General features: G+C 32.6%; 2 protein-coding genes across 2 annotated transcripts; both read right to left on the bottom strand.

The window, feature by feature from the left end:
• Window positions 1-5819: 5819 nt before the first annotated feature.
• On the bottom strand, window positions 5820-6983 carry LOC124355525 (probable serine/threonine-protein kinase clkA). Its single transcript, XM_046806689.1, has one exon. The coding sequence runs from the start codon at window positions 6981-6983 to the stop codon at window positions 5820-5822; it is 1164 nt and encodes a 387-aa protein (XP_046662645.1).
• A 70-nt stretch (window positions 6984-7053) lies between these two features.
• Window positions 7054-14026, bottom strand: LOC124355527 (FK506-binding protein 3-like). The gene is made up of 3 exons (XM_046806690.1): window positions 13964-14026; window positions 10393-10464; window positions 7054-8123 (listed from the first exon to the last, which is right to left on the bottom strand). The coding sequence occupies exon 3, from the start codon at window positions 7780-7782 to the stop codon at window positions 7054-7056; it is 729 nt and encodes a 242-aa protein (XP_046662646.1). The 5' UTR covers window positions 7783-8123; window positions 10393-10464; window positions 13964-14026.
• Between the last annotated feature and the right edge of the window lie 58063 nt (window positions 14027-72089).

The raw sequence follows: 72089 nt of genomic DNA on the forward strand, positions 1-72089 counted from the left end.
CAAGTGAGAGATCCGGGTTCGACTCCCGGCGGAGCAAGTACTTTTTGCGATTCAATGTTTATTGAAATTAAATAAGGCTATTGCCATTTATACAATTTAACGTAAATAAAAGTCGTTTGACAGGTGTTTGGTCTTTCCGATCATATGTTAGTTTGCTTATTTAAACGCATATGTGACAGATACGGCCAAATAGAAAATAATTGAATCGGAAAAAGTAAGCGCTCTGTGGTGTAATGGTAGCACATTCACCCGGCAAGTAAGAGATTCGACTCCCGGCGGAGCAAGTACTTTTTGCGTTTCAATGTTTATTGAAATTAAATTATATATATATATATATATATATATATATATATATATATATATATATATATTGTTATTAATGTATGCGAAAGAGACTTAAACATTATCCTTAAACGTAAACAATTAGATCTGATTTTAGGTCCAGGGATAAAATTATGACAAATTAATGCCAATTTCAAAAAATCTCAGATGTAAAACGCGTTTAAAAAGTTCCAAAACACACATACAAGTATATATAACCTCTGAAACATTTTCTGTAGGTTATTGGTAGGGAAGTATTACATGTATATCGTTCCTTCTGGGATTTCGTATTGCTGCAAGAAAGAATTATCCCCATGTTCCTGTTATATTTATGGCAACCTGCCAATTCAATTTATTATTGGTCAGTTACATGCTGTAGCCACACAATTACAGTTAAATTAACAGGATATCTTGTATTATAACTCTGCATACTGACACATACATTGTATTATTGCTAATTTGTTAACTAGTATTTTACCACATATAATGCCTTTGTTATGTTCTATTCATGTTTACGGTATTTATAGAGATCGTTTAAAACAGTTCTGCCCAAGGGAGGTAACGGATTGTCTTATTTTTAATATATGTACTTTTGACATAAAATGGATTTTCATACAAAGGAAACCCTGTCCAAAATACTATTCAAGCGTTCAATGCGTAACTAATACGCAAGTTGCTTAAATTAAGCATTCACACATTCTGTACAAATCATCTCATTAATAACTAATTAGATTAGTATAACAATGTTCCCATTTATATGAGGTTGAGGGGAATTATATGCATTCATTATAATGACCACCTAAGCTGGAAGTGCTACAAAATGATGCTAAAATTTTTAGTGGAAATGACCATGTTAGATTACATCATCCCTGTTTTAATCCTTAAATCCTCTTTTACTGAACAAGTAAAAAAATCATGTTTGGCGTTCTTTTCTAATAACTCTTTTAATGTCATAAGAAAAGTCCCATATATATGATGCATCGTTTATACAAATAATACTAAGCCGCTTATTCAACAGAGTTTAAATTTGTTATTCATTTTAGAATGTTTAAACACACCGACTGTGTTATAGAGCGACAAAGTTTAGTTTGCCTCTGCGGTAAAAGATTAAGCGGCCGCAAATCTACTTAAACAAAGCTGCAACTGGATCTGCGAAACAATCCCGGACGGAAAGTTAATCTTTCTGTGTAAACTCTTCATATTGTTTGACATTAAAAAATATCTGCGACTCTGTCTTTTTAATTTCTATTTATCTCGTTGAATTGAGTATTGTACGTATTACATGGCAACATTACATTATGGTATACGTAATTGTCGACAATATACATTTAATTATACTGGATAGAGTAATGAGTTACTTTATAGATACAGTTATGAATACAATTAGTTATAAAGTATTACTTTTAAATTCAATAAACTTATTAGATTAAGATTTCTAAGTTCTATTTATTTCATGTTTGCATTGTCAATGTTATACGTTTTTAATTATTAGTATAATAAAAATGGAATATTAATTGGAATGTAATTGCTTAACATTAAGTTGAATAAATAAAGTAATCATCTTGTAATTAACTGTAAAAGTGTCTTAAACATATTTATAAATCTAAAATTATTGATTTTGAATTTGAAAAAGTGTCCCAAGTATACTAAAAAATGGGACAATGTGAAAGACTTCGCCCTTTAAGATCCAAGTTGTTGAATATGTTTCTAGAGAACTATACTGTATAAACTATGAGGAATACCATATTGTCCAAAAGTGGTAGTTTCATCGAGTAAAATTTAAGTAGGTTGCCGCCAATCAGGGCTGGCAGGATTGGGTTTATTGTAAGTATCACGGTATAAGTATCACGGAATGCTGAAAAAACCGGCTTACTGTTTTGATATTTGAATATTTGTAGGCGGTTTGGCCCACAAATCCTTTATAACAATGATGCTGAGAAAGTGTCTGGTCCTTCAGCAAGGATTCAAGTCTTGCCTAAACATTTGCATATCTTTACTTCGTAGTTAGTGGGGGTTGCGAACCACGATGTACCTGGCCTTATGAATTCTTCATGGTGTCGAAGGCACAGTGACGCGCGATCTACATCGTCAAAATCCAAATTCGGATGTGATGAAGAAAAATATCCGTCCTACAATAGGATCATAGGGAGCATAGACATAGAGAAACCCATTTATAAAGGTTAGCAAAAACGCAATCAACATTTGCTAACATTTAAAAATATCGTTTATGAAGTTTTACGTTATAGAAGAGCATTATTGGAAAGAATAGGTCATTGAGGGGAACTATGTTCATCCATATCTTTTCAGCAACTGTAGAAATGCCATATTACATGTTCAGAAAATCAAGTTCCTTATGGAAAACATTCACAGCTTTGCTCATGAAGGTGAGTTTTATAAAAGTGTTTAAATAGTATTTTCAGTGCTTTAGCAGTTTTAAATTCGTCACGGACGCAATGAGGAGTAAAAGTCAGACATTACATTTGTCTTTGCCGCCTTCATTACGATACTTATCAAAACCACTGTTGTAAAGGTTAAATGTAAAAATGTAAACAAATGTTTGAGCCTCTTTGACCATCGTCAGCTGAAATTGTCAACGCCAGTCAGTTTAATTTACATTATGTCCTTTTTTTCCAAATTCTGATATATTCCGGCATACTTTTACGATCTTACTTTTCACATAAAACTTCCTCGGGTTTCAAAGAATATAAAAAAATAGCCAAATTCGTTGTCGAGATTAGCACTTAGCAGCACATGTAGTAATTAATTGTTTTATAAGACTAGCAGTTACCCGCGGCTTCATATGTATTTTAAAAGTGTAAATCATAGTCTTCTAAGTAACACTGTCTATATCCAGAATATTTTGAAAACTGTACAAATTAAAAACTGTTTTGAACCCTAACTACTACAGAACTATACATAGGTAGCCTATATAAATATTCTTTCTCTGGAGAAAATGCAAAAAACCAATTTGGTGACAGAAATACGGTTAGTTTCTTTAATGCTTTTTAAAACACAAAACCTGAAATAAAAATCATACTCCACTTCGCTTAACCTTTGACCTCTGACCTTGAATACTGAAAATGGTTTTTTTGATGGATATATGATACATGAAATTACTAATTCTATTTAAAAAATATCATAGGACCCTGTCTTATTACATTATAAGCTTACAATGATTTACTAAGAAAGCTATGATCTTCAACTTTCAATTCCTACAAATTGGTCTAAAATAGTAAAGTGTTAATGAAATCTTGGAAGCTATTCAATCAAATATACGTAATTTTGCACAGAAATTTCGGGCGAAGCGATGTATATGTGCTACTTTCCAAACAATCGGTTGAAATATGTTTTGCTTCATAGAAATGTTTTTTTCCTTTGAACTGTGAAAGAATGGCTGGTTGAGGTATATTAGTGTTTATTCCTCTGTAATTCCTTTAGAGACTGTAAAAATGCTTATTGACAACACCAAGCAGGCCAACCCGTTTTGAGTATTTCATTTTCCAACATTTACAGCTATGTTTGAGAAGGTGTGTTTTGTAACAGTATTTAAATAGTATTTCCAATGCTTAAGATATATTAAATTCATTATTGGCTAAATGTTGAGGATCATTTATATATTGCGTTTATCTTTTCTACTGGCCTTAAACTACAGATAAAGCACTGTACACTTAATATGTTCTACATTTTAAATGTAAATATTTTATCTGCCTCTTTTACAAGCAGCTAAAAGTGTCAACAGCTGTTTAGTGTCTGTTAAATTAACATAAATTAATATTCTTATTATTTTTTTCCGAATTACAAATTATTCCTGGAAACATTTCCATTGATTGCCGTCACATAAAGCATAATAGGACTTTGTCGAATATTGGAAAAAATAATTAGTATTGCAGCAACCTCGTTTCTTTTGCAGTTCTTTATATCGACATAGCTGTGAGGTTTCATGTACTTTGCTCTTAAGGCAAGCAAAACTCGCAAGCGGTGAGATCCGTAGATCGAGCAGGCCATGCTACATTGCCCAAAAGTTAAATGCTGGTACCGTAATGAGTTCATTTCTGTTCCCAACTATTGCAATCGTGGAACTAAGAGGTTCTAATCATTTTAATGTACCTTTTTTTATTTACAGTAACTCATTCACCGTATGATTTTCAAAAACACAAGGCCCAATAACACCGAAATGTGCAACACCACACCATATTCATTTTTTCAATATGCAGAAGTCATTGATGGATTTTCCTAGGATTATCTCTTGACCAATAATTACAATTTTGCATTTAGATTACCACTTAGCTCAAAATGAGTTTCATCTCACATTACTAAATGCTGCAACATGTATCCATGATTAATGCTGTGCAATAGGCTTTTAGGAAAAATAACACATAAGGCAGGGTTTTTGTGTGTAAACTGCTAACTGTTAGGGATGAAAATTCAAATCACGATGTAAAATAAGATGTAAATTTGCTTTTAAACTTGATCGAATTGGGATTTGCAGAACAGATACGCGCGCATTTTCGACATTGTCTGGAATACGTACAGATATAGGTCTACCTGGTGGTTTCACTTAATGAAGAAGCACAATTTCTGAACATTTTCACCACCTTTTAATAGTATTCATACAAGGAATAGCTCCGTGATAAAGAACATGGAACTTGTTACGAAATAACCGTTGTGTAACAGTTACTGATTCAATATCGTTTTAAGAAAAGCTGCAATTCGTACAAAAAAAGCACGATGTAGAACTGACCACTGCTCCGTGATTACCGAAATGGTAACAACTGTGTTTTTAACTGTTGCTACGATCAAGGCTCTAAATGTAATAAAAGCTGAAAAACAGCTGTAGCAAAGTGTCATTTTTTATTGAACCCCCATTATTTGTAATATTTCAAAAATTGTTTTCTGAAGAAGAGTAATGGAATATTAATGAGTTTAAACATGTCTGATTTATTTAGCTTTTATAAGAGAATTATAGATTTATTGATGATAACTAGAATATTTTTTAACAAAAAAAAATGTTACGTCCTACTAAATCTATACGAAAGTGTATGCATGTGGTACTTCTGTAGATAGCTAAATTGTCACATTATTGTTGTGTAACGTGTTCTCTGTAATAATTTTTTACTTTTTTATTAAAACTAGTATAAAATAAAACGTCCTATTATTTACTACTTTACATTTAGGAAATTTTATTTCAGTATGAATTCTCTAAGTACTACTCATGATCAATAGTCAAATTCGGATAGAATACATATATTCATAATTCATTTACTGCTGAACATAAAACGGATTTACTCTAATGTATTGCGATAAAGAGATGACTCACAGTCACGGCTATAAAAGTATTATTAGTATCGCTGTATGCTAAATAACGTGACACATTTATGCCCCTTTGCTTATATGAGTACGTATGTCCATGTCATTAGGCATTATAATAATTTTTATTCGTTACATTTTCAGGAAATTAAACAAATATACTTACATGCACATTTTATTTTCGTATTTGATTATACAGATAAATCACACAACTCCTCCTCAACTTCTGATGCATTATTTAAACTATTATTATTGTTCTTATCCCAATTTGGTTGTACAGTACTTCCGTTTTTTACATTATCATCGCTGTATTCCCTGCCGATTTCCTTAGGGTTATTTTCATAATCACGATAATCATAGTCATCGAAGTTGATGTTTTGTTTGCTACTTTCACCATCATTTTCATTTCTTTCTTCATCATAAAACGTATCATAATAACTATCATAATAGTAATTCTGTCCTTCACCGTTTTCCGCAATCGAGTTGTACGCATCATATGTATTATTCTTATTGTATTCTTCATAATTCTCGTCGTCATGTAAATTATTATTTTTAAGATTTTCCCTATTAACTTTGTCTCTAGGATCATCGTATTGATAATCATAGTTATTTTCATATTTCTTATTCAAGCCCTCATTGTATTCATCGTATGATTCATATACTGTGTCCCCAGTTATAATACCTGTTTCATCATCTTTCTCACTAATTTCTTTTCCAGATCCCTTCTCATGATAATCGTAGCTGTCGTCATGGTTATTCCAGTATTCTTCATATGAATCATGTGCGGTGTCATATATATCATCACGTGAGCCATCAGTTTTAGTATCTTTCTCATTGTACTCTTTATCATAGTCATCTTTTTCACTCACTTCTTTTCCAGATCCCTTCTCATGATAATCGTAACTGTCATCATAATTATTCCAGTATTCTTCATACGAATCATTTGCGGTGTCATATATATCATCAGGTGAGCCATCAATTTCAGTATCTTTCTCATTGTACTCTTTGTCATACTCATCTTTCTCACTCATGTTTTTTCCAGATCCCTTCTCATGATAATCGTAACTGTCGTCATAATTATTCCAGTATTCTTCATACGAATCATTTGCGGTGTCATATATATCATCAGGTGAGCCATCAATTTCAGTATCTTTCTCATTGTACTCTTTGTCATAGTCATCTTTCTCACTCATGTTTTTTCCAGATCCCTTCTCATGATAATCGTAACTGTCGTCATAATTATTCCAGTATTCTTCATACGAATCATTTGCGGTGTCATATATATCATCAGGTGAGCCATCAATTTCAGTATCTTTCTCATTGTACTCTTTGTCATAGTCATCTTTCTCACTCATGTTTTTTCCAGATCCCTTCTCATGATAATCGTAACTGTCGTCATAATTATTCCAGTATTCTTCATACGAATCATTTGCGGTGTTCATATATATCATCAGGTGAGCCATCAATTTCAGTATCTTTCTCATTGTACTCTTTGTCATAGTCATCTTTCTCACTCATGTTTTTTCCAGATCCCTTCTCATGAATATCGTAACTGTCGTCATAATTATTCCAGTATTCTTCATACGAATCATGTGCGGTGTCATATATATCATCAGGTGAGCCATCAATTTCAGTATCTTTCTCATTGTACTCTTTGTCATAGTCATCTTTCTCACTCATGTTTTTTCCAGATCCCTTCTCATGATAATCGTAACTGTCGTCATAATTATTCCAGTATTCTTCATACGAATCATTTGCGTGTTCATATATATCATCAGGTGAGCCATCAATTTCAGTATCTTTCTCATTGTACTCTTTGTCATAGTCATCTTTCTCACTCATGTTTTTTCCAGATCCCTTCTCATGAATATCGTAACTGTCGTCATAATTATTCCAGTATTCTTCATACGAATCATGTGCGGTGTCATATATATCATCAGGTGAGCCATCAATTTCAGTATCTTTCTCATTGTACTCTTTGTCATACTCATCTTTCTCACTCATGTTTTTTCCAGATCCCTTCTCATGATAATCGTAACTGTCGTCATAATTATTCCAGTATTCTTCATACGAATCATTTGCGGTGTTCATATATATCATCAGGTGAGCCATCAATTTCAGTATCTTTCTCATTGTACTCTTTGTCATACTCATCTTTCTCACTCATGTTTTTTCCAGATCCCTTCTCATGATAATCGTAACTGTCGTCATAATTATTCCAGTATTCTTCATACGAATCATGTGCGGTGTCATATATGTCATCATATGAGCCATCAATTTCAGTATCCTTCTCATTGTACTCTTTTTCATAGTTGTTTGTACCATATATACTTTTATTTTCAAAATCTTTCTTACCCACATCATCGTATTCTCCCATCGTTATATTACTTACTTTACTGTCAAAGTTGGAGTAAATTTTTATTATGAACGCCAAATTCATGTTCTCCATCACGTGAGTACTCGACAATGCTCGATTTGTTCCCAGATCCTACGTCCTGAAAAGTTCCACAAAGTTTTAGAAATCAGTAATAATTAATTATAAATTATGCAATCATTTATAATGAGATGATTTTTCCATATATCCGTTTAAGATAAAGAGAATTATTATTGAAATATAGAAAATAACAAAGATTTCATATGCTGTATTAATACGTATATATATTATATATTGCATAAACCATTTTCGATTCGTAGCAAACTGCTTAAATTTTCTTCATGAATTGCACATCGATAATATTTAAACGGAGGATAGGTCAGTTAATGAGTAGCCAAAATTACTTTTGAGTAAAATTACTAATAGTATAGGTAACTATTATGGATGAATATTTCACGCTCTAAAGCTAAGGTATATTAGAATGTGTGAAAACACTTTTTACTGTAACAAATTCATAATACGTATTATTAAAACAGAAGGTCCAAAACCACTATATAAATCTGGAAAGAATCAGATCCAATGAAAAATTCAAATTCAAAGAGAAATTACTGTTTCGTTACCAACATATCTGGTCTGTTTGTGACGTATGAGTGTCTTTTAGACACAGGGGTACATTTTAGAATAAACACGCATGCTTAGACTTTCTACAATTTAAAACTTTAAGGTATATAAAAAGAAAGTATGTTTTACTCTGTGCGCAAGCTTGTTTTTTTATGAACAGTAGATTTTACACTGTATAGAATTTATAATATTTTCTTAATGCAGAAATTATTATGTAAAAATAAGATTTTTCAGCAAAATAAAATGAACCGGATACCTCTTAACATGTTAGTGCACTCTCAAAATTATAAAGGCCAACGGATGCACTAAAAATATATGCTTTATGCAGAACGGTAAATAATATTGTATATTGTTTTTAATTTTAGTCATCCTTCTAAACGCGACAAAATTCCTCTTACAAAACTGAGAACAAAATAGTTTCAAATGCTTACGTTTTCACAGCATATTGTTTGTGGTTGCTTAGCTACCTAAGAGATAAATCATACACATGAACGAGGTGTACTGAAGTGTGGGGATTAGATAAGTTAGTTCTGATGTCTGCCGCTAGAGCTGCACTACAACTACTGCCAAGTGCGCTTTCAAGAAAAACAACCGCCCTCCAATGTACAGTCATGCCGAGTGACAGCGCTAGCGTCGCGATCCCCCTCCATTCCTCTTATCGACAGCAGCGCTCCGCTTGGACAGTGGATGACTGCTGCGACTCTAGAGAGCCGATACAACCTTGAGGTAGTCGTCACTTGCTAACCATCATCTGGGCGAGTAAGATACATGATTGTCACTTCACGGCTTTTTTCTATAAAGTGCTTATATTTGAAGGCAATTCACAATTGTGCGTAATTTTTCTTTTTCTATAATAGACAAAACTCTGTTGTTAGTTGCAGTAACTTAAATTTGTTCCATGCTTTACAAATAAAATTGTATGGTATTAATACACATATGTAACGTTTTTTGTTTAGTTTTATACAGATTGATTCATGAAGATATGCAGAAACTGTGAGAGCTCTACATGTAAAAATAATGAATAAAGTCTCTATAAAAAATTGGTCCAAAATTTGACACTTTTCTCAAACACTACTAAACTTACAGTTCTGGGAACGGTTTTATTCAATATATCAAGTGAAAACCCCTTAAAAAGATTTATTTCGCCTCTTAATGTACCTTACAAGAATATCAGGAAGACCTCTTTTTAAATGGTGATCGGGAATCAGAGTCCGGGCAAAAGGTTTCACTAGCCGTAACTCGCTACCGAAGCATTTCCGGACCAAAGTTTCTATAAACATTATCATTACTTTTACATTTAGAATGAGCTTCCACAGTTGCTTCATATCTTCCTAAATCAACCTGTATAGTGGTAAAGGTATAAAGCTTCAAGTTTTAATTTATCTATTATATATCTATTTATATATTAGTATGTATACAAATATAATTCTACATTTTTAAAAGGCAAGTAATTATTAGTGTAATAAGTTTGTAATACTTCTTTGCTTCAATTGTATAATAAGTTTTAAATCCTGTTTTTAATTATTCAGTTATATCCATGTGTCCTATACATAGTACGATTAAATAATCATTTTTAACAATTATACAATAAAGCTGTCCCATCGGCAAATGATAGCAGTTCTTTGTTTAAGTCACGTTAGTAATATTGTGAACGTATATTAAAAACAAAGTAGGGCGTAGACACTGTCCTTGAGAAACTCCATAGTTGTTTAACTTGACATTATGTTTAAAATTAATTGTTTAGAATTTTTTGCACACTTAAAGCTTACCTTCGAAATACCTATTGAAGCAGCCAAAGCGTGGGAGATAAAAAGTAACAGAATTAACAACGGCTTTTTCATCTGAAATAAATGAACAAATATATAGTAATTTTAAATAAACGTCTTTTTATATTTAAATTTCCATTGCATTTTAGATTGGTTGGAATAACAACTTATGCTGAAATATTTGGAGAATCGTCACTAAACTATTTACATATCTGTCACTATAAATGAAGAGTGATGAACGTGAACTCATTGGAGCAAATAGACGGGCTTACAATTATTATGTTAAAAATAGCTGTTTACACATTTATATACAAAATATTTTAGATTTTTGATCAGACTTTTAAATTTCTGTTTTATATATACACTGCTCAATACTCGAAGTGGAACACTAGTAAACTCGACAAAATATTTTATTTATTTGGTATCTATTAAACCTTTTATTAGCTTGGTAGTTAAATTCTTGTAGCAAAACACCTTGTCAATGGAAGCACAAGAACAGTTAGGAAAATGTTTACCTTTGGACCCTTTCTTATCACTGGATGCAGGTAATTGCACTCTAAACCAGTTGGTGCTGCTTCTTATCTAAGATAATGACAACATTAGACGTTGGCATGATTAGTTTCCTTCTGTACAGCCCAACATTTTGTTTGCTCAGGAACATCTATCAGCCAGTATTGACCCGTGTTTTGTTTAAAATGATACGTTTGGACTACGAATCTCTGAATCAAGCCATGGGGATGCTAAACATTGATGAATCTATGCGTTCAGTTGCAGATCGGTTCAATGTAAGTGTTCGTGTGATACATCGGGCCAGGCAAAGGTTTCTGGAAACTGGTAGTGTTTCATACAGGCTTGGTGGAGGGGGTGGCCGTCGAACTACAGCAGCCCAAGATTGATTTTTAGGAATCCAGGCTCGAAGAAGGCGAACAATTACAGCCAGAATCCTTCAAGCTGAACTTAGACAAGCAACGCACACATTGGTTTCAACACAAACCATACGTAGGGGACTTCATGAGCAAAATTTGAGGTCCAGGGTTCCCAAGAAATTTCCAAAGCTAACATGAAATCATAAGCAAAGGCGGCTGGAATGGGCTTATGACCATGTCAACTGGACTCGTGAAGAGTGGAACAAATGTCTGTTCGCCAATGAAACCCGGATACGTTTGCACAGTTTCAGATGGATGTGATAGAGTGTGGAGACGGCCAATTGAGCGTTATGACGAGGCTAATGTAGCCGGTATAGTAGCTTATGGAGGTGGGTCAATTTCTGTGTGGGGCGGAATTTCTTCTATTCGACCTATTCCGCTCGTGGTTTTTGGTAACAATGCCATGACAGGCCAGATGTACCAGAATATGGTTCTTGAGCCTGTAGTGTTGCCTTTAGCTCAAGAAGTTGGCGATACTTTTACCTACGTTGATGACAATGCTCGTCTTCATCGCTCCAGAGCAGTCAACAATTGATTTAATGATCATACAATAACGCGGATGATATGGCCTGCACAATCACCATACTTGAATCCAGTAGAAAACATTTGGGATCGTCTTAAGAGAATAATGGAGCTCCTGATAACTTTGAAGAGCTTCAGCAGGTCGTCATCGAGGAATGGGAAAGCATTCCTCAGGAAGCAGTGCAAGACCTTATAAACAGCATGCCAAGAAGGTGCCAAGAAGTAATAAGGAAAAGAGGAGGTCCTACTCACTACTGAAGATGACAAAGACGTAAAAACAGAGGTTTCTTTGAATTTTTATTAGATTTTTAAGAACGCTTAACCTTTTTTATAATAGTGAAATTTATTTTGTTTTACATTTTCTATCAATAAACTTGTTTCATTTTGTTTAAATTTGTAAAGATATTATTTTTTCCATTTGATCTACAATATGATATATTCTAGAAGCAAAATAACCATCATTACGTGAGCAGAAAATGAAAGGGAATCATGGAATCGCAAGAATTGCTTGTGTTCCACTTCGATATATATACTCAAAGAAACGTTCACGAAGTTTTCTTTGGGTAGATAAGTTCTATAAATACTTATTTATTTTTAAAATGTGCCATCAAATTTAGAATACATTCATGAAATGCATTTAAAACAAAGTTTTTCTACTTGAGTTATGGCGCTTAGGTTAATGATCAAACAATATACTATATGTGTTCTACATGAAATAGAAGTGAGTCATGTCTGCGTAGTTGTGTCTCTAATAATACTTAACGCAGTTATAGTATAAGTAGTATTAACAGAAGTATTAGACTTATGAATGTGATACATATGCGTAGTATGTTGAAATAAACAGTTTTACATACTTCAACTATGTAAATAATGTATTTGTATTAGTTGACTGAAAATTAGTTATTCAGAAATAACATCTTGTAGGAAAAATGTATGGAGAATACATTATGTGTATATATATATTATATATATATATATATATATATATATATATAAAGTGGGTATTAGAGAGCGTTAGGAGACATATGTACGTAACAAATCAAGCGAGTAATTAGCTTTATGATTATAATTTGTTAGTCATATAAAAATAAGAATAGCACTTAGTGTTAACATTGTATGAACACTTAGGGTATATTAATTCTCGTATATATTTACATTAAATGAACTTAGTGTTAAGAATAACACCTTAATGGCTGTACATGTACAAGAACATCTATCTGCTTCGTCTAAGGTTTTCCCCTTGAATTTCAACGAATAATTTGAAATTTTTATTCTATACAAACACCACACCTATTAAGAAGGTCATAAAAAGTGATATGATAGACCGGATGGCATCTAACAAATTTTGATGTTTCTTCACTTAAAATTAATAACTCAGTCAGTACAAATCACATAACAGTCAGTTAGTCTTAATAAACTTTTTTAATATATTGACTAAAAATAAAGAAAAGCACAAGAAAAACTAACAAAATTAAAGAGAGATGGTTGAGTATGATGTAGAACAACATTGGAAAAGTGCAATATCTTATAGAGAATAATTAAAATACAATAGTTCATGAGTTTAATTAATATTTTATAATTTCATAAAATTCTATTACGTGATATCAACTTGGACAATACACAGCAATAAAAATATAAATAAAGTAATAAAATATCAGTTAAACGTGAAAAAATAAGCAATAAAATAATTTAACGCATATTTTCAAGCCAGTGTTTGTAACTGCTAATACAATTTGTAGGTTACTAAACACTTTTCAAAAGTAACACAGTAAATTATGCGTGAATTCGTAAAAAAACTGTTAATTTGTAGCACATTAAGCAGTGCTTATTGATGCATTTGGTGCTAATAAACTACTAGAAACCAAAATTCAACATAAAACAATAAGGTATTTTAATATCATGAGTAGATACACAGTACTTAAAAGATAAACCCGGCAATAGTATAGTATCTATAATATAGCTTATAGATACTATAAGCTAAATTAACCTTAAATGCCGTTTAAAATTTAAGGTAATTCTGGGAAGAATCCAAATTTACTCGTAAGCTTCTAGATAGATGTACAAAAAATTTCGAATATGAATATTAAGATATAACGCTATTCTAAAAGACGTTGTTCTATTCTTACCTTAAAAATCTCAATGTTTGAGATCCGTTGACAAAGTACGATCGTGGACCGTTTCTCTCTGCGCACTGATCGAGTATTGCGAACGTCACTTATAATCACACTATTGTATTATTGCACTGGGCGTAAAGTGTTATCTTATGATATTTTATGACCGTAGAGAAAAGTCACAAGACCTATTGTTTTTGCAGTCGTTGATCTGATAATAATAATTAACAATAAATCACATTTGAAGTCCAATAATTAATAACGTGTGTATAAAATTATTAATTTTTACTTTAAAGTTTTGTAAGTTTTAAGTGAATTTCAATATAACTGTTGCACTATGAGGCTAATGAGGTGTAACAGTAATCTTGTAATCAATTTTGGTAATAGTAACGGCCATGGATATTAAATTGATTGATCGAAGGAGCAGAACCCCAGCGTCAGTGAATATTCTATGGTCGTTATAAGGTTCCAAGAATGTTTATAAATATATGTATGATAAGTTTATGGAACAAGTAAAAAGTCTGATTTTGTAGTCCGGGCTCAAACCATTTCTTCACAACACCGGGTGGTCTAGGAAAATAGGTTTAACCATGTTCGGAATTCATATTGGATGAAAAGTTTTATTCCCTTGGATAGCTTTTCAGTGCCAGGTTCTACATCTGAAGTCCCGTAATTAATTTTTGTAGTACCAAATACAAGGTGTTGAAGTGGAATTTTCATAGGCGTTATGTATGTAATATGTTTTATTCAAAGTTAGTTATAGGGGTTTTGGAGACTAAACGTCACCTTCCCACGACCACACCGGTTTTCATGCAAATATACTGAACGTCTATGGAACGTCCCATAGAATTTGAATTCAAATAGTGCACATTTTTTATGAATAAAAGTTCACCCAAAACTTTTGATCGGGTCGTAATGGAGCAGTAGAATGAAGATCCAGAACTAAAAGATTTTAGCGTAATACACAACAATACACCTTCAGTGGAATATACTTTTATCCAGGAAAGGTAATGCATACCTTTGGGTGAAAGAGGAAGAGGTATCTATGTATATAAGATTTGTATTACCGTTTGAATGTATGTGTTACGAAACCTTGAATTAAACGTAATGAATCAGGAACAAATGGTACCAGTGGAAGAAAGATTCCATTCCAGCAACTTCTAGTAGCTATAAGCTTGTAGAGGCAACAGTTTGTAGAGGATTCACTAAATGCTTGTAGAGGATTCACTAAATGCTTGTAGAGGATTCAATAAATGCTTGTAGAGGATTCACTAAATGCTTGTAGAGGATTCAAGCATCTAGATCCCATGAGCCTCCGTAGACGCTTTCAAAAGCTAGATAACGAGAGCTAGAGATGAATAGACTTACTGGAGTCGAACATATTTTCGTTACAAGAAATTTGAAAACTCAAAGCACCTCATGAGGGGTTGTTCTCTCTCCGAGAGCTTCCGTACGGTAAAACGTCTGAATATTTGAAAACGCTGGAGACGGGTAACTGCTAAAATATAAAAGATTTCAGAAAAGGAAGTTCCAAGAGTTCTTAGATACTGGAAGCTGAGAGCTAAAAGACCTCTAGAGGGGCAACTAACCTTATAGAGTTTTGATTCTATATTCTTGAAACCCATAAAAAGGTCTGTATCATCCTAGGCTGTATACCTGTCGAAGACCGAGTGCTTCTTAGGTTTAGTTTCATGATCATCTCAGAATACATGTGCAGGCTAGATTGTATCCGGAGCAGAATTTAATTGAAAACGAATGACATTCTGAACTTCAAAACGTCATGTCTAAGTAACTGCGACGAAAATCAACATTAATCATAAGGCCTTTTAGCCTAAATATAAACATCTTATTTAAAAAAAAAGTGTAACTGTTGAGTAGTGATTGCTTTACATTCTAAAAGTGTAAAATATTCATAAATAGGCTAAAACCATTGGCAATTGATCTTACACCCTTAAAACGAGTCATAAGCACAATAACGTACAATCCAATGACGCCATTAGTAGTACCGATCGTAAGCTATGAAGTGTTAAAGTAAATCAAGAGAACGATTTACATACACCTAAAAATATTGTAATCTTCCTTTTAAAGTAGGAAGGCTACAAGACTGGGTAAAGCCTGTTACACGTCTGTAATACAATCACGTTGATAAACACCATTTTACTGACGTAATATATTTTTTCCCTACATGTTTTTAAGATTTATTATCACGCAAAACTGAATTAAGATATTTGAGATAATCACTAATTATGAGTCACTGATGTTTTATTTTTGCGCTTTCTTAAGTATTACTTTGATGTTGTCCGTTAAACTTACAATTTATACTTCTGTAGAACTAGTTTATCTCCTGTATAAGTGACCACTGCGATGTATGACGATTGTTTATAGTACATACATATCGTTGTATAACATCATAGATATTAGTAACTGCCGCGTAGTGTGCGTATTAGGTCAGAGTACGCCACACCACGTATCGCGTAACAAGCTTTGGTAAGGTTGTACGCAAAATTCTAAATCTATACAGCCCAGTTCATTCTTTAGATTCTCAGAACATATAAACAGACATACAACCATCAAGAGAGAAGGTAAATACAACTTGCTCCTGGAAGGTAAATGAGACATACCTTTACTCTACAGAGTGATCGGCATTAATGAGACTCAGCCTAATTTCACGGTTAGACATGCACCATCATAAAACTCATTGTTGTCTATGTAGAAATTAAATTGCATAAATTTCATAAACAGATATATCTTTCTCGATATATCTTGCCACGTGATGCAATCACAGGTTTTACTTAAGTAAGTTAGAATCTATACCTGTGTTCAATAAAAAATTCCTGTAAGCTATCGAGGGTACTACAACGTAAGAGGACACCGAAGTCAAATATTGCCACCGACTTTTAACATTGACTCCAGTCTATTTTATTTTCTTTTTACTCTACGAATGAAAGAGTCACTTTTTAAAATCTCATATGATTGTGCACAGTATACAAATCTATTTATTCAGCTATTTTCTTGTTTCTATCATGGGAACCCATAAGACTAATAATGAAAAAACTATTGCAAACGCTCAGCCAAATCCTATTGATTGACATGCATTATCACGAAACTAAGAGTTCCTCGTATAAAAATTAAGTTTCATGCACAGTTTCAAGTCTATAGGTCAGTTCTTTTTCGAGATATTACGCGGACTGTCAGACAGACAGACAGACAGACAGACAGACAGAAATCACATTTTTCCAGCCCCACGAGTGATAGGCTTCTCTAAAACTCAGCCAATTTTAATGAGGAAAGCTCATAGCCTATTGTAACATCGTATTGGAAAGAAGATTTAACCAGTTAATACTCGCTGATGCGATTATAACAATCCCTGTGAATAGCTCTCAAAGGCTTTGACTCATAATTTCTGTTGAAATACTAAACATTTATAAACGCAGTTTATAATTGTGTCCTTAAATATGACGACAGCAAAACGCTAGCCTGTAATGTCAATAGCGCAGAGTATAGTCAAGGTAAGAAAATTTTACATGAGGATAAATTAAATTACAAATAATTAACATTTGTCTTCGTGAAAAATGCCTTATATTTAATCAAAATTTTCAAGTTATTATATTTATACAAAATATGCATATAGGTGCAAAGGATCTCTATTATATTACTCATATAACATATACAGAAAACTGTGTTCGATTGAACAAAAGCAACACCGGAACAGGCTTTGATTAACTTAGACAATAGAGTATTGTTTACCGGCGTTAATATGCCTAAACGGAGGCTGTATTTGCTTAACGAGCTCTGAAGGGAACGAATGTTTCTATGCAAGTTGATAATGACAGCTGTCTAGTCAGAGAATTGAAAACATATGCTTCGTTCTCTATAATGATTAAATATGAACAATGATTTCAATGACTCTTATAGTATTGAATGTAGAAAGGCTTGTTGCTACAAACAACAGTAACGTAGCTATTGTGGGGAGGATTTTTTCAGTGTGAATGTTAAGTTCAGCTCCATTTCACCTTCCTCTTAGTGCAGAGTGTGGAATCTTAGGCTGTCACAGACTTGACTCTTGGAATCTAGAGCCCTGTTTGTCTGAAGAGTTCCAAATAAAGGCGATGACGAAAAAATTCACAATTAACTCTTTACTCCGTTCGATATCAGAGACTAAGGGAAAGGTGAACTGGAGCTAAATTCAACATTCACAAACTGGCAATGTATACGAGTTGGGTAACGAGTGTTGTCGGAATGTACAAGAACATCTGATCTTGCAAAGTTTTCATAAATGTAATGTATAAGGGGTTAGACTAAAATGTTTCTTGTGTAATGCATTAAATAGAATTTGCAGTCTCGTTACATAAATAACCAATCAAAATGATTTATTTTGTAATTTAATTACATACAGAACAGAACTTAGTACATTATATAGCACTGACTTAATATTATTTTATTAAATTGTGTGTAGCATGTAGTGGCACTGGTGTGGCATGGAGTGTTCAAACTATACTTAGTGAATACATTGAGACATTAGCCTGGTGTTGGACAGTGGACAGATGGGACCTTATTCAGACATTCACACTCATTGTGACATTACACTTCATACGTGTAGACATCCACAGTGTGACTTTCGGATATCCCAGAGGCTCTTTGTGAAGGGATCAGTACAGTCCAATACATAAGACAACTCATAGTTTTTTTTATAAATTAGCGTGTTTTCTCATAAGGCAATCAATAAGTTATTAATATCCATAAGTGATATTCAATTATAATCCATTTTTAAAACAGTTCTATCATGCAGTCTTTCATGTAAACAATTTAAGAAACAAACTCAGTAAACCCATATGAAAATTGAAACATGTGACATATTAACTCATGTAGCCTAATTATCCCAAAACATACATCATTTTATAAGATGGTACGATGGTGACTTGGTATGTGCACGTTTATTACTTAAACACTGATATGATGCTCAATTAATTGCATGCAAAATATGTCAAGGATATTATATGTAAATTTAAATTTGGCATGAAACTTGATTTCTATAAAAACGAGTTGTATATTGCGTCTTTTTTGTTTCAACTTCTTTTTTGCGATTGTCTGCCTATATGTTCTCATATAATCTCGAGAATGAAATAAGCTATAGATATGAAATTTGACATGCAACGTCATAGAAGCCTGTTAAATTGATTGTGACACGTGCTGCAGTGTTATTCTACCTTCTCCATATGCGTACTGAAATATTTGAATTGGATAATTAATTATATAATTTATTTATTATATAAATTTATCCACGTGGCAATTTATTGACACAAAGATCAATCTTGCAATAGATTCTATCATACAGTCTGTGGTATACACAGTATTTCACATGCATTTACGAATATTATGTAATGCAATTATTTCTGATCTAACACCTCTTTTTTGTTATATTATTAGAGTAACACATAATCGTAGCAGCCACAAATCACACATCACATCTGTTGTTTAGTTCTGGAATGACTATGTACCAGAGAGTTGGTTTAGTGAGTCAAACATATTCAAATAAAACTCATATTTGATCACTGAAAGAGCTAATTAGTTTTACTCTATTGTAAATAATAATGGAATCTGCTATTGGTCTGCATTCCACAGGGAATATTCACTAATTTAATATTGGAAAATTTTGATTGTTTCATGAAAACGCCCATATTGTAAAATTATTACTAATAATGAGAATTGAAATATACTATTATGAATACAATACATTCTAATATGCAACGGTACGATAAAAACTATGATAAATGGTTATAGTTTTATTTGGTTAAGTAAAGCACCCACTTCCTGTATGCATATTGTGATTGCCATTAGACTTAATTGGCACTTTTCGTCTAAGAAGCCAAACCTCATAAGCTCTGTCCTAAGTATTTAAATGTACCCATCAGGGATCACTTCTGGCTGGTTTATACCTTCCAGTTGGACCTACCACTGGGCACAGCAAAAACCGATGTGTCACTTAAATATGGGCAACCTTATGGATGTTACTTTCCTCTCTTCAGCAACGAGGATTTGGAAATGGCCGTTCGCTCCCTGAAGAGCAACCAAGCTCCCGGCCTCGATGGAATTCCTAGTGAGGCCCTCAAAAAGGTATTCCACATCAATCCCCGACTCCTGCTGAATATTTATAACGCCTGTCTGACCAATGGGATTTTTCCTTCTCCTTGGAAAATTGCCAGGCTAGTACTGATTAGCAAGGGAAAGGTGATCCCGATACGCCGTCGTCCTACCGGCCTCTTTGTTTGTTGGACACGGCAGGTAAACTCTTTGAGAAGTTGATTCGAGCCCGACTGACTCTCGCCGTTGTAGCTGCCGGTGACTTGTCCCCGCGTCAGTACGGCTTCAAGAAGGGACGATCAACAATTGACGCAATCGGAGAGGTGCAGCAAGCGGTGAACAGAGCCGAGAGCTATAACCGTTTCTCTCGCAGAGTAGTGCTTCTTGTTATGTATTATTATTGCTTTGTCTATGTAGACGTATTGCTTGTCTTGTATTATTATTATAATTATATCTGCGCAGGCTAATAGAAGGCTACCTCCGATGCAGAACTCTCATTTAATAGACGAAAGACGGACCGCGCACGGTGGATGTCACTTCCGGTGCGGATCAAAATATAGAACTTTCAGCAACTGACTGTCACTATAAATGAAAAGAAAGATAAAAGAGACATAAAAAGGGATTAAACATACCCAAAAACTGCTTGGAGTTCAGACAGGAGAAGATGAACCCAGGTGTTGTCGCTGCACAGGATACAAGTCAGAAGCACGAGAAGTCAAGAGCACTATCTTAGACGTTACAACAGGTTGCCAATTTAAGCGCCTGAAAATGGGTAGCAGATGGTTTTAAATGTGTCGGGATATGAAAAATATGATCTAATAAAAAACTACTGTTTCATATTTTTAACCCCTTTCATACCGTTCCATTTCAACCTCCAAAACTAGAGAGGCAAATTGGCTCAAATCCTAGACGGTTTTTTTAAATTTATACATTATTTTACTGTAAGTCAATTATTTATTTATATGAGTGAAGCATTTACAATTATTTTTATTTTGTTATAACATATTTGGCTGACAGGGAAAATTATTTTATTAGTTTTCAGTTAATCAGTGTTATTGTATATTAAAAATGCGGAACCCTACTTACTTAATATTTGCGGATAGAATAAATTAATTTCATAATTTCATACAGTAATATATAGTACTACTACCTATAGTAATTCGGTTGTTGTTTGGTCGGGCACAAGCGATACAATCTTTTTACACACATTCTAAATCATATTTACAAAATCCAACTTTTAGAAAAACAGTAAAGATGTACATATTCAAAATACTAAAACTATGTAGTTGGCTGAATCAAATAATTCACTAAACAAAATAAACTATCTTTGGACAATCTATGAACTCATACCATAGACTTTTTCGTTCGAGGGCTAAAATGAAAGATCTATGTAGACAGGTGGGCCAAGAACCTTCAAATGTCTTTTCAAAGTAATTTACTTTACTGAAAGTTCTACAGTAATTGAGGCAATATAGCAGGTAATAAAAATAATGTTCTACAGTTGTTGACGAGTCGTTAGTTACAATTCTCTATTGAGCCATCCTGTCTCTTTCTTTTGTATGTAAGAGATTTATACGGTTGTTTTTGGTCAATAGTGCCAGCCTAGTCTGGCTCTAACTTTGAGTCCCTTATTATCAAAGCAGATTTTGGGTGTTTATTATAATTATTCACTTTATAATTAGATTTCATAAAATTCACTTTTGAGAAATTGCTTCATAGACATAATGTATTGATCCAAAAAGTGAAAACCTTCTTTGTAAAATGATTTGTTCTCTTTAAGTCATCACTGTAATACATGTGACGAAAAATATGAAAAAAAACATAGATGTTTACAGTATAATGATTGAATTATTAGTAAATTATCAATGAATCCACTTAATCAATTAACCTAGACATGAACATATATTTACACATCTGCATCATTGAAGCACTCCTTCCATTTTTTTCAAGTTCTCACTTGCGGCTTGTTCAATCAGTCCAAGTTAAAGATTAGCAGGTATAGTTTCAGTTCCCTCTGAAGCCCTAGTATTTTCTAGAAGAAACATTTATGTGCATTTTTTTGCTTTGAAATATTACATTTGTAAATTTACTTGTAAGACAATATATTTTTAATTTACTATTTAATTTTGTACAAATATTATTGTTTATAGTACAGTTAAAATGTTTCTTTGTGAAAATAAATTTATTTTTATTCTAGTTTCAACTTGTAAGTTTTAGGATTTTACTTATTTCTTGCTAGTTCCAAAGTGATTCGAAATTTTATTTCCCAAAACATGTTCAAAGAAAACAAGTTTTGTCCTAAAAACTTTCACACGTACAATCTATTGTTACCTTTGAAGTTTAAAGTTGAAAAAGTGAGATGAGTGGTATAAGATGTACTACAAACGTAAGGTTCTAAAGCTAATTAAATCTGAAACTCTTCTAAGGGCTAGTTTTGCTTGCTAGAGGTCATGAGCATGTGAATAGTTTGCCATAATTGGAAAAGCCTTGTTCTGATTTTTACTCTTATTAATGTTGAAGTTACATGAATTTGTTAAAGATTATAATTTTTTGTCGGGACTGACCTATATTATTGGTAACAAATTTGCTTTTAAAATGTTTTGTTTCGTAATTTCTAAGAATATTATAATATTTTTCTTTATTATACATGCACAAAATCATATTGGATTTTACTACAAAGTGGAATAAACTCCACTTTTACTCCAATTATCATTAAATACACGGCACTGACTATACACTTCTATCTTTTTTGAAAAGCACAATTAGGCTCACTAGCTGAAAACTTCAAACTAGGTATACTTTAATATATTATTAATATAATAATGTATGTAAGAAATACTATTAAAAATATCTAGGTTAAATTTATGACAGTACCTCATATTTAAAGAAAGATTTATTTGGCTAAATACTTCTAACAATTTTAGCTATCATGCTGCTGCAGCTCATACTGCTGAACGAAGGCAATCATGATCAAATCCTTAACATTTTTAGATACTACATGACTACTATTTCGAGATATATTCTTTAAAAGTCACGTCGCCAGCAGTGCGGGACAGCGACGTAAGTTTCATTCATGATCAGCTACGCTCCCGATGGCTGAAGGCATTCATGATCAGGCTCTCTAGAATTTTAATTTTATACATTATAAAGACTATCTGGATGGATATTACTACAGGTAACTTTTTAGGTCAATTTCTATATTTTTCTGTAATCAGGTCATTATACTATATTGCTTGTCCAATCTTTCATGTAAAATGTTCGATTTCAATCTGCAAAAACTCACACAATTAATGTAATTTTTCCACAAACGAACAAGAAAAATTTGCGTGATTCTCTTCAAATCAACTGTGCAATAAAATGTAATCGGTAAGAAATCGTGAAACTAAAACCAATTACAAGATCCACTTGAGTCAAGAAGAAAAGTGTATTTTTTTAAATGCAATGAGGAGAAAATGTTTTCCAAAACGACAAAAAAACGGACAGAGAAATGAAAAACTACATTTTCAACAGCTATATTAGACCTCCCTTATGCCATCACCATATACTTTCAGGCATTAAATCATTTTAAGCGTAATGTGAGTTACTTTGTAGAAAATGAACATATTTGTGGATCTACATTAAATATTTAAATTACAAGAATCAATAAATCGTTCATACTTGACTTAGCATTCCATACTTTTTATGTATCTCGAACATGATGGAAGTTCATCAATGATAATTGTAGTGAACCTTTATAACATTTGAATATGTATTATTCATAGACAAGTAGTTCTAAAATTTATTTACACGTCTGAATAGCTTTCTATGCCCTTATCGCAGAACGCCACAATCTAATTTATATTTCAGGTGGCTAATTCTCTACTGTACTGAAGTGTTGACTGTATTGTATTACAGCTCGTTGTACCCTAATTAAACTTTGTAATAGCAACATGATATGGTCTGGGTACGTAGCAGTAATAGTGTTGCTTCTATAAAGGAGACCAAATGTAAATATGTGGTCATACAGATCTAGCTAGCTATGCTAGTTACTACTTTATAATAAAGAGCACGCTGCAGTTGGTAATTAGGAAACCGACTGTAGTGTTGGGTAGGTTGTAATAGTGTTAGGAGGTCAGAGCTATCCTTGTATTTTATTGTACACCAAATAAAACTTAACTACCTGAGCGACCAAATAAAATGCAGAAACTACGCTTTAATACCACTCTAATGACATATTTTTCTCATTTATAAATCCTTCTTCGTAAAAGTGAAGTTTGAAGTAAACTCCTCTAGATACAACAGCAGATTATGAGTTTTATCAACAATATTTCTTTTAGTACTATTATGGATTCATTACTAGATGAGTTCCTAAAGTGACCTACTCAGAATAGATATAGTAGTTTTTGAGAGTCTTTTGACAGGAACTGTAGTTGTCACAGCCGGTAAAAGACAAAGCTGTAACCGTTTCTCCGGACTATTCTGGTCGCCTTCTATAATCCGGCTTGACGTTGACAGCTCTCAACCAATTTAATCTCCTTTGCAAGCTCCCTCAATAAAGGTTTTCTAATATTTAAGTCGAAAATAGCTTTAGCGAGCAGAGGTTTGATTTGAAGTGTTCCTTTAATAATGTCGCAGATAGTTAATTAATGAATTTTATTTAGTTTCTTAGCACTTTTACTACCACTAACTCTTTGGAACCAAATTTACTCACATATATAAAATATATAAGAAAACATATTACTGTAGACTAATGAGTAGAATGAGACCAAATAGATCAAGAGCATTTAAATATTTCACTAAAAGTAATAGTAAGTAATAATATTCGTTATTTGTTTTTCGAGCTTGCTGTATAAATTTGACGACATAGATAGGGTGTCCTTAAACTAAACCTAAAGTTGTAATGCAATCAGCTCAATTATTTAACATCACAGTTCAAGACAAGTTAAAGGAGAAATTTTCTTAATTATAAGTATAATGTAAATCGAATATTTTTTAAGTTGGCGATTAGTGTTAGACTCGTTGTTTAATTTTAAAATAATCTTTAACACATTGCGGATGGCCGTTTGTTGACAAATTACTTTATGTCATATTGTAGAATTTAATTCAAAGAAGAGAAAATTCATATTCACTGAACTTCATATTCATATTACACTACATCGAAATCTTTTATTGGTATTAATTAAAGGGTTGACTTATCATAAAATCTGATTCAAGAGATGCAAATATTACATTTTAAATTAACGTTTAAAATAAAACGTCTTATTTAATAATATTTTAAACATTCAGAAATAACTGTTTTGTGCACATTGTTTGGTGTGATATTAAATTGTTGCAATAAAGTATGTGGTATTTACAATGCAGATTAAAACATAAATTTTACTTTACTTCTTGAATGTAAAAAGCAATAACGAATTTCCAGAAAAATATTTTTTGTAATGGTGATATAACACCTAAATTGCTAACCGTACTCTCTCAAAAAATTTGTGAATATATAATATATTATATATAATATATAAGTTATCAAAATTTGGATTTTCTGACATTGAGACACGACACGTTTACAGTGGCTGAAGGAGAAATACAAAACATGGAGTTGTACCAGACATGAAGAGCCATTTTTCTGTTTTTCTTCTCTGTGAGACAGAAAACAGAAAATCAGAATACTAAATGTTTCAATGACACAGTCAAATTCCATGGACATACACTATGATATAACTCATTACTAGTGTACATTTATAAAAGCAATTTTCATGCAAAACTTAAGTGTTACAGATGATCTTTATCGACATATCTTGCCACATGATACATTAAAGCTTGGGTTCAGTGGATTGTCCGTTTTTAATATAAGGAAGTCCCGAGAGAGAGAGACAGAGAACATGCCACAACGTTGAAATAAGATTTTCTCAAAAAAATGTTAGCATTGATATTTACTATATAGTTTTATTTTTCTTTTTTTGAAGTGAAAACTTCTTTAGGCGCGTTGAGCGTTTTGGTAGAGGGTAAAATCCTCGGTTCGCGTCACCGACATGCTAATGATAATAGTAGACTTGGCCGCGGACTACTAACCTGCATGAAAAAGTCAGTCTCGCTGTGTTAAAACTGTCCCGGCGGAGTATGAAAACAGACTGCGAAAATCAGTGACCTTTACGGCTTCCTCTCGCGATTTAAAAGTGAAGCCAATGTCGTACAATTCTGTAAGATGCGTCAAATTAAAGCTCTTAATATTGGCAATCTATTGGTTATATTTTTAAATATTAAAAAAAATTTCGAAGTAATTTTGATTATTGTTTACATTTTACATAGCGTTTACAATGACAAGAAAAAAGTAGTAAGCGAGGATTTTTTTTATTTTTTGGTCAGACAAGATTTGTCAGCGAGAAATTTGTGTGAAAATAGATGAATATTTTTTTTGTAATTTATCATTTTTTTATTGGAAGTTTAGTTTAGCCTGTAGTAGCGTATGAAGTGATGAGTGAACGTTTCTGCCGGAACTGTAGTTGGCGCATTGGCTCACTGATACCGTATTAACTCAATAAATTAGTTTATTGTGCAATAAAAATACCTTTACGAAAGAACCAAGTTAATTTAACAAATTTATTAGTCTTAAAAATATTGTGGGTTTAATTATTATTGCAAATATATACTTTATCCGTAGTTATACAGATAAATGAATAATGAAAACAACGAATATATTTTTAAACATTTTTAATATTTGTACGAATATTTGTATTTAAAATTTAGCATTATTCATTTTAATTATGTTTTTAATATTTAACCTCTTCATCATGAAATGAGTATTATTACGGTATAAGATTTATCTTACTAGCGTGGTAAAATAGATTTCTAGTTATTTGATAATATTTTTTGTGGATTTTAAAATTGGAAAATTAAAAAAATGTTATAATAATTTTAGATTTTATGAAATATGTTCATTTATTGTTTTTTATTAAGATATTGTTAAGATAATTGTATATTAATTATTTTTTTCAACCACTTTGTATTTATATTTTGTTCATGATTTGTTTAACCCATCATATGTAACTAATAAATAAAACATAAAAAATTTCATATAATTTTTGCATATAGTTTTAATTACTCTCAACTTAATAGTTCCGTTTTCACTTCTATCGGCAGTCCCACGACTGCTACTGTTTTTTTACTGTATGTTTAATATACTTTTAAATATCTGTATTTGTGGTATGATTGAACTTAACTTGTTTATAAACTTATTTATTCTGATACAGTTCTCGTGGCCATCATGATTACCCATAAAACCAATGTAAAAATATTTATTAACGCACCACCAAATTCCATCGAGGTAAATGCGTCATCAATCCAGTATTGAGAATATATAAATGATTCTTTGCAAAATTTCAAGTTTGTATATCAGTTTCTGTTCATACAATTTTATAGATATCTGCGAACAGGCAGGGAGAAATAAAAAATTCCAGCCTCACCAACAGTAGAGTTTGCTAAAGTTTACCAAATTATTTTTGGGAAGTGTATTTTAAATTTAAACGATTTCCTCTGAATATTATATTTGTCGGATAGTACCTTAATGAAGTGAAAAGTGTCTGTGACAGTTAAAAGTTACTGCAGTGCTTCATTAGTGTAAACATCTGACAGTGGCAGCCACCCCATATACATTAGACTCAGGTATGACAACTTAATAATATCATAACTTTAGACTTAGTAGCCGTGGAGTGTTGCCAACCTCTCGCACTTGAGAGTTCACTTTCGAGTTTCTTCAATTTATTACTTACGGGTTTGACCGTTGATAACATAATGTCAATTTTTTAATGAAAATGTCAACAATACAGAGTCTGGTAATAATTATAACTAAGTTTAATTCAAAGCAATTATATTTTATTTCCTTATTTATATTTATATGCAAAATATGACGTTATTACAGTGATTTTTGTTTTAGTTAGTGATTATACGACTAGAAATTATTTAATTAGATTTTAACAATCGACCATTTTCTAAGATGGTTTGATAATTATATTGATTACGTAGGCTTATAGTTCCCGATAAAACTCGAAAGTCATGAATAATACTATGTACAGAATAGACTAGCACATTTTTCGCGTTTTTTGACCACATGAATTACGTTTTATTGTAAAGTTATAAAGCTTTTGGAAACTACATGTATAAGTTTCTCTCTAAGTTGCTCTTTAAGTTTCTTTCGTTACAAGTTAAACAATTTCACCAGAAAGGAAAAATCCATTTTATTATCTTATAAAACACCGCAAAATATTATGAATCCATAAGTAACCGGGGGAGTAATGCGTCATTCTCATCAAATCAACTACAAAACACATGTAATTAATCAGAAAAATCCAAGATCTTGCTTTGTGTCAAGTGACAAAAAATCAAAGAGAGAGCAATAAAAAACGAAATCTGTAACAACTACATTGGATCTTCCATTGGCCACTACCGTACATATTCAAGTATTAAATATTTTTACTCATAATTGTAATTAATTTTTTTTTAAGATTTCAGTTTTAGCTTTTCTGTAATTATTTATATAAAAATCCCAATCTTTCGTTGTTAATGTCTTTAATTCTATGTTAATAGGTTTTCAAATGCATTTCGACATATTTATATACGGTGATTTTTGTAAAGCTTTTTGAAGTGTAAAATGCATTGATCACATATAATTAGGAGAATTAATACATTTTTTAATTACATTTTTAAACTGAATAGCTTTAAATGCCCTTCTCACAGAACACCAAAATGTAGTTTATATTTCAGGTGGCTAATTCTCTACTGTGCTGAAGTGTTGACCGTATTGTATTACAGCTCTTTGTACCCTAATTAAACTTTGTAATAGCAACATGATAAGGTCTGGTTACAAAGCAGTAATATTGTCGCTTTTATGAAGGAGGCCTAAATTGTACCCATACAAGCCCAACCATCACGTGATTAATAGTAATTAACCTCAAGGTAATTACTACTTTGTAATTAAGAGCACGCTACAGGTGGTAATTAAGAAACCAACTGTAGCGTTGAGTAGGTTGTAATAGTGTAAGGAGGTTGTTATTTTACCTTCGTTCTTATTTTATTGTACTCCAAATTTTTTTACGAAAGCAAATAAAGAAATAGCGCAAAATAAGGTTTGATTCTACTTTTATATATGAAATATTTGTTATTTAAAAATATTTCTCTAGTCAAAGTGAACTTAGAAGTAAACTCCTTCAGAGATATCAGCCGATTGGCAGTATTAAAATTTTACGTTTCACTTTTTAATCATCAAAATTTCATAATTCATGTTAAAGTTATTGTTGGTTCCAACTAAAGTACGTGGAGCTAAAGTGGATAAAAACGAATGGAGACATCCCTGTGCGTAAGGTCACTTGTGAATAACAGTTTTGTTATTGGAATCGCTCAGGCGTTATATTGTTATCATGCAGACTGACATACGCTAACATTTTCTGAAAATATACATGAGAGTTATTTACCATCCTTGTATTGAATCAAAAATATTTACGGATGAACATTTTGATCTGATTTTGTGGTAAGGTCGTTGACACGTATAATCAGAGCTATTACCAAGGTACTACAAGTTATTTACCACCTGTGACCTATTTGTTATTCTCAAAGGTCGTGGAGGGTTAGGCCACTCTGAAATATTCAAGCCTTCCACAGGGAATCTGCTTCTACATATAACATGAGTTTGCCTCACAAAGATATTGTTCTAGCTTGAGAACATGTGTTTTCGTGTATATTTGCTGAATCTACTTAGAATACGTTGAACTTTAGTGAATACTTGAATGGCTTTGTATGGATTTACTTTATAAAAGCCTTTAATTTTTTTTCAATTTACTTAGAACCAATACAATTTGTAATGCACTACGCAGTTTATTTAATTTAATAAAGCACGTACAGTTTTGGTTGCACAAATAGACATATTTTTAGAAGTTTATTTATTACTAATTTTTATCACAGCAATTTATCATTTGAGTTTGTTGCCTAAACCTATCTGTCTATTTCTTACTTTTTTTAACGAAGTTCATATACCAAATGTATTCTTTTAAAAAGAGCTGTTATTTCATATAAAATTTATTGAATTGCTACATAAGAATTTTATTAGCAAAAAAAGTAAAACTCCTGCAGTATTTTCTTTGTCATGCAACTTCCCATCACTGAACATGTTTAAAACTTGCACTGTTTGTATCTCGTCAAATTCTGAGCAAACTTAAAAATGTACCCGACCTCTACTGCATGATAGAATGTGTTTTCTTGTAACATTGATTATGCAGTTTAGTGTTGTTTCATACCTGCTACAATATTATTGTTATTATATTTGAAATTCATGGACAAGAATTGCAGAAGAGATCAATTTTCAGATAAGATGATTTAGAACAATTGACGTTACTGATATGACACAAAAAAGTAAAATATTATTAAAATCTCGCAGTAGTTTCTCTGTAACACAGCGCGTGGTTATCCTTGAGAGGCGGTAGTAAGTTCCATGTTACATGTGCAACATAGTTTCAAAATTGTTTTCGTTACTAAAAATATATCAGAGATTTCACTTTTGTCTCTTCTGAAAGATGTCAAGTATCATTTTGGAGTTGAAAAGTTAGTATGTTTGTAATACGTTTACAGAGAATTTACAATATAAGGATAGGAAATGGAATATAGAGAAACATTCAGATAGCAGTATGTAGAATGTAGAATGTTATATTGTTGAAGAAGGATAAAGGAGATCGGTTTTGACAAGGAGCTTATATTCGACGTGACTTCCTCGGAGTGGATAAATCGCAATCGCGCAAGTATTTTCAGTAAAGTAAAACACTTGCAATACAGCTGTATTTAAAACTATCATAGAATATTTGTACTCAATATAACTATGCTTTGTAAATAAACATTTATTAGAATGCAATAGTTTTAAATATTGATTGGCTTGTTGAACTATTGACGTTTAACTATTGTAGTAAATTAAAGATGCGACTACTTTGACAGTTTATACTGGACTAGATCACTAGATCTTAATGCTCGTCAAAAGCAAGCCAACGAAAATCGGGAAAAGTTTATTTTTAATTAATACGATTTTCTCTGAATATTCTATCTGGCGGAGGCTCTTTGGATGAAGTGAAAAGTGTCTGTGACAGTTAAAAGTTACTGCAGTGCTTCATTAGTGCAAACGTCTGACAGTCAGTGGCAGGTACTGCGCATCCATTAGACTCAGGTATGACAACTTAATAACATCATAACTTCAGACTTAGTAGCCGGAGTCGTGGAGTGTTGCCAACCTCGCACACGTAGAGTTCACTTTCGAGTTTGCAATAATCACTTCACCTGCGTGTGCTCTGATAACTTCTCTACTTTTAGTACAAATATCAAAATTTGAGATAATAATTAGTTTTCACTCTTACGGTCATTGTCATTACAGTAATTTATTTATTTATGTGCAAGGTATAACGTTATTACATCACGATGTATTTGTTACTTTAAACAATGACTGGCAGTTGCTCGCGGCTTTGCAAATTATTTTGTTGAAAAACATTAGTACCATAGGAATCTCTTTTTAAATTGCATTCAAAATGCTCCTGAATTAAGTCAGAGTCACTGTGAAATATATTCAAATCTCCTGGTATATTTCAGAACAGCGTTTTTTAACACTAAAGTCGTATAGTGAAACATTTATTATAAGTATCCATTAAATGACTTGATTTTCTCTCAAGCATTCCATAATATTTGAGTGAAAAGCTCCGACGATTTCAGTAACAAACTGTTTTAGGCCAGTTGAGGGGATGCGTGATATCAGTCATTAGCTTTTCAGTAATAATTGATGGGGATCTATGGCATGTAGAAATGGATGTAAACATACTTTAAAATCATATTAAGTTATATATGGTCCGTGGTTAACAGCTTCAGATGTTAAACGAAATAATTGATAATGTCCCTTAATTTAAGCTTTGCGCGTCTATGATCACTTCTGCTTCTAATTAATTATGTTTATGATGCCAAGGTTGAATTTGGTATCATTCGTTTGAAAACACTCATTACTATTCAATCAATGATCAGTGTTTTACAATAATTACACGCTCGTGAAAACAGGACCAGTCACGTGACTGCCCTGTCATTAAATAGGCCTGTAACGTCCGACAAACTAACTCGGCCTTCTCATCAGTGAAGTAGACTTTTACCTCTAAATTCTCAATAATTTTGACTACTTCCGTGACAAGAGATCGTACCCACTGTGTTGGCAATTTGCTCTGTAACAAACAGATTTCGTGTCATTTCATCGTACGCGTTATGTTAATTTTAATTTTTTTCCTGTTTCAATGTCCTTTAAAATTTATAACTTAGATGTATTGTAAATATTAATAATTGCCCTGACAGTTACTAATTTCTTTAAATACAAACTAATCCTACAGTAAAACATGATATACGCTAACATACAAGTATAATCTACTAAACATATAGAATAATATTATTGGGTTTCAAGACTTGTTATTAGAATAATCTAAGTATTTTCGAGCTCGCCTGTAATAAATCAGTTCTGGGTAGATCTACTGATTAAATGTCCGGACAACAAAATGTTAAGACACACATGTTAGATTTCCATACGTATTTTATTTATAATTTTTTGTCTGTCGCCATTAAATTGTCTGTCTTAAAAGATCGTTATAGTTCACAGCAATGAAAAGCACAAAAATAGACCTAAAACAACAATCAGCAAAGTTCACTACCCTACGCAAGTATAAACTTTAGCACTCGAGGTCTATCAAGAGTCGTCTTTAATTAACCAGTTACACATATAAATAAATATAACATACAATAAACGTAGAAAATTTACAAATTCCATGTAAAACATGTTATAATATACTAAATAAAATATAAAAAAACTATGAAAAATAAATTTAAACAAGTAATAGAAATCAACGAATACAAACAAAAACATTGAAAAATCAGGGATTTTTGATTGCACGACATACTTACAAAAGGAAAGAACATTACATTTATTCTATGTCTTAAATATACTAAATAGACTGCGGAAATGGCAGTTTTTATACATACTAGACGGCGGAAACAGTTTATAGCACATTTTAAGGAACACATCTCCGTCCCAAAATACAGTCCACAAGTTTCCTAAATTCGCCTCAAAATTATTGAGGGCTACATAGAATGTCTGAAAACCAAAATTTTATAGACCTCCTTACCACCGAGTTGTGTTAATTTTTTAATATTGCGCATTTAATATAAAGTATTTTCACCGTTTATGAATATATGTATTCTGCTAATTTCTCGTTACAATCTTGGTTAACTATAAGACCGATGTAAATATCTGTATGTATTTGACTGATTCTCAGCCAAATCCCATGGAGTGTAACATAGCATAATCAAACTCAGTGTTTCCTACATTGAAATAATGCGTTTACTTCCATATGTTCCACACTGCTACATGGAAAACTATTACTTCGATATTTTAAATTATTTTAGATATATCATGCGGACACACAGACAGATATGGATTGACATGAAGTACGTCCAATAAAATACAAGCTAGGAGTACAAATAAAACATATTGCGTAACAAGCTTCGCTGTAGTTACTTGCAACTTTTAAAATTTGTAGCTTATTTCATTCTAAGGTATTTTTGGGCAGCTATTTTATATCTCCCTGTAGAGAAAAGAGAAATAGCGAAATCCTCATGTGTGTGGCGTTCCTTCCACTTTTACTTTGTTGACCGATGGTTGAGTTGGTAGCCTTCCCAAGCCTTCTCTCTGATATCCCCTACTGCTTGGTCGTGTCGTCTGGTAATTCTGGTCGCTTCATCTCTAGTTCTTTGTTTTATACAATTTCCGGTTATTAGGATCTCCCGTTTCAGCTGCCTCTCTTTAGCCTTTCAAATCCCGTAGGGTGAAGTTGCTTTTAAGGTTAAAAATATTTATATATATATATATATATATATATATATATATATATATATATATATATATATATATATATATATATATATATACTTGAGAGTTTTCATAAAGCTTAATTTGACATTTATATAATTTACACTGAGTTCAACGATAGTCCAAGTCACTGTATGGGATTTGGCTGTGCGTTAGCAAATATTTTTAACCTTAAAAGCAACTTCACCCAGCATATATATATCCCAATCTTCGGGCCAGCTCCCATGTTTATAAAGTATTCATTGATCTCATGCGCTTTAACTTCAGGTGGAATTTTCGAGCAAACCCTTGCTTCTACAATATCATTTTTCTTAAGGCATGTCCGGAACTCCTTTGGATTTTTTGAAGAGGAAATGCTATCAGAAAAAAATCTATTTTTTGCCATTCTGATCATATTATTCAGTCGGATCATATTATTTCTTTGCACCTCTCCCAGTCATCTATATTCCTGTACTTCCAATATCTATTTCGCAACTTATTTTTAACCTTCGTCATCTTTCGGATGTCATCGTTTCGCCATGGGGCTTTTTTCTTGGACACTTTCTTACATACTACAGGGGCATTTTTGTCATATACTTTCCTAATATTATTTGTTATCCATGCCTCCACAATATCAACGTCTTGTTCGTTCAATATATCATCCCAGTCACAAGCCGCTATCTCGCTTACAACTTTTTCTGGGTCAAAGCTGCTAAAATCTATATTTAATAAATTAAATTAAATATTAAATTTAATTTAATAATTAATTTAAAATACATTAAATTTATATTTAATAAATTTTTGTTCTATTTTTTTCTTTGTAACCCAAACAATGCAATAGGTTAACTTGTGATCTGTAATGCTTACACCCCTATGATCCTTAATGCTCGAGACATCCACGACGCCGTTCCTCTTGACCTCAACCGACCTGTCCACAATGATGTGGTCTAACAATGTGGCTGAGGTTGTTGTCACTCTGGTGGGCTGATTGACAATCTGTGACTTATTGGATTCTTTCAAAAGACGGCTGTAATATCGAGATACGTTGCTTGTTTTTGACATGATCAACATTCATATCTCCTAAACATATCACGCCCCTCACTTCAATCGCAAGATCCACGAACAGAGAGTGAAACAAAGAAGCGAGACAGTTATGCCTAACAATGGGCGGCCTATAAGCCACACACTGCCCGACCCTCTCTCCCCTCAATTTCAAAACGACACAGATCGCTTCTATGCCAGGGTCAAGCTGATTCACGAAGGAGTGCTTTTCAAATTGAATGCCATCTTTTATGTAGATAGCTACACCACTGCCTCCTTCCTCCCCATCGGCCTTATTTGCATTGGAGTTTCGGTCATCATCTGATAACCAGGCAGTGAATAGTTAACAGATGGAGTTGCTGGTTGCAGCCATGTTCCTGTCACTCCAAAAACATCAAAATCAAAATCGCACACAACCGAGCCCATCTCCGAAAACCCCTTATTCAGCGATCTCATGTTTAGGTTTAGTACATCTGTCTGCAGGATATCTCAAGAGTGAATTAAGCTAGGCTTGAAATGTTGTTTGAAGCAACATTTTATGTAAGCAAGATAAATATAGATGATGGTACATAACAAACACTGTATAAAGTATTTAGTGAATCATGTTACGTAACATGCAATGCGTACTCACAATAGAAGTAATTAAGTATTTCAGGTTATTATGTTATGTAACTTTTGAATTATCATACAACTACATTCGTTTTGGTGTTAAAAAAATCGCAATAATTCTTCATTAAAGCGTTTTTTTAGTTAAGGAATTCCAGAAATAATGTAATAATCGTAAAAAAGGTTGCTTGAAAATAATTTATAATTTCCTTCTCTTCTTATTCATAACGGGAGTTTACTAGTTATTTCTAGGAACACTCAGAATAACGGCGTTATTATTGTTATTGTGTTACTTTTGTCTGCAGTTATCTGTCACGTGGCATGCAGGCACGAAAAGAATTACTTTTTAATGATTATAAAAATAAATCACAGCACAAGCTCGGAATATTATCAAAGTTGTTTACTGAGCTGTGTAAAGATTCTACGAACCTGTCTATTACAGAACCCTAATTACGCGTGTGTCTGTATTCTGTGATCTAGATTGGATATTTTTAGCAACATGTACTCCTCTTTGTTGCCGTCTGTATTTTCGTGTTGTTTACTGAGTAGTTGATAGCTTGTTTGAACATAAATTTTAGAGATTTTGCTGGTCTAATTATTATTGATTGTTGTATTGCATAAAAAACTCTAGATTAAAAAATTGGAATAATTGAAATAGCTATAAAGCAATAAGTCTTTCAAAAGTGTAGTCTCCATCCTCATAAATCCAGACGTGAGCCTATTGCCTGTGTTAATATCCCATTGACCCCCCTTCCTAGGCTCCTTTGAAACAATAGGCTAGTTAAACAATCACTCAAAAATAAGACCCAGTGGACCCTGAGAGTTATTTTATGGACTAAATAAACGAAGTATAAAAGTTTACCGATGTTTCGAACTTAAATAATTAAGTTCTTTCAAGAGATTGTTCAAAACAGGATTTTTCCGGGAATTTTCTATATCACAGTGATAGAAAAAATTAGTAACACTTATTTACGAGATCTGAAATCTGCTCTTTTCTACAGGTAAACCTTGCCGCCATCTTGTTTCTGCCATGTCGATCGCCATCTACTATTCACCTCTAGACAGTTCTATGTGGTTGGTCGGTGAGTGCTATTGTGACCTGGATTCAATTCTATTAATCAAGTGCATGTTTTAGAGTTAGTTTGCATGGAGATTAAACACAACACGGTGGTTGTGATTTCTAACTTATGTGTGTCACAACGCTCTGTTTTGATTTGTTTATTTTAACCTAGATTGCAGTTATGTGCTAGGTTTGTATTCACTTAAGCAAGAGTTCAGATTGCAGATTTCAAAAAATGTGATATTATTTTTGTTTATAACTGAACGATGCTAAAAGTCCTGTTTACTTAGATTATGGTAATTTATTGTTGTCGTATATACCACTCACTGCTATCTAAATCATTTCCTCGTAATTCATTTATTTCTAAAATAAAGTAATTTCTACAAAAACCTGTTAACCGAAAACGAAGTCTCTAACCAAAATTCCATAAATTTTAAAACTTACAGTGGGAGCTGAGAAAAAATTATTTTAACATTATTTAATTTTGAGGCTTATTATTAATTTGCGATAAGACAATTCATGTTTTATATTGACGAAATTTGTTCTACGCTAATCTAGTAATCAGTAGAAGCAAAATGTCAAATAACGATTCATGTCTGGGTGTGGTCGGTATAATCCCAAAGTACCCTGACAACATTACGATGCAACATGGCCGAAAAATATTTTTTGACCAAGCTGATGATTCCAAAGACGTTTAAAATTTGATATCATAGTAAGAAACATACAGGGAATAGAAAAATAGTATATTTATTCCATATAGAAGATTAAAATATCTCTAAAAAAATGTGAAAAGTCCGCCGGCGATAAATCAGACGGCTGGTCCTTTTCGCATAGTACGCCGCCGGCGATAAACCAGGCGGTTGGTCCTTAAAGGGTTAATCTAAATAATAATGTGACAGTAATTATAAAGTTTAATTAAATTCAACTACAACTAACTTGATTATCTATATATATAAAAATGAAACTGTTCGTGTGTAACAGCATCACTCACAAACGGCTGGACGGATTCGCCTAATTTTTTTTTAATTTGTTCGTCTTGATCTGTAGAAGGTTATAGGATACTTTTTATCCCTTTCCCGATTCAGGATTCCGCCCCACTGGTTACAGAAATACCCGTAAGAAATGCATTGCAGCAAACATATGTTATTAAGTGAAAGAGTCTTTTCAAATTTTTAATCAGCTGTTCTTTGTAAACATATATAATGCGACAAAAAATTGTTGTTATTTTTGACAGTAACTAAGTAAACATAAATATTTTTGACGTTTCTATGTAAACAAACATTTTTTGACATTTACAACGTGTCACAAATGTCAAATTTTTGATAAACGTGATTTGATATCTTTTTTACAATTTCCAAGAACAGTGTTATTTTCCATCAGTAAAAGGTTTAAAAAAATAGGCAAGAATAGCATAAAAAATTCTCGCGTAGCGGAATCAAGGACCGTGCGCGACCAACGCAGGGTTAACAATGGCTAATGGAAAAACAGAGAAATGAATACTAACATGCATCAACGATTCATTCTTTCCCTGGCTATAGTCCAAAAAACAAGTGTAACACAAAACTTTAATAACGATTATTTTGGTAAGTTGCAAAACCTTAATAAGAATTTCCCTCTTATACCGAAAGTACATAGTAAGTAGGTAGGACTCTTTCCTAGGTCGTAATAGGCTTTTCAGTCCTACTCGATTTTGACCAAAGTAGATTTCCGAGAACTAGATAATCTAACATATATAAAATTTGATTGAGGCAATATGGCAAGCTAAACTGTGACATAGTAGGTAAGTGAATTTAAATGGTCTTAAGTAGGCACTAATTAACCGAAGTAGGCATCTCGGTCCTTTGTAAGTATATATATATATATATATATATATATATATATATATATATATATATATATATATATATTTCTTCTTCGTCAGAACAACAAGACAAACTCTACTATAGTACTGGAAATATCTTAGACCTGAAATATATGACAAGGACTGGAAATATACGCTTTTTGACCGAAGTAAGTTTCCGAGACCTGTGTGATCTGAGATTTGTGTTTTCTTGATCAGGATGACAAGGCAGATTCAGCTGTGACGTTATGTATATAACTAATTAGAACCAAAAATGCTCCTACACGTGCCAAACATGATATAATAATTAAGTTAAACTGTGATACTATTTACCACGAACTTAAATAACATCTACCTGATGTATGCCTACTTACGTTTTAAAATTTTTATAGGACTCCCATCATATTACATTATAATTTCTTTTACTAAGTAATATAAGGACTTTGGTTCTAAGATTGCGTGCGAAGCCGCGGGTAACAGCTAGTACTTTAATAATATTGGCACTCAAGAAAACTTGTGTCTCGGTTCAAATTAACTGTAAAAATACGGTTATCTGTTAATACTAATTGTTTACCATATTTCCCGTAAGAGAGTCTATATTGAATTTCAGTTACAAGCCATAGAATTTTTAAACTTCCAAACTTACTTTGACAGCTAATTTAATCGGTTCTGATGTTTGCTAAAGCTGATGTGCTCCTCACAGTTGGGAGCCGCCCTACTCGAAATGAAACAGTTGAAATACTATTGTTCGCGTGTATTGATAGAGCCAAGTTCGGAGCTCAATGTTAGTTGTTCACTAAACAATGACAAGAGCAAGAGGAGTGGTTTGTATCTGTATGTTTGTTTTGTAAGTATAATGGTTGTTTCGATTTTGTGTTGACATGCAGAGAGAGAACATTGTTCTGACAATTTCCTTGACCACAATCAACAGCCTTTGTGTTGTATTCCAGAGTACAATGTGTACGTTTTTCATTGTTTTTAAAAGTAAGTTTTAGGTTTCAAAGGGATTTCAGAAAGCATGTTCAATAATTGTTGAATGTACGTAACAATAAGCACAACTTATGAGCTCTCTTACTTCAACTCTTGATTGGTAAATTCAATGTATGTCTAATTACCAATTTATAATTTATGTGTTATAAATAATATTGAAATACAGATATTTTTAATTTTAAGGCATTTAATGTACACTTTAAAGTAGAAATATTCACAAAGAAATAGTAAACCAGTGAGTTATATGTTTATTTTTTTTATTGAAGGTTGAATGTTTGAAAGGATAAAATAATTTCGAACATTGCCATCTTTAAGGTTTAAAAAGGTATTTACACATCGTTTCATGGGTTGGAATCTATCTCCCCTACCTGACGAAGAGGATAGACTCCAATCCAGTCATGTCCAGAAATGTTGTGTTATATACCTTTTGTAACCTTAACGATGGTAAATAACCGAAATCCTGTTATCCTTTCAAACCAATGAATTTACTCGTAAAAAGTATGAGCACTTAAACCTAAGGACTTAGAGGCTTTCAGAGATTGGTTCGCTAGCGTCCCATTGTCCGCAAGTTACTAGAAACTGGAAGACCTATTAGGTACAAAGTTTCTCGAGAGCGGGAGCTGTGCCCTCTCAGAGCCAAAAGGAGTCTAGAGGCATTGAATCTCGAAATGACTAGTAGATTTCAGAGCACTGGACATATTACAGGTTGAAATTTCAAGAAGATCGTTTGCTCTGAGGCTCAATCTTTTACAACCATTAACTCCCAAACGGTAAAACATCAAGATTCCAGAAGTTTAAAAGTTAGAAGGAATCAAAGAGTGGGAAGTACCATAGACTGGTACACTTCACAGGCAGATAGTTTACAAAGTGTAAAAGCATTTAAAGGCTGGAATCCCCTGAATTCAAGAGCGTCAGAGGCTAAACTTCCAAAACAATTCCTCCAAGATCACAAATTCCAAGATCAATTCCTCCGTGCTTAGATATTCTTAGAAGTGCGGGTTCTGGGGGAAAGTTGTTACTACAGGTATATTTTGAAGGATTTTTTGTTCCAAGAGACCTGATGTTACTAAAAACCTCATATGGACGTTGGAAAATCATGCAAGATTGAACCTATATAGGTTTTTCAGAAGTCCAAAAAGTTCCAAGAATAATATTACGTATCGTCAAAATCAGTTTTGTGCTAGGAGGCAATAACGTTAAAAAGCTCCTTGATACTATCAGTCCTCCGGGACTGATATATCCCGAGGACTGGGAACCAGATCTGTTTTGATCTACAAAACTTGAAATCCTTAGACGTTGAAATTATCAAAGGTCTTGGGTTCTCAAAAACGCTGTGATATTGAATACGCCGAAAATTTACAACGTATCTGGAAGCCTCTATAAGTGATAAGCTCCTAGATGGTTGTATGTTTCAGAGGAGAGCCCTTAGAGTTCTCTAAATATCAGACGCCTTTAACAACAATAGTTGATAGATGATCCTAGGTCTCCGTTAGGACCAGATTAAAGATTTTTCTAAGTAGATTTTTCATTAAAAGGCTGTCAGATACCATTTAAGAATTTGTTGCTGACGACAGAAGTCTTCTATAACCTAATTGCAGCATTTAAAAATGTTTGCCTGGGACTTCTACATATGACGTTGGCTCACAGATGGTGCACTATACGAGTACATTCAGGAACCAGATTGTACGGTAACAGGTATTTCCTTTCGGGAAATTTATAAAGGCAAAAATTATATATTCGATGAAAACGCGGCGATGAGCAAAACTTTTTTTAATTGTCTGAACCTGTTGAATTAAGGTAGAATCGATTAATATTAGGTCTTTATATTCTAGTTTGTACTAAAACTTTTTCATTGTTAAGAAATTACTTACAAATTTGTTATTGTATATATGTTTTACATCCTACATATTTTAAGAAGCTTGTAAAACAAGTAATTAGTCGTAACTGTTAGTAGTCTCCAATATCTCCAATGAAAATCTCTTCTTACTAAAAAAGACGTAATACGTTCGAAGGCCAAGAGCCCTATATTTTACACAAAGGGGAATATTAACTATTGTATTATTTGTTTAGAGTATGCCAAAGAACAGCGTATGCAATTTTTTCCAGTAAAAATAACATATTTGAGTGAAGAAAAGAACTGCCATATGTTACGCATAGAACAAGACATTTCATATGCACAATGATACTAGTTCATATTATGCTAGTGAGCTGAATACGTGATTCCTTCCTATTCTACAATACATATCTTATCGACCGTAGGAATAAAAGTATTCACAATTTTTTATAGTTTCAATAAGTCGATCTCCTAAGTTTATTGGTTTAGAGCATGCCAATAAATAGGGTTTGTGATATCTTCCTTCCCATATAACTAATACAGCGCGCGAAGACGAAGAGTCTCCATATTTTGCACTTGGGACCAGACAAACTGCTAAATTGAATTTCTTGTGACCATTTGTGTAACTCATTTCCTAGCTGGATGATTTAAAGTTATGCAAACACCGTGCAACGCTAATGTACATATAAATAGATGTTTTATAAATTGGATTATATTGTTCCATTAATTTCCTTAGACTTTAAAAATTATAAAATTCATAAAATGCTTGAGTTAAATCTGAAAAAGTGTGTAGAAGATGTCTTGAAATCCCTGGGACGCATATACCCCTACGTTTCGTGGATAGATATTTACCCACTTCTTCAGGTAAAATAAACCCTAACGTATTAAAATACTATAAAACTAACAATGAACTGCCACTGAAAGTTAAAATAATTAAGTGATAGCTGACGATATGTCCAGATTGACGAGAATGGACCCAAGCGATGTCACCGCACAGGAACCAAGAGAACATAGGGCCCGAAGGTATAACTCCCCGGCCCAAAAACCGCCTTCCAGTTCTCCTTGTTTCAGATGGCGCGCCGCGATATCACAGGAGATGGCGACATTAGGTTCCTTGGCATTGCTTCACCTTCGTTAGTTCAGTTGTAACGTGTTTGTGCTCTTGGTTCCTGTGAAGTCACATCACTTTGGTTCACTGTCTCCAGTTTGGATAACTTGGAGTGGATGCTGATTATCAAATTTATCAGTATTCTCATTTTTATCAGTACCAGTTATTATGCAGTTATTTCATGCATTATGTTTTATTTCACCTGAAGAAGAGGGTAGATTTCAATGCTCGAAACCCAGCTTTATACTTTTATGTAGCATATAACGATGGCAAATGTCCGAAATCCTATTATCTTTCTCAACTTTCCGTCGTCAATAACAAACTCTTAACAAAGAATTGAAGTTTTTCTCTAACAATAATTATTATAAACTTAGGCGGCTACACAGTGTCATGTGTATTATTTCCCTCCCTAGCAGTATTGGAAGGGTTCAAGATAAGTTGTTTTTGTGCACCTTTTAGGCTCTCCATATGCTCTCGACAACATGTCAATACTTCACTGTCCCTTCAAGTTGTGCTTTGTCTCGGAAGATAAAGGAACGACTAGTAAAGAAATTCCTTCTTGCGTCAAAAACAGGTTGTGAAGATGACAACAACGGAGAGTGTACATAGTACTCCATTTAGTTGCCTGCAACGTTTAATCTGACTCATGTCATAGCTTTTTACAGTGTTTTTAATAGCTACTTTACTTTGTACAAAGAAAGTGATCGAAATCTGTTATAAAAAACAAATGGCTACTTAATTACTCGCTTAGTGTCTTCCACTTATTTTCTGGACTCCTAAAATGTTTTATGTTGTAAAAAAGTATCTACTCTTAATTTTAAATACTCCTCCCGCGCGTTTAACCTTTAAGCTTTTAATACGAGCTTTTAATGGCTCGTACATCCAACATATCGATCAAGCCATGCAGTAATATCTATTGTACCTCGCTGATCCAAACTTTATTACATGAAAATGACAACAACTCTGTACTTTCTTTAAAACTCTTTAGAATTAGGTTTATACTGACAAAGTTTGAAAACTGAACCGGGCCTTCACAGAGTACTATATTTATGCTATTGTATAAAAATCTAATGGCGTAAGTCTGTTTTTTGTGTGTGTTTTACTCAATCATGTATAATCCGGTTCTACTTTACTGAAAATTTACATGCACATTCATAGGCCTATTCTTATTTAGAAAATCCCTCCGGGTAGAATGTGTTTTATTTTCCAGATCAACTTGGATAATATGGGTGGTGCTTTAAAAAAAAATACGTTACACTAAAAATTTAAAGTTTTAATAATTATTAATTTCGAAGTTACAATCCATAGAACATTGGAATATTTAGGCCCATCACATGGTATCATATTTTAGTTCATTTATACTCTATTTGGCAGCAACGTGGCAATACTTTATTTTATTATACCAACTAGAAGTAGTGCTTTTATGTTTATTTGCCAATATTAAACATATAAATAAACTTCAAATTTCGAGTATTCATTACTACGACCTCAGCGGTATCCAACCCCATGTGTATTGTCCATTCGATACAAGCCTGTTATCTGTTATGAATAAATTTTATAAGACAATTTAAATTTTTAGCAAATATATAGTCTACTTTTAATTAAACATTTTAGAAAATATTAATTTTGGAGTACTTCAATACAAATATTAAAGGGAAAGTTACTATCAAACTTTTACTATAATTTTAAAGTTTGTTATAAAACCCATATTTGACATAATTAAAATCATTCCACACCTTGTATTATAATAATGTTGATGTAAATATCTTCGTGACTATACGAAAATATCTATTCTTTCACTTATTTCATAAAGTAACATTTCATTGTTTAACAAACGAAGAGAAAATAAAAGATCAATTTCAAGAATGAAACAAGCTTTTAATATTTACCTGTTAGGGATCAGAGCACGGTTTATGCTATTTTAATTTTATACTTTCCAACTTCTACACATTAGAGTAAAATGTTATTGTAAAAGTATGAAACTTTTATAAACTGAACTCCTTGCAATATCCTGAATAAAAAAAACGATTTAAATTAACAATAAACTACTTATCCCAACGTTTAAAGGCGTGAAATTTAGCTACTATTATCACTCAGAAAAATTGGATGGGAGAAATCTGTCCAATAAATACATGCATAATTACTAGTAATTAAATAAACGAAAATGACCTAGTTATACTTTGAGTATTCTTACTTAGAAGGAGTAAAAAACAATTAATTTTTACAATACCCACGAAACAAGAAACATTATAAGATTTAATATATTTAATTAAGTATTAATATAGGACAAACGTAAAATTTATTATAAGTAAGCAAACATACAAGACATTTGTTATATATTATTAAATGATCAATCTATAATTATTTCATATTGTATTTTATTTGATATCTTGGTTTTATATAACCTTTTTATACCCCCCCCCCCCACTTACACCCTTCCCTTTTTTCTTTCACGTATGGGAAACTTTTGATTACTTACTTCAAAAAACAGTGAATAGGACGAGAGTTGTTCAAAGACTATCCTGAGATTTTTGGATTTTCTTCACATTTAGGAAGATATATTTATATAATCTATAATCGTCCACAATTTATATTTGTCAGTGTTATTAATTTTACTATTAGAAAACTCACGAGTTTTTATTTTTAGTGAAAATCTTTATGTTTTACACCATTAACACCATTCTTATAAAAAGTTGAAAAACACCTATTCCTAATTATAATATACCATGAGTTTTATGGAGTTCGATTTCTTTTATCTGATTCCTTTTGTTTTATATTCAGTAATGTATTTTTTATTAAACACAACAGTAAACATCGAACAAGATACATTTTGGGAGTAGGTGTAACCACAATCCAAAGGACATGTAATACCGATGAATACTTTCAGCAAAAATTGTTTTTGTTGAAAAACAATTCGTAGACTGAGGACACATAGTTTACCATCCAATGTAGGTTTCCATTTTATTCACTTTATGTGGTTTCCACATGACCGCCACAGTTTCCAAAGTCCACAGTCTGTGTTTGGGAAACAGTACAAACCGTTCGTGAATACCAGCAATTAACCCGCTTGTCGACACTACAGTAGTAAACGCTTGTTTTAATTAAAACCGTAAAACCACAGAAGTTACTGAACAACAAAGGCACTAGAAACTTTTTTGAAGTTTCCAGTTGCCGCATTTAATAAGCACTGGTTACGTACGAGTTTTACTGTTCGGTCAAAACCCATAATATATGGAGTGTATAAAAATATTTTAAATTGCCAATCACTCTTCAATCGCTACGAAAACAATATTACGAGCCAATTTTGATTCTACATTTTCTAATGCCAAGTTGGACACATATGTTGAATTGTTGTTATCAGGTTGAGATCCATATAAAGATAGAAGACACTCGAAGGTGCTAATTTGGAAATGGACTGATCTGTAGTTTTTCCATTAAATCCACTGCGCTCCACATATTTAGGAAATGATTTTAATATGGCAAATACTAATGCTCTTACTGTGCTCTATGATTCGTTTAAAAACTCAAAAAACTGACTGCATTAAAAATTACTGCACAAATTCTGTCCATTAAGTAATGCTGCATTATTGAATCTTTCTCGATAGCACATAATATACGTGTTAAACAAAGGGAACATTACTTATATCGTAAGCTAATAATTAATAGAAGTCACGTGATTGAGCGTAAGCGTAGTACACGACAAGGTACCTTGCTCCAGCTGCCGCGAGTGAGGCTTAAGTTAAGAAGGAAGGCTTTTTCCTATTTTATACTTCATGGATACTGTACCGATTGTATTAAATTGTAATTCTGGGGTAACTGGATTACCGGTGGAAGGAGTAGGCCCAGAAGAATGATAAGGACTGGACTGTACAAAAGAGGCTGCTATCAGCGAGGCGCCCATCGCAGATGGCAGTGTTTGATAACGAAATTGAGAGGTGGGGTGAGGTAGACGTGCCGTACCTCCCGTCTCAGTTGATCGGAAGTTACAGTAAAGAGTAGACTTTGAAAGTGCTTAGAGTTAATCTTTTTGCTAATCGTCATCGAACCTGCGGGTAAGTGAACCTTTTAACTGGAGTCCAGTCAATATTCATTCTTAGTTATTTTAAATAATTTTGGGGAAATAAATATTGTAAAAATTAAATTTAATGTGAATTTAGGAACTTGTCCTTTTGATCTGTGCAATATAAAACTTGTTGGTGCAGTGAGCACATGTATATAAAATTTTATCTAAAAATACTAAAAGAGTTTTGTGGTTGTTACAGATGCTTTCAGCAATATTTTTAAATCTCTAACACTGAAAAATATTTTTAATTCTCTAACACTAAAGAATTTTTAATTTTCTAACACTGAAAAGAAGTAATAGTTAAAGTAAAGTAAGAAAATTAGTAACAAAATAAAATTGTATTTTGAAGATAAATTAAAGTGAAGAATTGCCAGATCAGATTAGAGTGTGAAAGTTTTGAATTTTGAAAATTGAATAAAACACAAGCTGTAAGAACTTTGTACATTTTTGGAGTGACGAATATATTACAAGTTTGAATTTAAAAGTCATCAAAAGTTTTTATTTTAATTTTAAATCCAGTAATTATTTTTAAGAAGAAGTTTTATTTTAGTTTTAACTTTATTTATTTCAGAAGATTTTATTTTATTTTTTGAACCTTCACAAAAGTTTAAATTTCAAAGCTAACCCCTCATGTGCCAGTAAAACGGTACAATACAATCTCTTACCGTTGTAGGCTTCCGTTCATTGATAAAAAGCCTTAGGTTTTCTCGGTCATACGTAGGTACATTATATTTCCTTCATTTTAATTATCTTACACCGGAAGTAGATTACAGGGACAGAAAGTAGACGGCTTTAGACCGAAATAGATATTCGGGACAATTTGATGTACATATTTTCTTGATAGAGGAATTAGGGTAGAGCAACTCAACTGTGGGGCGTCAGAAATGTTTTTTTTCGGACCATAAATATAAGATAAGCTGTAACACGTGTCAGTTTTGAAATATAAAGCAGTAAACATTGTATTTAACTTTTAAATCTCTTAATTATGGACACTAAAATGAGTAATTATCTGTTATGTGTCTACTTCTGTTTGAAAACTATCATAGAGCGCTATCATCAAAACAGTTTTATTGGAATTATTGTGCTCTTCGATTTTGAACAGAGTTTTAAGCCGGGGGTAACTGTTAGTAAATTTTAAAATGTGCATATTTTATTATTAATATGTATGGATAAGTTAGCAGTAAATGCATCTAAGTTTTCTTTTGAACCAGAGTTTACAGTTTGATGAAAATAAGGATATCATTATTGTGAAATTCGGTTGAATTAAATTTTATGACGGTCTTATTGGAATTAATAATTCTAGGTTATCATAGAAAACTTTTGTGATATTTTCCCTAAAGAACTAAACTAATAATCTTTAATTTATTGAATAAGGAATGCTGGTAATTTTTAAAAGAAAAACATAGTAATTAGATGTTTAATTTATTACGACGTAAATTTAGGACGAACCAGTATACAAGGATTGGTCCAAGTGGAGGATGAACATGACAGGTGATATGATGAGATTGTAATTGACTGGTATTGTTTGACAGTGACGTCATCACACCCAAGTGACAACCTTGTAGATATCAGCTGCTTGAGTCCAATTGTTAGCTTACATACTCATGTCTTGGAATTCATTGCGATGAAAAGTAACCTAATTTAAGTTAATTGCATAATTAAATAGAGGCATTCACAACTTTTGTGTTTTCTCAGAACATGAGACAGTTTACTCTCTGCGGGTATTAATGTTCAAAAGTTATACTTGTTATATAAAAGTTATGTACTATGTGAAATGTTTCATGAAATGTAATTTGTTTATCTCTGTTACATCTTTCTAACGAAATAATAGCGGTAATACAGAGTATATAACTCCATTTGAGATCAACAACTAAAGTTCATACTTTTACAAAGCACGTTCAACAAATCAATGGTCTCTACTTAAATGAAGAGAAAACTAAGGTAATGTTTTTCTCACCATACTTCCGCGATTGAGCGAGTTTTAGCGTAAATGCTATCAGCCAATCAGAGTCGGTGTTATTTTGAATTATGAACTCAGTTGGCCTTATCATTGATATTCTATGCACAAAGCTGTCTTCAATTACTTTCTCTGGTCGAATGTTATTGTCTGTAGTTGTTAAAGAAACTATCATGCAATTATATTATGCTTATGTGCAGTAGGTTAAAATATGCTATTGGATTCTGGGGAACATCTACTGACATTTAGGGAGTATTTCAACTCCAAAAGAGGATTGTCCGCATTACGTCAGGATCTGGTCATCTTGCTCAATGTAAGCCTTGTTTCAGCAACTGGATCACCTCACCCTTCCAAGTACTGTCTACATACTTGAAGTTTTAACTTAAAAATAACCCCTATTTGCTTTCAGAAAATATCGAGCTATAGATTGAAACTTGTTGAAAAGCGCATGCACTATTTAGCTCTGCGGCTCTATAACGCGCCTGGGCACCTGAAAAACCTATCCTGCTCAAAACATGTTCTAACAAAATAATAATTTTTCTGGAGAGTTTTCCATATACTGTACAAGAATTCCTGTCAGATTTTACCGATATGTAAATTATATTAAGTGACCTTATTTGATATTATTATTTTGGTGTGTGACTTATTTCATGTAACATTTTGTTATTACCAAAAACATTGCTTCTGATTATGAGTCAACCCCTCCATACAATCTAAATGTTCATTTGTTTAAATGTATGCATCTAGAAGAAACTAGACTCTTTGTGTTGAAGGTAATTATTTGGGATTAGTGGCTTCCTCTTAGCTGTAAAAGCGCTTCACAGTAACCATAGATTGTTCTTTCCGACACGTGAACAACACTCGGATAGTATTAATATTAATATGTGGATATTGCTAATATCCTAGTATGTGGATATTAAAGCAGTAGTTCTCCTTAATCGCAAAAACCCCCATACTTGAGTGGTAGATAATAGGTAAACTATTTATCACCTAACTAATTTCAATATTATATTGTTGCGTCTTTGTTAGTGACATAATCTTTTAATTTATAATTCCTTAAAAGATTGTTTAATATTAATTCTAGAGTTGTAATAACAACTTGAAAACTTAATAAGAGTTAAATTTCCTTAAGAATTAACATCTTAATAGTTGTAACTATTCAAATAATGCATTTGTGTAGTTGTTACATTTTCACACTGTAAGTCTACACATACATGCGCAATCAATTTTGAACATATTGAGGCTCATCACAGAGCTCTTCACGTGTCATTAACGCTACTTGTTTATGCTACAATCAGGGCAGTGACAATTCAGATTAAAACGTGAAGCTTGGAAGCTGATAATTCTTCTGACAACAAAAGTGTTTGTTTATATAGTTTAACATCACGTAATGTCCATCGTTGGATATAAACAGTGACTAAAGTTGTCTTATTATTGCATTCACATTTTTGTACGTACTTTGAATAAAAGGAATTATTGTTATCAATATTTAGTCACCCTTTATTTACTACATTGATGAACTCGAGTTCAACTGCATGTGCTGGATAACCAAAACATATTTTGAATTTGTATGTAATCAACAATATTACAATCAGAATTAGCTCTATAGCGCGATGGTGTTCAACTTCCTAGGGTGTGTAGAGAAAAAGTAAGACTGCAATAATAATTTGAGGAACTACCCTACTAATTCCATAACAATGACAACAGAATCAAGTACCTGGTCAAGGAGACCGTCAACCGCTCAAAGGCGTTGCCCCAGCAGTAGTGAGTAAAGGACCAGAAGTAGATAAGAGTTATAGTACAATAGAGCAGGTTAATGATTTACTCAAGCCGATTCTCTGTTTATTATTTCTGGGAATACAAATGAGGTAACTAAATTCCATCGTGTAGTTTATCAATCAGATGCACGTATTGCAGCATTCATTGAGGATATAGCAAAGATTCCATCTGGTGGAAACAATAAATTCATGAAAGCTTTTAAACTTAAAAAACAAGTGATTAGTCGTACCGTTGAAACACGGAGAGTCTTGTAAGGAATCCGTCACAAAGTTGAAACTGTTAAATTTACTGTACCTACCTCTGCATCTTGGAAACAACGTTGTTTTGTGTGTCTGAAGGCGCAATGATTCGTAGCCAAGGTATAATATGTATACGAGGGTCCTTTTTAGAAGAGGACCGCAATTCAAAGTCAAACAAGGCAATGTTTTTATATGCTGTGCGGAATAGAACGACCACCACGTTGTTGTCGTGTATTAAACGTAGTATTTTGCCTGGAACAAACATAATTTCTAAATTTGTGGCCTTCCTACAACAGTATACCAAATATACCTGGAATGCAGTATCAGCATCTCACTGTGAACCACAGCCAAAACTTTGTGGACCCAGCAACAGATGCGAACACGCAAATGGTAGAGTCTATGTGGGCTTCTGCCAAAAGAAGAAATAAAAAAGAATGTGGAACGAAAAGAGATTCGTAGGACTCATGTGTGAGTTCATGTGAAGTCGCCGACACGATGACGAAAACTTGTTTGAAGCCATGTGGCGAGACATAAATTTGTATTGGCCTCCACAAGTTTAAAAAAACTTGTCTAAGCTAACCTAACCTAAACTAACCTAACCCAACCCAACCCAACCCAACCCAACTTAACCTAACGTAACCTAACATTTCTATTGGCCTCTTCAAGTTTAAAAACTTGTCTAATATGGTTAAATATATATATACTAGTATCAAATATTGTTAGTTTTTACTATACCGTATATTTTGAAATTGTACATCCGTCGTTGAAATTGTATATCGTCCTCTTCTAAACAAGATCCGTATACGACTAGAGACAGTGATTACTACCGAACTGGGAGACACTAAACGTTACTCTTTGTATATTTGCCCTCGCATATAGGTGATTATATTATCAACAAATTACCATATTCTATCAAAAATACTCAAATGCCCAAGGTGATAAAAACTTGTTCAAAAAACTTTTTAGTTTCACAGCCATTTTATAATTTTTGTACTCTTAACGACTTCCTCTTGAGATGAGATCCAAATATATGGAATAGTTTATGCGTCTTAACACCGTATGTGAGTGTATACCATGAATTTCAGTGTTCACCTCAGTGTTCACGTTGGTATTTCTTGCAATTGCAGACATTTGTAACGTTGCGTAGTATTCAAAAGTTGTAGGGAATAATTTTCATTACCAATTGATTTCCTTGTTTATTGAAGTCTTTGGTTTAGGAACGACGATAACATACTCGTAGTTTTCCCTTTCTACCAACAGAATTTTACTTTCGGCATGTCATAATGTTAACGAGTTTCTGACATGCGACTGGGAGACCACCCAATACTACTGACACCGTTGCTGGAGGTGGGAGGACTGGAAAATGGACAGTGTGTGAGAGAAAATTGTAAGTTTGAATGAAATTGTATCTACATAATATATACGAGATCACGAAAATATCATCTATAAATCTCAGCCAAACAAGAGGTTTGAGTGGCTGAGATTTCCTAACATAATAAATACTCTATAACAGTTGCCACCGTGTTCACGTTAAAAAGAGTTCTAAAAGCCTATCAATCCGAGCAAAACATTTATGTTCAATCAATTCGGATCAACATCATTATATTGAAACATTATCTAAAGCATTTACTGCTAGGAACTACCCTACCAAGATTATTAGAAATCAAACTCACAAGTCTAAAAGTAATAACATCAGCACCAGCAACCAGAAACATTGTACAATATATTAAGAACGGGCTACAACATTGTTCAATAATCCGCCTTGACAAAAAATTTGTTTTCAAAACCCCCGAGAATTATTTTTAGTAAAGCCCCTAATCTGAAGAACCTTCCGGTAAAACCTAAATTATTGCCTAACCCAATTAAGATTCTAATAAAAAAACTTTTAGATTGCCATTATTGCTAAGATAAGAGTTGTGCTACATGTAAAATTCTAAATCCTTCTAAAACTGTTACAAGTAAATAGATAAATAAGTTATAAGATAAATTATATCCAATTTTAAATAACATTGACTGTCAACCAAAGAATGTAATGTAATTTATCAGTTGCCATGCAAACTTTGTCCCCTAGGATTATATTGGTTTAACGTTAAATCCCTTGCGTATTAGGATGAATAATCGTTGTTCTTCATCCAACAGAAAAGACGACAAATTGGTTTCAAAACACGCATTGGCTCGTAAAGAAATAATATTAATATTATGTTACTCATTAAAAGGGATCTGTAAATTACCAGAAGATACTACAAAAACTCAATTCGAAAATTTAGACCAAGCGTATCAATTGTTCTCTTAAGATAAGAAGCTTATAAATTGCACTTAGTCCTGTAAGGACCTTTGCGCTGCTTCCGGAGTGACAGAATATTCAGGATGGGTAAGGTTAAGGAGTAGGGGCCGTCTCCTATCGAGATCCATGAGGAAGAATTAAGGCACTACATATCAAAGTCATGTCTCCCCGGAAGAAGGGGAGGCCAGCTATGAAACAGCCTCTCCAATCAAAGTAGGCAGGATGTGGCACATCCTTGTTGAGGTTAGCAAGAACCTCTGAGGTTCGGGAACAAACCCCACCAACTCCAACAGTCGTCTACCACAGTAGACTAGATCTATCGAATTTCCCATGAACCTCAGAATCTCGACATTTGCGGTTAGTGATGTGCCGCTCCTGGACATCCGTAAGGTTGCCCAGTTTTAAGTGACACATCGGTTTTGGCTGTGCCCAGTGGTTGGTTCAACTGGAAGGTATAAACCAGCCAGATATGATCCCTGCTGGGTCAAGCGTATCAATTAGTCATTAAGTCAAAAATTACATTTTGGTTTGAACATCATGCGTGTGTGTGTGTTTGTGTGTGTGTGTGTGTGTGTGTGTGTGTGTGTGTGTGTGTGCGCGCGCGCGCGCGCCCGCGAATGTGTGTTTCATTATATCATTAGTTAAAATGGTATATTTTATCCTGTAATTTTTTCCGATTCAAGTCTCTACTTCAGCTCATTTTTGAGATATCATGCGGACATACAGAAAAATAAAAATTTTCCATCCCTTCGAGTGACAGGCTTCGCTAAAGCTCAGCCAACTAGGAGTAGCTTTTACTTGTCCCAACTTATTATAATGCAATGACTCGAAGAGTTTTTAAAATTAAAAGTTAAACAGGATTGTACAAAAAACCAAACTCAATCGATACACGGTTTTATTCACAATGAATGCATCAAAATGCGGATTAATTCTTCACTGTGTCTGGTTTAAAATGGAGCAAGCAGCTTCCACTATAATGGAGCTTTCAATAAGGCCTTATTAACCGAGATTTTACACAATGAGATTATTTGTTAGCCGACAACAGAGGATACGAGTATCCAGCTACGCTATTGTACATTGTACTGTAGCTACAGTATGTCCGTGATCCTGTTATCCTGTTAGTTCATCCGTTACCAATAATTTAGCTTTATACAATTATATACCTTAAAGGTAATAACTCATTAGAGACTTTGACTAATAAATTACTTTTTTAAGGATGTAAATGTAGCTAAGCATACATATATGTTGTATATAGATATATTATGCCGGTATCAAAATGTATTGGCAATAATATAAATATCTAGTTACTAAAAATAATAATAGAAATAAAAATAAATAGAAAGTGTTTTAAATATATATATTTTGGCAAACCCTTTTTGAACAGGAAATAACGAATAAATGGAACTTTATCCATTTCCGGGATGAATTCAGGGTTTCAAACTTGTTTCACTTTTTTTCCTAATTGTGGACAACTTTAACATTTCTTATGAACCACGTAAAATTTTCTTGCAGTTTAAATATAGAATTATTTTAAACTTTTTGGTTCTGAGGATCTTTTAAATACTCATTTAAAATCTATAGCGTAGCAATTTTTCATATGCACATTTTTTAATATCTAAGTATTATAGTTCCATTTATTTTAAATATAACAAAACAGCGAAAGATGTTATTGTTAACTTAATTACTAATATCTTAACTCAGGTATGAAATTTCCCATATAAAGAATAAATTATGTACTAGAAATATAATTATCACTTCACTTTACAAATGAGTACGTAATATTATATTGTATATCTACTAAAATGGATTGTCTGATGGTTTTTGTGGTCTTTACAAGGAAAAATTTGATTGATTTTAGTTCCATTAAGCCTCTTAATCACTCATATTAAAAACACCCCATAGTGAAAATTGTGACTTTATGACACTCCTTAAAAAAATATATTTTTTCATCTAAAACTTGTTTTAGTTCTGAAATCATACAGGTATACTGACATAAACCAAAGAGGGACAAATATTATAGCAAGAGGAAGAGTTGGGAACAAGAATGGTTTATCAAACTCCCAGTCATTAACAACAACGCTGAGAGGAAAAAAGTCTCTTCTTTATCGCCAAAATATCCGCAGAGGCAGCTTGAACCATTGTCCTGCAGTTCCGTTTTGTTAACACACTTAATCTACTGCTGTTCAATGTTCTGAAACTTAAATTATTAGAATAAACAATTGTAGACTCTTGGAGCAATTGGAAAATTCTTTAAATATTACTAAATGTTAATAAAAACACACTACTTTTTCCAAATTTTTTGGACGAGGCCTTTCGAAACCAAAGGTTTCATCTTCAGGCAACTACACAAATAAATATTTTACACATTGTTTGTTATAATTAATATTAAAAATAACATATGGTGTAAAAATGTAAATACAAAAATTTTGGAAATATGCCTGTATAAAAAATTAGATTTGACTAAAGTTTAATTTTTGAATAAATTGAGAAGAAAGAAGATCGGAATTTTCAATAGGGGCCCTCTTCATTGTTCATGAGTTTTTCTTTATTTTTGTTTATGTATAGTGTTTCCCAAGCATTCAAGTTCATTGGTTTTGTTATTTCTTTTATTAATTTTAGATTTGTAATTGATGTTCTGTGTCCTGATTCAATGCAGTGCTTGGCTACAGCAGATTTTTCAACTCTTCCATATTTTGTGTGTGATAAATGCTCTTTAAATCGTGTTTTTATTTGTTCTTTTTGTTTGTCCAATATAAATTTTGTCACAGTCATCGCATCCAATTTCATAAATTCCCGATTTACTATCATTTGAAATTTTGTCCTTAGGTTTTCCTAAAATTTGGGATAATTTGTTGCTTGTTCTGTGAGTGACAGTTTTATTGGTATGCTTTTTAAAAGTTTTGCATATTTTGGTTTGAAAAAGTGCTATATGTTGTGCAAATAAATTCATGTTTTGTGTATTGAGGTGGTCTTAATGTTGTCTTATCTTTTGTACTTCTTCTTTTTAAAGCTTTTTTAGTATATTATCAATGAGTTGTGTAGTGTAACCATTGAACATAGCAATAGTTTTGATGTAATTTAGTTCTTTTTTTGTAGTTTTCTGTTGAAAAGTGGTGTATTTAACAGTCTATAAATCATTGAATTAAATGTTGCTCTTTTTTGTGCAGATGGATGGTTAGATTCATTGATGATGAACCTATCTGTATAAGTTGGTTTCCTGTAGATATCAAAATTCAAATTTTGTTTCATTTCTAATAACTAATACGTCTAAAAATGGGATACTATTGTTTTATTCAATTTAATATGTAAATTTTAATAGTAGGGTAAAACGAATTTAGAGTTGTGAATAAAATCTTGTATGTTTTCATTTTTATTAAATACTAGCTGACCCGGCGAACTTTGTCCCGCCTTAAAGGCAATATCACATGATCACATTTTTTACTTTTTAAATTAGGTTAATTGTAAATAAAAATATAATTATTCAATGATTCTTTATTTTCCATTTATTGTTAGCACCTTGTGATAAACTACATTTTTTGTTTTTTTTATTAGGCGCGGAAAACAAATAACGCGGATGGTCTTCCGACCCGTGGACATGCCACATTTAATTGGCCATGGGAAAAAAACATGGATGTTTGAGATTAAGACCAAAAACTTTCAACGATTGGCCTTGTGACTTATTTACAGTCATGACGGATCGGAAATTGAAACCGTTTAAAACTCAAATGGCATGTCGGGTGGGATCATCGGGATCCTCGGAATGAGAATTTCCTCACCTTTGAGTATTGTGGTGCAAATCAAATTGTTCATCAATTTACTTACCACCAAACTTGTTCCGTTGCACAGTTTTGGTTGGTATAAGTTTCGAAGCATGATTACTACAAAACCAATATTTAGTTGTAAATTGTGCCAGGTACATCCAAGGAGTTTAAATATTCAATTGGATAGTTGGTGGCATCATCTTCATTTGTTACACAGTCAACAGATTTGAAAGAATGCAGTGTACTAATGATCTCATTCTGAATTATGTAGTTTTAAGTCATCTACATCTTTATTCTTAGCTGCCAAAAATTTGCTCGCTCACTCAACCATTCATTATTTTTGAGGTTAGTAATGATGTTTGGGAATACTTTGTTGATGAGTTCGTCTTTAGATTGAGACAAAGTTACAGATATTCCGAGGAAATGAAATCAATTCGCTCGATTCGTCGACAGGTACTCGACGATTACCGATAATCAACAATTACTCAGAGAAATCTTTCCGCAGATGTATCGTTCAGGCATTGCAAACTCTCATGTTTGTTTGTTGTCAGCTGAAGTTTCCTACCATAGCGCCATAGATTCGATGATTTGAGGCAAGCGTTTATTTTGTCGGCAGCAGTCGATCTGGGAATTACTGGCAATGTTTGGCGGAAATCGCCAGACAGTAAAAATAGTTACGCCTCCAAAACATTTTGAGTCATTACGTAGATCTTGCAATGTTAGGTTATACTGCTTCCAATGCACGTTTATGCGCTATTGTGCATTCGTCCCAGATGATGATCTTCGATTCTGATAAAACTTTCGCCATAGTGGAGCGCTTTGTAATGTTGCACGTTGGTTCTTCAATATATTGAAGATTTAACGGCAATTTTAATGCAGAATGTGCCGTACGACATCCTTCTAGCAATGTGGCTGCTATTCCAGAAGAAGCAACTGAAACTGCAATGTTGGATCTTGCACGAACAGTGGCTAAAACTACTGACATGAGGAATGTCTTACCAGTTCCACCATGTAAAATATAAACCACCGTTTCCATCATCAATTGCCTTCATTAATGTATCATAAAACTTCCTTTTGTTGGGGGTTGGCAGCAGGTAAACACGGATGGCAGCAGGCAACAACATTAATTAAAGAAGAGTCCATCGTGCACGAGAGATATCCAAGTAAAAAAAAAGAGACAACGTATACAACCCATGACAGTACGATAAGTAATATAAATAACAATAATCATAATAGATAATATAAATATATGTAAATACACGCATATATGTATAATACAAAACTAAGAACCAATAACATAAATATATCTTAAGCATTAACAAAGAAATAGTGGAACATTCCACAATAATCAACAGCATTAATCGTGCATAGCAGCCGTACTTGTGGAGCCGTATATCTTAAAATTAATACCCGCACAAACCACGTCCACGTTCAACCGAATCCAGCTTATTAAAAATCTGTATCAATTCAAGAAGAATATCAATATGAGAACAATAACAATACTATAACAATAACAATGTGATACAATAACAATAACCATGCAATAACAATAACACTAAACCAAAATAATACAAGAAATATAGTAAAAACCATAACAACTAACGTAAATTATCTGTAAGCATTAACAAGAAAATAAACCATGCAACATACAACAACAAACCATTACACTACTTAGCCATAACATTGAATAACAACTCCGCAACAATCACAGCCACACCAAAATACCATAAGTGGTCCCCCGAGTACACCACCACTCGCAGTACCAGCGCTGATCACAGTGAGACATCACAGGACCACTGACAACATGTGATACTGTGGCCCTTTAAAGGCACCACCAATTAAATAATTACGCAAACAGCACCACTGCTAATGATCACCAGAGAAGTGGAAGTCCTTAATTGATCTTCGGAAAGTAGCCTCCGACATGAAGAAGAAGTCCACCTCTTCAGGCAATGAGTTTCCAAGACGTTGCATCCTGCCCATGGCGCTGTTCATTTCATAGTTAGTCACATGATGGAATCTACGAAAATAGGATGTTAACGCTTGGATGTTCGATCACTGCCTTCTTGATTCTTACAAAGGATTGATACAGTCGTCCCGCTGCGAGTGGGGAGGGAGGTGGTCCAAACGACGCGTGACGCCAAGTACCTTCTTGTAATGGTGGGCAGTGGAGGAACAGATCTTCCGAACCGCGGACAAGGCTGCTAAGATTGTTACATATCTTAGGAAGCTAGTGATCGATACCGGGGAACGAGCAGAAGATGTTTGTTGATGTTTGCATTCCAGCCTGTGCTACTATAATGATTTTCTATCCGAGTTTTTCTAAGTTTCTTAACAACATGTATTGTATCTAGACAGCCATTGTACAGCGGTTCAAATCAACTAATTACAAATTTTAAATTCTTGTAAATTATCTACAATTTAGTAACATATGTCATATCAAAACTGTATTTTTAAAGATTATCCGCAAAACTAACGACACAGTGGCGTTATGACTGTTGATGTCTGCAAAGACGACTTCATGTTCAGAAAACAAATTATCTTTACGACGAGGAAAACACGTGTTGAGCCACTCGTTTCACAGTTGGCAGTGATCGTTACTTCCTACCGACTTCTCGTTGGTTTGGTTTAATTTCTTGTTCTTCACTTGCCTGTCAGTACATTGATGAGTAGTATGAATGCAGTATAACGTAACCTATTGTCTTTTTGGATCATGTTTCACAAGTAATGAGAGATTGATCAACTCGTTTTATTCGTTAATTATTTTAGTATAGTAACAATTGTGTTGTCTGTTACAGTATATTATTGTTGAGGAATCTATAACTGTATTAAGGACCATCTGAATGTACCTCAAAAATGTATATGGAACGTAGGACACGGCTCAAATTTTCCCTCCTGTATTGCAAATATCTTTAGCGTTCAATAGGTTAGGGGTTGATAAAAAAGATACGAAAATACATCACTACCGTCTATATACATTACACAACTAAATGAATGTTATTACAAAACGATGAAGGAAACTTAAGCTTGATCTAGATAATGGTTAAAACCCAAGCAGAGACATTTTCAAATTCTCCGCTGTGTATGAGCAAAAGATAGTACGCGGTTACGAATGTACTAATTTTGTAAATATAGTTTATTTAGTCTCTTTATTGTATATATTTATATATTATAATGTTTTATGCAATGAAACCATTGCATGAATGAGATTCTTTGTTAGAGGAGGTGAAATAATTAGCAAGAAAGCCAAAAGTATATCTCACGATTTAACAATTTTAAATTAGTTGATATACACTTTTTTGTAACTTGTAGGTTTTAGTGTTATTCACAAAAACGATAAAACCATAGATATTAGCTGTGCATACTTTGTACATTGAAAATTGTGAATTAAAAATAGTGCATAATAGGGAAGGTTTAAATTTCTTTATTGGACGAGAAATACTGTTCATAATCTCCTTAAAAGCCTGGTCTGATTAAATAGAATTATAGCACAGGAGCCGCAATCTAATAAAAGCCAGCATCGTAAGCTTAATTGTTCATCACCACAATAATAAGAGTACATTGTGAGTACTGCGGCATTAAACAATCGGACTCCTGTATTGTCTAGCGTCGGGGAAATACAATCGCTTTGTTCACAACTAGCGCTACAATCAGCTAGACTACAATGGAAAATAATCTCTTATTGTTCTCTAAATACAAATCTAGACGAGATTTTATACTACGCCAAAACTATTACGTACCTGGTTAACCTGCATTAGTCCTGATTAACACGGCTAATTAGTCTTTTTGACTCTACTACATTTGTCCTTTTTGTTTTATACAAAAAACTAAACGTAGAGAATTTCCTTACTACCAATACCAGGAAAGCCGTCCATCACCTCTTTTATGACACTTTCGACCGCAGTGTAAATATTTTTGGGAAATTAGGAATAAGATAAGTGTAATTCCAAAAACAAGATTCCAAAGGAACTTAAATTCACCGATTTTGACCAAAAGTCCACATCCGTCCATCTTACGCGAATTGATCCAGTTCACAAATTTACTAGCACACAAAATTGTATTCAAAGTCTGAGCGGTTTCAATGTATTTTGAATGAATCCCACATTTACGAAACAGTTGTGGATGAAACAAAATCCACGAAATTCCTTGGAATGTACCTAGATCGGAGTCGAACTTGGGATAATCACGTAGGCCACGCATGTAAAAAAATTTGCATCAGGTATTTTTCCTCTTCGCAACTTGGCACATTATTGCTCCATTGGAGTATTGAAGGCGGCCTATTTTGGCCTAAGCTATCCTCATATAGGGCATGGAATTGAACTCTGGGGAAGCTGTGCAACCAAAAGTTGGAACGGGTTCAGAATCCAAAAAAAGAGCCGTGAGAGTTATTTTGAGTTTAGAGCCAGAGAGTCGTGCAGAGATGCTTTTAAGGAGCTGGTGTTACTGAATTTTCCCTGTCTCTATACTTTCGAGGGGATCCTTTACTCCAGATCAAAATGCGCTTTGGTTCGAGGGGGGATGTTCACAATCATGCGAGTAGAAGCAGAGACAACTTTCGAGTCCAACAACACAGAACAATTGCTTTCAGAAATTTGCCTTCTGAAGTTGGTGTCAGGCTAATGAACAGTCTAGCTACTAAGGTATTAAACAATAAAATGAACAAAAAATTAAATGCTCAGTTGGAAACCATTTTGGCGTTATATGAATTTTGACGAGTTCATGATGAATCGTTGGGACAATTAAGAGTATGTATGTTCGAGTGGGTCATTGTCAGCGAGAATGGTTAGGTTAGATTTAGGACGGTTGTGATACAATTTTTATATTGTCTTTTCACAATAAACGATATTATTATTATTATTATTATTATTATTATTTATAGATCCTCTCAACCAGCAAAGCTGAAATTCGGAATGAAGAAAACCAAGAGAGGAGACGTCTGCTCCCCTAGTTAAAACAATCTCTATATTCCCAAGCATACAAATTGTATAAAGACTGAAAGAGGAAGGAGAGCAATGTTATTAGGCGTTATGTGATTTTTTTAATCTCTTCTGTATTTTGTGATAATGGTTTCGTAATATTTTTTAATCTTAGTTATGTAGATTTCTGATAATATGATTTGCTTTATCATTCATCCATTTTGAAGTACCTGTGTGTTTTGTAACACGATAACATTCAATACAACGTGTTATTTAACTGTATGCACTTTAGACTTTGATTTGTATATACAGTATATGTAATAAACATGCTGTTATATATTTATGTAAAATGTTAATGTTAAGTTACTTTTTAAATAAAGTAGGAAAAATTTTTAAAGGTGTTTACTCTTTCGTATTTTGTGATAAATGTTGTATGTTGATTTATGATTGTATGGTTTATACATTCTTGAAGCTCTTGTCTTATTGGAAATTATATATTAATTTAAACAAACTCTCCAAGTTTTGTGAGTCCGAAGATGTACTCATTGAGTACGAAAGGCCTCACAAAAATAAAAACTATATTATTGGAGAGTTTGTTTAAATTAATGTATGGTTTATTTTATCATTTATATATTTAATAATGTTTTTGTAATATTGACATATTGTATACAACTTATTTTGATGTTTGTAATACATTTATATAAAAATTCAACGTTAAGATAGTATATAAGGAGAACTTTGTTTTTGAATAAATAAAAAAATAATTATATAAATAACATGAAAAATACAAAATATCAAGTAGGTAATATAAAAAGTAAACATATATAGCGGTTAGGCGCCGCGCTCTCCCCTCCATCATCGGCGTCAGCAATACAACATCGACCAACTCCGGATTAACATACAAATCTAATTTCAAAAAGAATAATTCCAAATTTGCATATTTTAATATGACACGACAGTTCGTATTAAAGAATGCAAATGCAGAATGTTTTAGTACGAACTTCTTCGTTTTGTTTCTCCAAATGAGCTATGATATAATCAATATTTTAAGTTTAAAATCATATTTAAAATTTGTAAATAAAAAATAAAAAATCACTGGTGATATCGTTTCATAATGAATACCAAATGATTTGATACATTTTATGAATAAAATATTGATATTTGCTTTAGTGTTCATAAGATAATAAAAAATTTTCTTTATTGTGAATTCTTAAAACAAATTTGTTTCAATAGTGAAACTTTCTAAAAATATTGTTCAGATAGGTTAATTTATTTTTTAATTTATTAGTGTTCTGTCTGTGATGCAGTAAAATTAAAGTTTTTACAAACCAAATATATTTTATCAATAACTTCCCCTGTATTTGAGAAGTTATGAGTAACAATTCGTAATTACTACTTTTTTATTTATTATTTGTAAAATTTTTTTTATATTCGCTAAATCATATTCAAAATTGGCTCTGTAACATACAAGTTTGCTCGTTTTATTTGTTACGTTTGAAACTAGACATTATGTAAAACCATCAGGAATAAGCTTACAATATTAAAGGTTGTAGATTTTTCAGGAATATGTTTACAAATTCAATGGTCTCTAAAATACTCTCATAGTTCATATCAATTACATAAGTATGGGAAACTCTCTTTAAACAGTAGTTGAACATTTTGTCTTTTGATCTTGAACGTGCATAATTGATTTACAAACATGATGTTTACAAACTTATTAACCTGATAACTCCCCAACTTTTGAAAATGCCAAACACCCTCTGCATATGAATTTCTTATGATGAGTTTTACTTAATTGTGAATTGACTACGTTATTTAAGTCTGTCATTAAAACATATTGATATATATCTTCTTATTTTGTATACAGTGAATCAATATTTAATTCAGTGTCATCAAATTCTGATATTTGTATTGGAACAAAACATAAAAACTATAAATATTTATACAAATTTTCGGATATATATAACTAGAATCAAAACTTTTTCAAATGCTTTTACATCTTGTATTTAAAAATAGGTAATTAAAATCTCTGAAATTCTCATCTCTTGAATAAATTTGATACCGGGCTCTTTCTGGATGGTCTTTTTACAGCATATATAATTACAGAAATAAATCAGTAAACCTATTTTTTTGTAACATTAACACCGTTCTTTTAATATTAATATATTTTGGTAATTCAATATTCAGTATTCAAATAATTTTGTGTATTATTATTATTATAGATTAAAACATCTTTTGTGAAGTCATGAAAATCGTATGTTTTATTTATCATTTTGCTTGCGAATAATAATTTTTGTTAACTAGCTCGAAATAAAATCATAATCATTAAAGTCATCTTCAATTAAAAAATACATCTCTCCAGTTTGAGGTTTATCATTTACTGTCTTTCATATTCTAAACATATTTGACTTTTAAAAGCTTTACTGTCTACTGATATGTTTTTAATTTCTTTTTTTAATTTTCATTTCTTTGAGATACTATATATCATGACATATAACCAATTGTTTCATCTGAATTAGATAGAATAAATTCCTTAAGATATCCTTATATAAACGATACTGTATGTAGGTCTATAATATTTTTATCTTTTGAATTTTCAAAATATTTTTAAAATTTAAAGCAATTGTATATAATTTGTCAATATATTCTGTTCGAGATATTTATTAATCATTACACCACTCTCAAGTGGAATCTTGAATATATCTAGTATTTAATTACCCTAGGCTCTTTAGATAATTTTGAACTTATATAATATCTTATATCAAAGTTTCTCGAGATAAGTATAAGACATAATATTTCATCTATATCTTGTAATTTTCGAATATTAAAGAAGCTTACTGCAGATGGGTGTCATTTTCTTTAAAAGATTTTTTAATTCTTTTAAATTTTTCCAAAATTTTGAATAACATTTAATCTATTGTTTGTTATTTTTTATTAAAAAAAGATTCTTAAAAAGTTATGATTTTCCTTTAAAATATTGTGATTGCAGTAAGCAAAAGAAATTTTTCATGCTCTGTTTGTTAGGCAAGACTTTTAGTATGTAGTAAATTATTGTTTGATACAATTTTAAAGAATTTAAGCATTTTAAAAACATTCTGTTGAGTTTTCCACAATTTTTCATCGATTGTTGTAATAATAAAATTTACTTTTAAATTTCGTTCAATGTTACTATACAGTTTTATTTTAAGAAAACATTAAGATGTTTATGTTAATATGTTTATTTGTGTACTTTATAAATAAATTTTGTATTTTTCCAAATGGTTCTAAAACTTATTCTTTTAAGGGGATTCACCACTGAAAATAAGGAAAAAAATATGAAATTTTCAAAAAAAGTTTTTTTTGGCATATTTTGTCATTTGGAACCTACTGAACAAAAGCATAGTATCCTAAGACCTATATTTTAACCCTAAGTATGAAAAAATAACGTTTTTTTGCAAGCGCGTCAATGTCCAAAATTTCACATTTATACTAGATACCTTATTTTTTACTAAAAAACATAATAATTTATTTTATATATTTCATTATAAATATGTAAACCAGATATTCAAATCTAGTTTAATACGCATATCAATTATATTGTACTGTTTTATTTTCATTACTCTATGCTAAAGAAGAAGAAAAAGTAGTAATAGAATAAAAACAAAACAATTTGTGTTCTGTCATCTGTCATTCTACTGTTGAGTTTCAGGCTGTTTGTTTTGAGTGAAGTTTAGTTCATTTTTATGCCATGAAATATGGGAAGAGTCAAGAATACAAAACAAAATGTTGCTAGAAGAAATAAGGACAATATTGCAAAGCGGTATGAGGTGCAACCTGCAACCTACGTCACCGACCGAACTCTGTTTTATTTTACAATTTATATATATATATATATATATATATATATATATATATATATATTTGTATTTGTATTTTATTGAACACTGACATAATAATATGACCTAATATTGATGTATAATACAACCTTTTGACCTAATATATTGTTTAAATTTATTACAGAACAATAAACTAAAAAATATACGTGATATAGGCCTATTAGTGTTGAACCTACGTTTACTTTTATTGCAGTTTTCCAAAAGTTTGAATTTCCATAAATTTTCAGACAAAAATCGATATATCTTGGGAACTAATTGAGATAGAAAGTTCATATTTTTACCACATATTAAATAGATCCTCTTCTAAATATTTCGGTAGAATTAATTTTTTAGGTATATATGATGAATAGAAACATAATTTTATATATAAATGCATGTTTTTTTTTTTAAGTCTAAAGTTTACTAAATTATTTTATTAAAACGAATAATTCTACCATGATAAATCTACCTAAATATTTAGATTAGATCCATATCTTCAAAATTAGACCATGAGTAGTGCAATATGTTGGATAGTTTCTTAGATATATCAATTTGAAATATGGTCTGAAAAACGCGAAAAACCCCCGTTTTTATTCGCTGTAGGCTGTATGTTACAACTATTTGGCCGTTTTATATTTTTGTATTTTTTGTTAGCCTACTACACACTAGAAAAAAATGGTTAAGCTATTTTTATCGTGTATTTAAAAAAAAGTATGTTTTCAGTGGTGAATCCCCTTAACCATGTAAGCTTTTTTGTAACTATGTCAACTTGTCTGTGTACTATGGTAAGGGAAATTAACCAAAGATAATTTATCTCATCTTAGTCTATATTATATAAGGATATAACTTTATTTTGTAATAAAGTTATCAGTAGTATTATATCAGAGACTTATTATTTTCTAACTGCTTTTCGGAAAAGGCTCCCGCAGGTATTCTCCAGATACGGCGATGGTTACTTAATTACAAGTAATTATACTATTATTATACTAGATAATTCACAGCAATATATGTATAAAACACTATTCCTGGTTTCTTTTTTTATCAACACATTCTTCAACAGCTTATGAATTTATACTTTAATTTTTTTACCAATATACCAAATAGGTTGATAATCAAAAACTCTAGAACTAGCTGGAAGTGGAAGCCCTCTTCGACGTTATTGACAGATGTATTCCCAGATGTTTGGAGATAGTCTTCAAAAATAAAGTAAGTGGTCTTTTTATTCCTCTTAAGATTACTGACGCGTTTTAATATGCAGGGTGTCCCTCTTATAAAAGAGCCGCCATTGTGTTGGAGAGCAATTCCTGTTATCGTTCTGGCATACAAAACATAGTAAACTTGCAAACTTTAATCCGTTCATTAACTTTTTCATAATAATATTGAGGTAGCACACAGACTTTAGACATTCCATGAGGTTCCGTCTTTATATTTACCACTGAAGGCACACTTGAATTATTCACCCACTTAACTAGCAAAACTTTTCTTCTCTGTATTAACTATCTCTTGAGAGTATCGATAGCACCCTAAAATAAACTTGGCACCCATAACTTCCACCTCTAAGGCCAACTTCAAACTGTCACACTCAGTTAACTTGCAAACTTGGCTTTCAGCATTAACCATGTATTGAGCGTAAGGAGGAAATGACATCAGCGACAACCTGTTACGTCATTGAACCAACCAATTAAGTTATTAGTTAAACTTTTCCACACAAAACCATAAATAATCTTGTACAAGTACAAATACAATTTAATAAGTTTCTAAATAAGCTGTTTTATCACCTAAAAAAGCTCGCCAAAACAGATAAAGTTTTATGACTAATATTAAGACTAAGTTTTATTTGTTTAAAATATATTATTTTAGATGATTTGGAAGGACAACAGGATAAAGGACATGTGTCATCGTTAAATGATACAAGAATAGAACACTGTCCATACAAGAATAGCTCTGCAACTCCCCACCCTATCTAATCATCGCTATCTGGTTTTATTTTACAGATGTTGCCGCATGATATGGAATGTGTCTATATTGATTTTTCCTCGGTCTCTCACCTCCCTAGTGAGTACAGCATGTGTTGGGTAGTTCACCTGTATTGTGCAGTCTTTTGCTGTGTGCTTCTCCGCATTGGTGTGGACCTAAAGTATGTGTTCAGTTTATGTTGGCGTGCAACTTGTTCTCTTGTCAAAGTTTTGACTTACTTGGATAGTTTGTTTCAATGTATGTGCGTTACATTTTTTGACACCTAAAAAGGAGGGTAGAAATATTTGTAACTTTATTTGTTTAGATTTAATTTTTGACGATGGAGGGATTTACAAGGTATTTTACACATATTTGCTTATTTCAGTTATAAAATAAATCAGTAACAATACATTTCGTGATCCTCAATCTGATCTCTTCCCCAATGTGACCTAACGCATAACTACAATCTAGTTTAACATAAACAAATCATACAAGGCGTTGTAACAGGCATAAGTAAAAAATGACTTAACCATTTCTATCTCAACTCCAGACAGACTAAACATTTAAGACAGGACTTAATAAAAAGAAAACTCAAATTATTAAAACCATACCAAGGAATACAGGTCACAATATGTTTACGCTCAATGACCAACCACTGAGAACTGAACAGAAGCCAATGATGAATCTATAATCACGGTAAAAACATGATGGCGGGAAATCAGGGAAGGCCTGTTTATCATGAGTTTATTGCAACTCCGCACTTGCTTCTTAGAAATGTGTAAATTGTTTGATACTGTAGGTTTCCTTTCTAATTCATTTTTCAGAATTGACCACTAAAGTAACCTAGTTTTGATTGCTCGGTTGGTCAGCTAATATACGTTGCTACTTATGTGATTATACATTTACTCGGAACGTAGTGTTCTATTCTTGTAACATATAACGATATTAAATGTACAATTCACTGTCAATGTCAAGTTGTGATGACCTGTTAACAGACGATAAATGTAAAAATTATTGGAACAGTCTTCCGACCATCAGCAGAAGGAAGCGTCCCTTTAGGTCTCACACAGATTTCAAATATCTAGAGTTTCAATGCTGTTACCCAACATGGTTTTCGATCTCTTTAATGTTACAGTGAATGATATATTCAAGGTGCGATAACAGTGTTAGAAAACATTCTGTTATTATTTTATGTTATTCACTCGGGAATAAAAAATAAACATTAAGCATTAATGGCTGTAAGTCATTGTAATATTGGCACAGTTCCAATAAATCCACCTGAAAAATAATCTAATTTATATGTGATTTATTTGCAATTAATTATTTCTGCTTCGCTGATATAAAGTGATTTTTGATTGGTTAAACATGAATGGCTTGTTAGCGTTAAGATTAGGTTCCTATATTTTGTTCGTGAAAACCCAGTTTATTGTTTTTCTCGGATTCCTTCTCAAAAATAAAACCATTTATTCTTCATAGACTATATGTAGAAAACTGCAGTGCATTCTAATAATTGTTGACCTAAATGTCTTTGACATACCAAATTCCAATTTTAAGTATTTTGGAAAGTAACTTAATTATAAAACCATTATCATTTGAAACACTGCACCGATTACTATTTTTTATTTTCAATATCTCCCTGATACTTGTTATTCCCTAGGCTTTGTAGACATTGTGTTTATAGTTTTATCAGTGTTTTTATACTGGTTATTAAGCTCTTAGAGTAGGATGATCTAAACAAATTTGAGTTGAACGCCATTGTAATTCGATATTTCGTTTGCTTATAAACAATTTAAATCACGTACAGCCAGGCGAATAAGATAGTCATAGTAATAAGATAGTCATGCGAAGTACCGACCCTCACACTTTGGGCCTAAGGAGTGGTTCCTAGGTTTTGTCTAGTTGTTCTATCTGACTTCTGAATTCGTATATAAGCCATGATTCTGTTATTTTCCTTCATACATGGTTTATCTAGTTCCTTTCATTCTCCCTTACTGCTTTTTTAAATTTTGCCAACGCGATTTGGCCGGAATTAAAGTTTAACTATTGAATAAAAATACTGATATCCATTTGATATCAGCGATCATTCCAAGTTATTTTCAAGTGCATTAAACACGTTTCAAGTTCAACTAATAGATTTTTATGGAACCACTAGTACTTTTTGTTATCTTCTTTAAGTATTTTAAAACAATTTTGAAGTTTTATAAATTATTTTTAGTCCCATTTCAATGTATTTAGAGTATAAAGTAACAGTAAAAATGTATTTAATTTGTTTTGAGTAAGTTTTTATATAACTTTTAAGCCAAATGTTTCTATTAATACATTTTAAATGGACTAGTTTAATGAGTTGAAATGTTTCTTTAAAGAGATATACAAACTGTGTGTACCTTTTCTAACTTACTGTAAGAAAGACAGTAACAATACACTTAAAATTCACTGTTTTAAAACTAATTAAAACTGCAGCGGTGGAAAAGTTTAAAATTCTAGTTTCCATTTACATCTAATAGATTAAGTTAATTTTGTATTTTAAAATTGTAATTACTAAATATTTATTAATTGATTTTTATTACATATAAACCATAATACGGTAAACAATCATAATCTCTTTAATTAATGGAATAATTATATTTAATTATATTATTCTAAGAAGCTGGGCATAAAGACTTACAAAATAGATTATTTTATTGGCAAATAATTAATCAATATAAATAAAATATAACAATATTACCGTGTACAGTATTATAGCCGCCTATTTATAGACTTAAACTCTCCCACAGCAAACCGACTAACGACATTGTCTCTAGTAAATTGACGACGAGTTCCAGCCAGCGCGGTCAGTACTTGTAATAATGAGGACGTCCAGAACTTCAACTGACAAGGTTGTTACAGTCTCTTACAGATAATTGGCTACCTTAACTCTGACCAGTAACCGCCAGTGGAAATCCTCCTAGTTAAATTATCATCACCTCAGTTTTATGCATATCGAATAATTCTGGTACCTGTAATTTTTTGTATTTTATACATTAAAAGTAACAAATTTATCTAAAAATGGAAATGAAATACGCTATAAGCTGAGCTTTGAAATCAATAATAGTGACCTATGTTTAATTTATGAAATATAATAGATTGACGGACCTGCTGGTTCCAGACAACTCTTCTCTCGGGGGCTTAATTTCTCTGGTTTATTCCTTCCAGGTGAAGCTACTGGGTACAGCAAACACCGATGCGTTGCTTAAATCTGGGAAACCGACAAAAGAAGCATATCACTAACTGCAAATTTTGATACAAATTGGGATTCAAGGGTAGATCGATAGGTATAGTCTACTGCGGGGGTTGACTGTTGGTGAGCCTAGGCTAGGGCGTACCAACTGCCTGTTCTGACTGAAGAGTCTGGTAGAGAGATGGCTTCCCGATCTTCTAACGAGACATGACAGACTAATGCCCATTATTCCTCGTCATGGGTCCCGAAAGGAGGCGGCCTCTATCCCCAACCTTACTCATCCCATGGACATCATATACTGTCACTCCGAAAGCAGCGCAAAGATCCTTTTAGGACTACGTGTAATTATAGGCTACACAGCTTCTTGTCTTAAGGGAACAAAAAGCTCTGATAACTAACTGGTTTCAACTATTGCTGTTAATGAGAATGTCTATTAGACACACTAGTAGTGATTTATATAGCACCCCACATCGTAAATTTTACAAAGAAATCTGAAACAAAAATTTCACGACCAAGTAATCGCGGACGACCAGAACAAATAGCCTCAAAACAGTACTTTCTGAAGGTAAGGAGATTACAGATCTGAAAACGTCGTTTATTTTACTGTAATGCGCTTGCAAATATTGGTTAACCTGTAATATTTATCTGGCAAGAAAAAAAGGGCCTAGAAATGAAAGGTAGCTTCAAGTCAGTAACATAAAATTATCTGCATTCAAAGCAACATTTTTCTTTTTGGAAATAAAGTTTTAACAAATACTAAAGTAAATTTTTCAAGTCTACTAATCTCCTTTCTCAACACAAAGTTTTATTTTACCTAGCTTCATATTATTAGCTGAGCACCAGAGAGATTTATTACTCGCGGGGCTGGAAAAATCTCTTTTCTTTCTGTTTCGATATCTCGAGACCAAACTGACGTATAATAGACTTGAAGATTGGTACGTAGCTCCATTTCTATGTGGGCATAATCGAGTTCTTGGACGGTATATTTCACTCTATGTTAGTGAACATGTTTACATTGGTCTTATGAGTAAACATGTTAGCAACGATAAAATCCGTATTTAAATAAGTTTATAAAGAAAGATTACAATCATATAACATTTTACCATGTGAAATAAATGTAAATATTATAAGAAACATTTATGTTTAATGACCTTTCTTGTCTACAGTGCAAAATACAATACCTTTCGTGTCAGCCCAATGCTCTTGGATATTTACCTGTCTCATGATTCTATTTCAATGTTCCCTCATTCAACCAGATGTTAATAAGTTAAGGAATTAACCCAGCAGGCTTCACTTCTGGCTGGTTTATACCTTCCAGTTGAACCCACCACTGGGCACGGCAAAAACCGATGTGTCACTTCAATCTGGGCAACCTTATGTATGTCCAGGAGCGGCACATCACTAACCGCAAATGTCAAAATTCTGGGGTTTATGGGCAATTCGATAGGTCTAGTCTACTGTAGGAGATAACTGTTGGAGTTGGTGGGGTTTGTTCCCTAACCTCAGAGGTTCTTCCTAGCCTCAACAAGGGCATGCCACCCCCTGCCTGCTTTGACTGGGGAGGCTGGTTCAGAGCTGGCCTCCCCTTCTTCCGGGGGAGACATGACTGAGATTAGTGCCCTAATTCTTCCTCATGGATAGGAGGCGGCCCCTACTCCCTAACCTTACCTATCCTGAATATC

This window comes from Homalodisca vitripennis, chromosome 2 (genome assembly GCF_021130785.1).
Source record: "Homalodisca vitripennis isolate AUS2020 chromosome 2, UT_GWSS_2.1, whole genome shotgun sequence".
Taxonomy (NCBI): Eukaryota; Metazoa; Arthropoda; class Insecta; order Hemiptera; family Cicadellidae; genus Homalodisca; species Homalodisca vitripennis.

Bases quoted from the DNA above. Each gene is read 5' to 3' on its own strand.
- LOC124355525 (XM_046806689.1), bottom strand. From the start codon at position 6,983: ATGAGTGAGAAAGATGACTATGACAAAGAGTACAATGAGAAAGATACT.
- LOC124355527 (XM_046806690.1), bottom strand. From the start codon at position 7,782: ATGAGTATGACAAAGAGTACAATGAGAAAGATACTGAAATTGATGGCT.